General features: G+C 37.9%; 2 protein-coding genes across 2 annotated transcripts; both read right to left on the bottom strand.

Moving 5' to 3' along the window:
* Positions 1-14,961: 14,961 nt before the first annotated feature.
* Positions 14,962-34,221, bottom strand: LOC139714972 (sialin-like). The gene is made up of 9 exons (XM_071626618.1): positions 34,189-34,221; positions 27,807-28,014; positions 26,855-26,968; positions 25,159-25,317; positions 22,802-22,936; positions 22,401-22,608; positions 20,851-20,998; positions 19,284-19,398; positions 14,962-15,905 (listed from the first exon to the last, which is right to left on the bottom strand). Exons 2-9 carry the CDS (start codon positions 27,984-27,986, stop codon positions 15,753-15,755), a joined length of 1,212 nt encoding a protein of 403 aa, XP_071482719.1. The 5' UTR covers positions 27,987-28,014; positions 34,189-34,221; the 3' UTR covers positions 14,962-15,752.
* A 10,201-nt stretch (positions 34,222-44,422) lies between these two features.
* LOC139714973 (G-protein coupled receptor-associated protein LMBRD2-like) lies at positions 44,423-63,407 on the bottom strand. Its single transcript, XM_071626620.1, has 12 exons — positions 62,761-63,407; positions 61,145-61,461; positions 57,978-58,145; positions 57,048-57,258; positions 56,435-56,584; positions 53,705-53,853; positions 52,755-53,004; positions 50,466-50,599; positions 49,679-49,787; positions 49,124-49,328; positions 47,254-47,427; positions 44,423-46,335 (listed from the first exon to the last, which is right to left on the bottom strand). The coding sequence occupies exons 1-12, from the start codon at positions 62,932-62,934 to the stop codon at positions 46,118-46,120; spliced, it is 2,259 nt and encodes a 752-aa protein (XP_071482721.1). The 5' UTR covers positions 62,935-63,407; the 3' UTR covers positions 44,423-46,117.
* Positions 63,408-72,089: the final 8,682 nt, after the last annotated feature.

Below are 72,089 nucleotides of genomic sequence, written 5' to 3'. Positions count from 1 at the left end.
TGGAATTATCTATATCTCTACTAGGCCTATCTATCCTACCACGTTGGGTTCTTAACTCAAAGGTCACCAAGAGTGAAACCCCCTAACTCTAACCCTAACCCTAACCCTAACCCTAACCCTAACCCTAACCCTACCCTAACCCTAACCCTAACCCTAACCCCTAACCCTAACCCTAACCCTAACCCTAACCCTAAACCCTAAACCTTAACCCTAACCCTAACCCTAACCCTAACCCTAACCCTAACCCTAACCTAACCCTAACCCTAACCCCTAACCCTAACCCTAACCCTAACCCTAACCCTAACCCAACCCTAACCCTAACCCTAACCCCCCCTAACCCTAACCCTAACCCTAACCCTAACCCTAACCCAACCCAACCCTAACCCTAACCCTAACCCCCCCTAACCCTAACCCTAACCCTAACCCTAACCCTAACCCTCCCCCTAACCCTAACCCTAATCCTAACCCTAACCCTAACCCCTAACCCTAACCCTAACCCTAACCCTAACCCCCCCTAACCCTAACATTAACCCTAACCCTAACCCTAACCCTGCCCTTTAAAATATTGTACATATGGTATATATCAAAAAATCAAAGTCGCCTGGAGCAAAGCCGAATTACACTTACACTTTCAAATTTCCATATGTTGGACCTTCCACCAGACTTAACATTTTACCAAAGTATGAATCCTTAACTACGATCAGTTTTTCTTCCAGCCGCTTTTGATTTTTTTATGTACAAAACAAATGGTAACTTTAAAAACGGCTGGAGCAAAAGCTAGTGGGAGTTAAGATCTGAAACTTTTGGATTATGTTAGTCTTGATGAGACCTATCTACACTATTAATTTCAACTCTTAACTAAATACTTCATATACTGCGGAATACCCGTAACTCTAACCCTAACCCTAACCCTAACCCTAACCCTAAACCCTAACCCTAACCCTAACCCTAACCTAAACTCCAACCCGAAACCATTACCCTAACCCTAGCGAAACTACCTTCCCTCTAACCCTAACCTTGACCCCTAACACTAACCCTTACCCAAACCCAAACCCCAAACCCTAGCCTAAACTCTAACCCTAAACCCTAACCCTAAACCTGACCCTATTCTTAACTCAAAGGTTTGGGTCATGGCAAACTCCAATTACTCTAACCCTTACCCTAACTCTAACCCTACATAGATATATATACCCTTAAAAAAAGTTTGGAAATCTGACTTCAATTGCAAATTTCTCCAGTTTGTAAACACTATACAATACATGCTTGATATCAATAGAAAGATTATTCAAATAATTCTCTTTAAAATGATATCCTACTCACTATGACTATGCCATCAAGTAAAGGGCTGTGCTAAAGGTCTGCAATGAAAAGTAAAGTGTTGCAAAATGAACAAGACCGGAGTAAAAACTACTTCAAGTTAGACTTTGAAACTATATATTTTGGACTTTGTACCGAACTTAAGTTTTTTTCTCAAGTATGAGTGCTTAACTAAGTTTAGTCTTCCTTCCAGGCCCTTTCAAATATTGTACATATAGTATATATCAAAAAATTCAAAGTCGCCTGGAGCAAAGACTAATTACACTTAAACTTTCAAACTTCCATATGTTAGACCTTCCATCAAACTTAATATTATACCAAAGTATGAATCCTTAACTATAATTAGTTTTTCTTCCAGACGCTTTTCAATTTTTTATGTACAAAACAAATGGTAAATTTAAAAACGGCTGGAGCAAAAACTACTGGGAGTTAATATCTGAAATTTTTGGAGTATCTTAGTCTCGATGAGACCTATCTACACTATTAATTTCAACTCTTAACTATATACTTCATATACTGCGGAATACCCGTAACTCTAACCCTAACCCTAACCCTAACCCTAACCCTAAACCCTAACCCTAACCCTAACCCTAAACCCTAACCCTAACCCTAACCCTAACCCCAACCCCAACCCCAAACCCTACCCCTAAACCCTAAACCCTAACACTAACCCAAAACCCTAACCCTAAACCCTAACCCTAACCCTAAACCCTAAACCCTAACCCTAACCCTAACCCTAACCCTAAGGTCACCAAGTGTGAACCCCCCTAACTCTAACCCTAACCCTATCCCTAAACCCTAAACCCTAACCCTAACCCTATCCCTAAACCCTAACCCTAACACTAACCCTAACCCTAACCCTTACCCAACCCTAACCCAACCCTAACCCTAACATTAACCCTAACCCAACCCTAACCCTAACCCTAAACCTAACACTAGCAAACCCTAACCCTACCCCTTACCGTAACCCTAATCCTAACCTAACCCTAAACCTAACCCCTAACCCAACCCTAACCCTAACCCTAAACCCTAAAACTAACCCTAACTCTAACCCTAACCTAACCCTAATCCTAACCCTAACCCTTACCCTTACCATAACCCTCACCCTTACCCTAACCTTAACCCCTAACCCCTAACCCTAACCCTATTTCATGAAAAGGGGCTTTATGTACCCCAAAAGTCAGTGGTTGAAAAGTAATGCATCGTTCCCTTAGCTATTATACACAGTATCCAAAAGTGACCTTTACATACCTTTAAAGATACAATACCTTGAATGTGACCTTTACGTACCATACCCAAAAAAGAATGTACCTTTTTTTCAATAGGGTCCCCCCAAAGAGACATCTGAAAAGTGACCTTTACGTAAACAAAAGTGAATGTACCTGAAAAGTATAAATAGGGTACCCCAAGAGATATTACCTATAAGTCACATTTACGTACCTCTAAGAGACAGTACCTGAAAAGTGGTTTTTACCTACCCTGAAAGAAACAGTACCTGAAAAGTGACATTACGTACCCAAAAAGAGACACTGAGACAGAACCTGAAAAGCTACATTTATGTTCCCGAAAGAGACAATAAGTGAAAAATGACCTTTATGTTACCCAGAAGATAAAGTAGCTGAAAAGTGACATTCCGTACAGACACAGTACCCGAAAAGAGATATTAGGTGAAAAATGACCTTTACGTAAAAAGAGGAATGTACCTGAAGTTTCAATAGGGTACAGGAGAGACATTACCTGAAAAATGACCTTTCCGTACCCAAGAGGGGACAGTACCTAAAAAGTGACCTTTACGTACCCCAAAAGAGACAGTATCTAAAAAGTGACCTTTACGTACCCTAGTGACACTTTTCAAGTACAATTCCTTTTTTACGTAAAGATCACTTTTCAGCTAATGTCGCTTTTGGGGTACCTAAAGGTCACTTTTTGGGTACTGTGTCTGTTAGGGTACGCGATGTCAATTTTCAGCTTTCTCTTTTGGGGTACATAAAGGTCACTTTTCACATACTGTCTCTTTTGAGGTACATAAAGGTCATTTTTCAGGTACTCTCTCTTTTGGGGTACATAAAGGTCACTTTTCAGGTACTGTCTCCTTTGGGGTACGTAAAGGTCACTTTTTAGGTACTGGCTCTTTTGGGGTAGGACTCCTACCGTATGACAAGGTCACTTTTCAGGTACTGTCTATTTTGGGGTAGGACAAGGTCACTTTTCATGTACTGTCTCTCCTGGGGCACGTAAAGGCCACTTTTCAGCTGTTTCTTTTGGGGTACATAAAGGTCACTTTTTGGGTACTGTCTCTTTTTGGGTAGGTAAAGGTCACTTTTTAGGTTCTGTCTCTCCTGGGGTACGTAAAGGTCACTTTTCAGGTTATGTCTCTTTTGGGGTACGCAAAGGTCATTTTGTCAGGTACTGCATGTCTCTCCTGGGGAACGTAAAGGTCACTTTTCAGCTGTCTCTTTTGGGGTAGATAAAGGTCACTCTTCATGTACTGTCTCTTTTGGCGTACGTAAAGGTCACTTTTCAGATTGTATGCCCAGTAGCCTATTCTAATACAAAATAGTAAAAGAAATATATCAATTTTGCTAGCACAAACATTTACGTATTACATAATCTACCGGTAATTTTAAGTCTCGTCCTGATCCTAACTCTACCCCTAACCTAACCCTAATCCTAACCCTAACCCTTACCCTTACCCTAACCCTAAACCCTAACCCTAACCCTAACCCTAACCCTAACCTTAACCCAAACCCTAACCCTAACCCTAACCCTAACCCTAACCCTAACCTTTCAGACCCTTTCAAATATTTCTATGTACAAATATACGGTATTTTAAAAAACGGCTGGAGTAAAGACTACTTCAAGTTAGACTTTGAAACTTATATATTTTGGACTTTGTACCGAATTTAACTTTTTCTCAAGTATGAGTGCTTAACTAAGTTTAGTTTTCCTTCCAGGCCCTTTCAAATATTGTACATATAGTATATATCAAAAAATTCAAAGTCGCCTGGAGGGAAGACTAATTACACTTACACTTTCAAACTTCCATATGTTGGACCTTCCACCGGACTTAACATTTTATTAAAGTATGAATCCTTAACTACAATTGGTTTTTCTTCCAGACGCTTTTGAATTTTTTTATGTACAAAACAAATGGTAATTTTAAAAAAGGCTGGAGAAAAAACTACTGGGAGTTAAGATCTGAAATTTTTGGAGTATGTTAGTTTCGATGAGACCTATCAACACTATTAATTTCAACTCTTAATTAAATACTTCATATACTGCGGAATACCCGTAACCCTAACCCTAACCCTAACCCAACCCTAACCCTAACCCTTATCCTAAACCTAACACTAGCAAACCCTAACCCTACCCCTAACCGTAACCCTAACCCTAACCTAACCCTAAACCTAACCCCTAACCCTAAACCCTAAAACTAACCCTAACTCTAACCCTAACCTAACCCTAATCCTAACCCCAACCCTTACCCTTACCCTAACCCTTACTCTAACCTTAACCCCTAACCCTAACCCTAACCCTATTTCATGAAAAGGGACTTTATGTACCCCAAAAGTCAGTGGTTGAAAAGTAATGCATCGATCCCTTAGCTATTATACACAGTATCCAAAAAGTGACCTTTACATACCTTTAAAGATACAATACCTTGAATGTGACCTTTACGTACCATACCCAAAAAAGAATGTACCTTTTTTCAATAGGGTCCCCCCAAAGAGACATCTGAAAAGTGACCTTTACGTAAACAAAAGTGAATGTACCTGAAAAGTGTAAATAGGGTACCCCAAGAGATATTACCTATAATTCACATTTACGTACCTCTAAGAGACAGTACCTGAAAAGTTGTTTTTTACCTACCCTGAAAGAAACAGTACCTGAAAAGTGACATTACGTACCCAAAAAGAGACACTGAGACAGAACCTGAAAAGCTACATTTATGTTCCCGAAAGAGACAATAAGTGAAAAATGACCTTTATGTTACCCAGAAGATAAAGTAGCTGAAAAGTGACATTCCGTACAGACACAGTACCCGAAAAGAGATATTAGGTGAAAAATGACCTTTACGTAAAAAGAGGAATGTACCTGAAGTTTCAATAGGGTACAGGAGAGACATTACCTGAAAAATGACCTTTCCCTACCCAAGAGGAGACAGTACCTAAAAAGTGACCTTTACGTACCCCAAAAGAGACAGTATCTAAAAAGTGACCTTTACGTACCCTAGTGACACTTTTCAAGTACAATTCCTTTTTTACGTAAAGATCACTTTTCAGCTAATGTCGCTTTTGGGGTACCTAAAGGTCACTTTTCGGGTACTGTGTCTGTTAGGATACGCGATGTCAATTTTCAGCTTTCTCTTTTGGGGTACATAAAGGTCACTTTTCACATACTGTCTCTTTTGAGGTACATAAAGGTCATTTTTCAGGTACTCTCTCTTTTGGGGTATAAAAGGTCACTTTTCAGGTACTGTCTCTTTTGGGGTACGTAAAGGTCACTTTTCAGGTACTGTCTCTTTTGGGGTACGTAAAGGTCACTTTTTAGGTACTGGCTCTTTTGGGGTAGGACAAGGTCACTTTTCATGTACTGTCTCTCCTGGGGCATGTAAAGGCCACTTTTCAGCTATTTCTTTTGGGGTACATAAAGGTCACTTTTTGGGTACTGTCTCTTTTTGGGTAGGTAAAGGTCACTTTTTAGGTTCTGTCTCTCCTGGGGTACGTAAAGGTCACTTTTCAGGTTATGTCTCTTTTGGGGTACGCAAAGGTCATTTTGTCAGGTACTGCATGTCTCTCCTGGGGAACGTAAAGGTCACTTTTCAGCTACTGTCTCTTTTGAGGTACATAAAGGTCACTTTTTGGGTACTGCCTCTTTAGGGGTACGTAAAGGTCACTTCTCAGGTACTGTTTCTCATGGGGAATGTAAAGGTCACTTTTCAGCTGTCTCTTCTGGGGTAGATAAAGCCACTCTTCATGTATTGTCTCTTTTGGCGTACGTAAAGGTCACTTTTCAGATTGTATGCCCAGTAGCCCATTCTAATACAAAATAGTAAAAGACATATATCAATTTTGCTAGCACAAACATTTACGTATTACATAATCTACCGGTAATTTTAAGTCTCGTCCTGATCCTAAACCAGATCTTCACCATTAGGATTCCTGTTTATTTTGTCATATCTTCTCTTTCTAACTCAAACTTTGAATTGCTGCTTGCTTTGTTGGATTATTTTGGGCCTGTGCCACTTTTCCTCTTTCCAGATTGTTTTCCTGTCCCAAATACTGTGATTTTGCTCCTTCCTCCCGCAATTCTCCAAGAGCCCTAAATGTCTCAAAACTAGATTCTTTTTGCCTGTCAAGAAAGAACAGACAGGCTGGCAATCCACCTGTGCAAAAAGCAGTCTTGCAGTACATTTTCCCTTTCCACGTTCAGCTGCATGTGCCATCGAACAATGCAAAAATATTGATTGGACATTAAATATGAAAACAGGGTGCACTGATGGGCTTGCAAACTCCTGTCATACATGATAAACACACCCATAGGGGGTCTGCGAAAGTCAAGTTAGCCGGGTCTAACCGTTTTAGAGCAAAACAATCACATTATTACACTGATGAAAAGGTAAATTAGACAAAAATACATGAAATTTTAACACTGAAAAAGAACAAATATTGATAGTCTCTAATTTTTCAGTCATGTTTCAAGTTACCATAAAACAAATAAACATGGCTAAGAATGCAGACACTCTTGTGTACATGTGATACTTACAGAGCAGTGCGCTCCGTAATAATCTGCCAGAGGCAAGCTATTAATAGAACAATGAAATTCGGGGATCACTAAAGGTCATTTGAATGTGGCCACTCATTCTTCCCTTCTAAATGATCCTTTTTGATACTCCCTTTCCAAAATAAAATAAGAATTTTGGATACACATGTTTCTTTGTGTCTGCGTGTGTGTGTGTGTGTGTGTGTGCGTGAGTGTGTGTGCGTTTTGGGGAATTGGGTTCTCCTTGTGACTGCACTGAGAGCTTGCAATCTAATGCATGCTAAGAACTTCAATGTGTGAGAAATAAGCCAAAGACATTGCTATAAAGGAAAAGGTATTCTCTTCTATATGCCATTTCTTTCATGCTAACATGGTAATTTTGTCTCTGAATTCGTTGGTGCTTTGACAGTTCATATTGAGTCATGTGCTTCTTTTTATCAATGAAAGAGATCAATGGAGGACAGACAGCACAATGTGTGCGGATAATGCACTCAAAACAACTTGGACATCAACAACCTATTTCCTGTCTCTTCTTTGAAAGCACGGTTATGTGATTAAAAACCATTAATTGCTCTCGGGGAACCTGTGGGGCTTTTGCTTTAACAACGTTCTCATATTTGATTTTTGTTTTTCGTATTTTGTGTGTGTGCGTGCATGTGTGTTTCAAGCAGTCCCCAGTCCTATTAATAGGCCCTAGGATTCACTTTATTTTGGAGGACACAAGTCACTACTCTTGATCAATATTTAGCAGTCACGAGGAAAACAGAAAGAAATGTATTTTAGAAGCACTGATTTTCTAGTTGAGTGACCAAGACAACCCACTGAATGCTGTACAGAACACACTTCATGTCATCAAATTTGTTTGCCTAATTTCCTGTTGCTCTTATTTTGTTCATTTTGTTGTTCTTGTTTTGCTGCAACTATATGCAATATAATTTTCTCCAATTACTAAATTTCAATTTAATTCAATATCATTTCATACCACTGGAGAATTACCTCTTTATTAATTCTAATACTTTGATTACTGTCATCTAAGAATTCACATACAGATCAAAATTGTTTGAACACAAGTGTGATACCATTGATTATTCCATCTCACATAATGTGACATTGTCCACATTATGTACCTAAGTGGAAGTGTGATGAAAACAGTCTCTCTTTTAATTCAACCATCATTTTTTGGCATGCATTTCAGAGTTGAATTAGAATGCACTCAGAGATCAATACCAAGTATTCATTACACCAAGAAAGATTGATAGCACAATATCCAAATAGGTTTATTCTCCATCCACTCCCAAGAACGGACAACTTAAGTATCCACTTTTGCAGACTAGCATGAAACATATAAATATCAGCTATGTAGTGTCTGACATGATATTTACACTGCCTCTTCCAGGCTTCTACTTCTATATTATCTTAAAATGTACTCTCTCATTACAAAAAGGAATATTGAGTTGTACACAGCAGAAATATTCACAAAGTTGTTACCGCAACACATATTCAAATCTGCATTGTTGAACTGATAAGCAATATAGGGTAACTCCATCTAACAATACGAAACATTTCTACAAGTGAATAAACTTCAGTTGAGAGTACAGTATCGAGGCACCTGTAACACAAATGGGGTCCATGACATTCACAATATAAGCTTATTTCACAGAGGTATATTACCATTGATCTATATAACATGTAAACAATTAAACATCCCACCCTTTCATCTTAAGGCTATTGGAAGACGCTTTCAGCATGATAATAATATATTAAAAAAAAAAAAGGTACAATCTCAGGCAAGGATAGTAGGCCTACTTTTAAAAACCTAGTAACATTGGGAATACCAAGGAGTGGGAAGGCTGGCCTGGCTTGGATATATTTGAGAATCCCTTCAACAAACTGTGTGTAGCTTTATCACTGAACTCTGTGTAAAGTGCTAAAAATTTGACTGGAGTAGAGCATTACCGATGAGCATATGTTCAATGTACATATTTACTGACTAGAGGTATACATGATTTTTCTAATGTACAGTACGTCCCCCCCCCCCCCCCCCAAAAAAAAAAAAAAAAAATTACAATTGGATTTTCGCATTGATAACACCAAATATGATTAAACTGTCAGAAAGCTACTTCAGGGTCTTGAAATATAACATCTTAGCTCTATTTTGCAGAAAAACCCATTCAATTTGGTTAAGCAGTCACAGCTAGAGAAATATGCATTGTTGTAAAGCATGTCATGAGTCTGATTCTTCCAAGTTTAGCACTTGCATGCTCTTGGAACTACATATCAATGTGTGAGCACAATAGACAGAACTTGGAGGGAAGAGATTCCTGACACGCTCTACAAAATTCCTTATTTCTCTTTAACCACTGAAGCAAATCAAATGGGGATTTTTGTAAGATGTGGGCAATGAGTTATAGTTTCATACGCTGAAATTGTATTTGGATTGATTCACTATTTTTAAAGTTATCATTGCGGAGGGCACCGTTGTAATTTTTTTTTTTTTTTGGGGGGGGGGACATACGGTACACCTGTCCAGTGGGCAGCAAATGAGTTGGGCCACTCAAGAATCTCCATGTTACCAGGTCTTTAACAATAGACTCAGATATTGTTCAAGACTTAAAGAAAACAAAAACCACACACTATGTTGTCTTTTTTGCAGGGGCAGGGTCTTGTCATGATGTTTCCAATTTTGGTCATGCGTACATTGCAATTAGGTGAAAAAATACACTCATGTCTGTAAAAGAGAGCCTCTATGTCATATTCATGCAGAGTATAAAACAGCAAAGTTAAATGTAATACCAAACAACTTTGTATATTCACTATACAGTCATATCATCCTCACAAATACCAGTAACATTTCCACATATTCATTTTGGCACACGCAAACTAGGAACTCTCATACAATTCACAAAATTGCCTTTTTGCATACAGGGCTCAGTCTAGCACTGCTATAGAGTCAAGGTCCTGTGTTCCCGACAATTCTCCAGAAACAAAGATTAAACAGATGTGCACTGCGAAGTGTATTATGGGAAACTTCAACTGAAGCATATAGAAAGAATGCTTCATCTCACTATACACCAGACATGTCATTCCATTCAATCCACGTTGCTTGACATGGTGTACAAATTCTATGCTCTGGAGATTCTATGAATTTATCAGTTCCTGTTGCACTGTGGGGAGCCTAAAACAAAACATATTGGAAAGCCAACTAAATGAGAGGAATTTTGACCCAACATTAAACTTTCAATATGGCTTGCCGGTTGCAGCAAATCCTACCATTTCAGTGAAATCCCACTAACATGGAATAAACCAGCTATTCTCTAAAATCCAGAGCACATTTTAGTACATGTACAGGTGTAGTAGACACTATTGCACACAGTACACTGCCAAGAAAATCAAAACCAAAAACAGGAGGCAGCCTACCAAGAAAACGGGAAAAAAAATATGCTCATGATAAGCCCTTCCCATCTCATGAAATCATACTTTCCAGAGCATTTATGGTGTGTATTACATAACCTATCATACCTAAAAATATAATTAACATAAAAAAAAATTAAGTAGTTCAAGGATTGCAGAGGCACTTTGGTCACTGACATAATAAATCGCTTTGATCTCCTTTGTCAGTCAACCATACCAAGCATGATGGTAGTATTCCTGGGACAGCAAAAATGGAACAAAACAACTCACAAGACTGAGGGCTATGGTACAGTTGGGTTATGTACCTCATCATTTCACTACGACATTTCAGAACAAAAACAAATGACATTTGTACTTGCCATTTCCAAAGTTACAGAGTAATAGATTTTTTTTTTTTTAATCATTTTTTTTTTTTTTTAAACAATTAAGCCATTCAAAGAGTACATGTATATTATATGATCCTGCATTACAAAACCAAAAAAAAAAAAGTCATAAGACATGGTAGGGCAGATTCTAAAAGAGCAGACTTCAAGCTTTAAAATGATATATATCTCCATTCAAATGAACTCCCGTGTAGAGGTTATCTAAATATTGGAAAGAAAGCACACACTCTGGAAAAGTGTGTGCATTCTATCAATGACTGGTGCCAACTTTTAAACAAGTAGCATCATCCCTTCAAAAAGTTATCAGAATTGAAAGTGAAGAGTGTGTAAACGGCTTTTAAGAAATGAAAATGGGACTCACACCTAATCACACTATCCTACAAAAAAAGTGGTCTAGAAAAACTGCTTAAAGCACAATTTCCTGTTTGTTTTATGATCTGAAACCTTAGAAAAATGTAGAATTGCTCTTTCAGGAAAAATGAAAAGCTCAATAGTGATAACGTCGACCCGTTTCACCTATTTTTTGAGGGCTCACACATAATCAGTGCATGCAACTTTTTGTTGATTTGTGATGCATGGTCACATAATAAAGTGACATCAACACACAAATCATGTACATGCAAAACCATTCTACAGAGAACCATCAGAACCAATAATTTTGCCAAATTTATGACCAAGAGAACACCATGGAAACACCACCTAACAAACATAACAGAGCCTTCAGTCTGAAGGCAAAGATTTTTGATAATTTGTATTGGTGTACTAAAATATGAAATCCTTCATCTATGATCTACACACTGTTGTAATCTTTATGCAAGTAGTCCAGTCATTTTTTTTCTTTCTTTTTTTAACATAATTTTCTCTCTTGTGCGAATGGCAAAATTATCCTCAAGAAAAACGAAGGGCTATGCACAAAATATACAACGTTCTGTATCTGTGAATATAGGCTGTTACAGAAAGTGCCGCACTTGTATGTCATGTGTACAAAGTTGATCTGATAACACAGATTGAAAATTATGATTGCTACTGTGCTACATCCAGAAAGAGAGGACAATGAAAGTATAGTACTGTAAAGAAAAAAAAAAACAAGAGTAATAAATGAATAAAAATTGTCATGCACTGCAATGCAAAACTTGGGCCATATAAGGTGAAAGTACTTTCTGGTATAGACATCCATGCATTCTTTCTACCTGAACTCAAAAATTTCTAAAAATATAATGGCATGCTACTTTCAACACAGAATACATATTTATGCCTGTCAGACTGTACAGTTTATCAGATATTGTATGATGTCTCATAGTGCTGGTTTACAGTCAAAAATCATGTTTTAAACAAACTGAGGTTTATTTGAAGAGCAAGTATCCCTTACTTCATGAGACTACTATATGCCTCCGAATATCTTCTAAAGATGTAGACATTTTCTATGCAGACTGCAATCATCCTTTTTGCATTGGATTCACATTAAGTCTATAATGTGCTTAAAATCATTCAAATTGCATTAGAACCACACTGGTTTATAAAATGACTCGGCAGCTCTGATGACAGAAATCATGTATACAATATGGTACAATTACTATGTTAAAAAAAATAATTGATTTCCATTTGAAAATGTTAGAATTCATCTACTAGCTTACCTGTGTATATAATTTCCCATGATAATGCTACTATAACTCAACCCTTTAATCGACAACCACTTTTCTTTTTCTTTTCTTTTTTCATTCATGTCAGGTACACTGTACACTGCCATTTGCATCCTACAAAATGGAATAGACATGAATGAACATTTCTAAACAGACCCTTTCTGGTATATGACACTCACTGAAAGAATGCCACATTGGCAGCTAAATCACACAAAAATCCCTTGGGAAAAAAAGCTTTGATTTAATACAAGGAGTAGGACACATTTCCTCAAACAGCTAATTTTGTGACCAATGTAAAGCGTCAACACCTTACTCTCTGGACATGCTAGGATATCTAAAGATGTCAAGATAGTTACTAGTAAAATAACAAAATAAAAGACTTGCCATTCTGGGGACAAACAATGATTACACAAGCCAGTCAAAACAAGAACTGTGCTTTGTGTGGTACAGTTACCTACCCAAAACAAAAAATCTTATGAACAAATTATTCATCAATTGTAGGTCTCCCTCCCATAGTTTGAGTCATGAAAACATATCTATGACATTATATCAAGAGCTTTAAAGCAGGACAACAGCACACTAAAATTAGGCCATTCTTCATCATTAACGATCTACCCCTATTTTTTTTTTTGACAAAACCCTGATTTCATTTACCTAAATAGGCACACTAAGACATCAGCCTGTTGTATAAGGCCTAACAGTGTATGCGATACAAAGGTACTATGACCAAGTAATAACTACGCAGTCAAACTGGGATTATACATTCCCCATTGATAAGGCAATGGCTAAACCTTGTCTCTTTTCTTAGACATAAAGTAACGGTGACATCTGGCAGAAATATCACATCAAAGTATGACATCAATGGACAATTCATCTACATAGGAGTGGGTATGTTTTTAATATATTTTTGCAACATAACACTATCCTGACAACATCATCTCTGGGCAGATAATTAGTCTTTCTCTGTTTCTTTGTTTGATGTTATTGTTGTTGGGTTTTTTTTTTTTTTTTGGGGGGGGGAGGGGGGTGGGGGCACCACATGACTTATTACTTAGATCCCAAAACATATGAATCTGAAAGGTTGCTCATAGTGCTAAAGTAAATTTTTCAGACTTGTAACTTTTTCTCAAATCTCACAATTTTTACATCCTAAATGTCAAAAAAACTGTTTGAAATTGCTAAATGTGTGTTTTGCCTCTCTTGAGATGGAAAGAATGCTCACATGCACCTAGTAACAATAACAATAGTACAGGCTGTACAACACATTTTGAGAGTGAAAGAGCTTTGTGGAGAGCAATTTCACAGAACTCTGTAAGATAATCAGTCATAATAGTGTTATGGCAATTTGATTTCAAGCATAATATTCCGTAACACACAGTCATCACTAGACATGTTACCCCATTGAGGAGGGACTGATTTTGCAACATGCATTTTCCATAGACGCATGCCCGAGTATACTCGGGACTCGTCCTCCACGGGTTAAAATGGTCACCTCAGATATGTGAGCACATCACTTAACCCGTTCCGTACAGGAACCTGGTGGACTAGGTCTATGGGAATTTCAGAATTTAGTATGGAATGGGTTAAGCAGTGCTGTAAAAGTTTCATGGCCATGTTTGTTTGTTTGTATTTTAGGATTCAACTTCACAGAGAATTCAAGTTCATGATAAGGTTTACTTTGACTTTGATTCAACAACAGTACGGCCTTGAGATGGCAAAACATTTGTCGAAAATTCATGAAAATTGACTTAGTTACATATTTCAGCTTATTTTAGTATAATCTAACTCAAGACCAAATCTTGAAATCAGAACCCATTCTGTTACTGAGATATGACGCTCCCTCCCAGTGGGAATTGCTCAAATTTTGTTGGCAAAACAACGTAAGCGGTGATATGCTTGACCCTGTTCAACACACGTCAGGCATAGGACTTGGCAAAATAACGTATACATGCGATACATTGCTTTGCCATCTGCATGTTTACGCTGTAATAGGCTGCGCGCCGCACGCAGCGGCAGAAGCGCTTGGATATCGACATTGCAATACAATATAGGCGCGCCAGTGGTCGAGACTTACTTTGTTTTGCCACATCAATGGTAATAGTACAGTCAAACCTGTCAATAGTGGCCACCCAAGGGAAACGAAAAAATTGACCGTTATAGACAGGTGGCCGGTACAGACAGGTTATCCAACTATATGTGTGAATTGCCTATACATGTACACGTACATGTATCATCGTTGTATACATCTATAAGTACATAGTGTACATGTACATGCGTACGTACAGTGTATGCACATGTGTGTTTCATGTATTGAACAATGCCCGTGTTTATGAAATTGTTGCACAGTAGCATGTTGTACAGTCGTGTAGAAAGCTTAACACTAGCGCATTATTATGACTGAATAAGTGATGAATACAGTGGTGGCGATTACTTAACGTTGCCCATGAATGACTGGAACGGCCACAAATCAGAAAAACATGCTGAATTACCAGCTCTGTGGCCGCCATAGACAGGTTAAAATCTACCACGGGAAACAAAATTTGTGGCCGCTGGCCGCGTTAGACAGGTGGCCGCTATACACAGGGTCTTTAACAGGGCTTTTCTCTCGGGGTGATTTTTCAGTGGCCGCTATAGACAGGTGGCCGCTAAGGCAGGTTTGACTGTATTATTATGTTGAGACGGCATAACAACGCATGTTTTGATTAAATGCAAATAATTCTAAAAATGAAGGGTCTTGTGAATTCAATTTGCATGCAATGTATTTCTGATACTGTTGGTCCTTCTAGGGTAAGATATGAAGTGTTGAACGAAAACAGAAAAAGAGCTGTAGGTTTGCGAAACTTCAAGCTTGATTTACTGGAAATGAGTTTGGATGTAGATACGTTGTTTTGCCATCTCAAGGCCGAAGAGCCCTAAACGGTTTTGCAGAGAAGCATGACAAATTCTCTTTAAAACTAAATAAAGAAAAACAAGACAAGTGACAATTCATTCAAAAGTGAAAATAGGAAAACTGTCTCAATCAAATCACACTTGTGTGTTCAAAACAGCTGTGTTGATGAGCAAAAGATGTCATAGTACATGAAGAATCCAGAGGCCATTACATCATGTGTAATTATCAAAAATGTGCTCATATTTTCACTAATAAACAAATGTTTTGTCGCAAACAACTTTCTCATTGTTTCAAGTGTGGTAGTAAGCACCACTCTGATTCATGCAGCGTTAATAGTAGCAGAAGATTTCAGAGAACCTGACTAGCAGAGCTCTGGCTGAAGTAGAAGAGAGCTCCACCAAGGTTGACCACTGAGGCTACAGTAAAGACTGGATACCAGCTTCCAGAGTAGGCTACCATAGCTGCAGTGACAGGACCAGCAGCCATGCCAGGCAATGTGGCCTACAGATCATTCAGGGAGGAAACAGAGTGAAATACTGAGAATAGCTTCTTGAAACGAAAGTGTGATTGGCTGACTTTTCAATCCAAAATGATGAGAATACTTGGATTTTAAAAATCATTTGACCCTATCTTAACTGTTGGGGGAGGAGTCAAATTTACCCCCACTCGACATTTCAGGTGATGATTCCACAACGTGCAAAGATTTTAAACCGCCATTTCATGTCTTTTTTCTTTAAAGTCGCCCGCATATTGTGAGACCTACAAGTTGTATTTGCTACTTCCAGGTACACCATTTTGAAGTTATGCAAATGTTTTGTACATGCATTTCAGTCCAAAAACGGCTAACATGCAAATTGTATTTCTTTATAAATTGAACCCCCCCCCCCCCCCCCTCACAAAAACTTGGTCTCAAATAGCCTAGTTAGAATAGGGTTAAAGAGGCAGGGGCCGTATTCTGAGGGCTTATTAAGTGTCTGATTAGCACTTAATTAGCGAATTGGTATTCTGAGAGCATGATTAAGTAGGGGGTTTATTAACTACCATGACAACAAGCGTTTTGGCGGGGAAAGTCTTACGCACTTGCGCGTATCAATGCGCGTACACCTCTGATAGGACTTAATCACAGAGTTAATTACTAATCGGAATTCTGAGCATGTAATTAAGTATGAAAGTTATGCGGTCTTTGATTACAACCCTTCACCTACGCACGCGAAGAGCTCACATAAAATGACAAAATTCCCGGAAGATCGCTTATATTTCTTTTTTTCTCTGAATTCTACGGATACCATGACAACAAGACTCAACCGCTCCTCGGTTACAGAAGACGGTAAGCATCGTTGTGGCCGAGAAAAAACTCTGTAATGCGTGATATCGGAGTAACTCCGATATCACGCATTACAGAGTTTTTTCTCGGCCACAAAGATGCTTACCATCTTTGGTAACCGAGGAGCGGTTGAGTCTTGTTGTCATGGTATCCGTAGAATTCAGAGAAAAAAAGAAATATAGGCGATCTTCCGGGAATTTTGTCATTTTATGTGAGCTCTTCGCATGTGTAGGTGAAGGGTTGTAATCAAAGACCGCAGCGTGCGCACAGAGCTCTTGCATTGTAATTGCAGGGGGTGTGTGGATGTGCGCAATTGAGGGCATATTTGCACGCATGATCATCATTTTGGGTTCTAACAACGCATCTGATTGGATGGAATAACAATTAGATGGGAGGAACCTAAGATGATTATAAGAGACTTAATCATACCTTAATTACGTCCTCAGAATACCGATTTTGCCCATGATTAAGGGCATATTAACTTCTCGACTTAATTACGAAGTTAATTACAGACTTAATTACGACCTCAGAATACCACCCCAGATCTGAAGTTTTTCAAATTTATTTTCCACCACAACTTAGATTAATCTAATAACCCATCATACCTTACAAGATATTAAAGTAAATCTACAATATATGTATTCATTAATACAGCACACTTCTTATGTTTAATTCCTTTCTTTATTTCCTTCTTTCTTTTTGCAGAAGAAATTCATAACACCTGACATTGACAGTAACATATGAAGAAAAACACGTTGAAATATGCCAATCAAAAAGGAGCAATTCTATGTGAAGGATGGTACTGGGATGGAAAAAATAAATTTTCACTCTGTTCTGTACTGTTTTAGTAGTACAGAGCATTACAAATGACAAAATCATCCCAAAATCTAGTGTAAATGTATGTATCATGGGATTTTAAAAATGGGGGGGGGGGCACCTCCAGATATGTCATGAACAAACTTGAAACTACAGTCCCCAATTTACTTGCAAATAGCACCAACTTGGCCTTGTCACTTCTGATCATAAAGAAGAATATCTTTTAAGATTTCTTCATTTGGGGACCTTAGACAAATAAAGAGTCTTAAGCCCCTGTCACACTTTGCCAGATATGGCAAATGCATGAGAAACGAAAGTCGATTCTTGGCATCCATTGATATCTGTTTAAATGTGTTTCATGTCCTTTTTATCCCCTGGATGGACGTTTATCTTCCCGTGATTTCAGTCAGAGCAGCCATGCAAAAAGTTTTGTCTTGCCAAAAACGGATAGCATCGGCTGACCCTTGCCCGATTGTCTTATGTTTTATGCTGTATATGTACTGTACTGTATATGTACTGTCTGTATATGTACTGTCATTTTCCATGCATTTCCATCCACCAGGCCTCATGTAGAGTCTGTTGCTGCAAGACAATGGAACGGATGGAATGGCTATGTCCAGCACATCGAGCACATACGCATGGTTCTCTGACGTTCGATGTATGTCTCATGCATCGCCTACTTGTTGCTCATGTGTTTTGTCCCATGGAAATGTGGTTCATATTTCGTTTCTCATGAGTTCCGCACGTCCCTCTGTCCTGTACATAATTGCCCCACATGCATTGTTAATTGTTTGTCTTGTTCTCCCCATAACAGTGCATGTACGCTCTTCTAAAACGGAAAATTTACACTTTGTCCCTCCGATGGACAATTTGAACAGATGAGCAAAATATTGCCTGTTTCTTGTACGGTGAGCCTATCTGGCAGAGTGTGGCAGGGCCTTTAACCCTAAAAAGACTGGGCTATTTTGGTAGCTCGAAAGACTGGGGGGGGGGGGCCTAAAGGGCCCCCCCTTAAGATCTCGGCCGTGGATCGCGCGATCGCCGCGGAAATTTGCACAATGGTAGTGTGCGATGTAATCTACAAGATCGTATATTTAAATTTTCCAAAATAGTCTTCTTTTATTTTATTTTGATTAATTATGCTAATTTATGCGAGAAATCAGACTTTTTTATCTAAATCAGTAAATAAAGTTCCAAAAGTGTTCATTTTTGGTCTAGATATTCTTTGTAGCATTCTTAGCGAATGTACTTGAAAAAAAATTCGGTATCAAAATCAATTTCTTATTTATTTTATTGTTTTATGAATTTCTTATGTATTTCTTTGTTTTTTCGACCTTTTGTTTTTGTTGTTTTTTTCAGCAAAATTTGTGGCAGACCCTTTTTGAAGCATAATACTACTAAAACAAATTGATTTTAGCCATTGAGAGTAAAAATAAGCATATTTATATGAACCATGTGATAAAACTCAATTTGTATTGACTTTGTACACAAAATCACATTTTTGAGCCATTTTCGGTCTCACGTGCATGTACAAAAAGTTATGTAACTTCAGAACCGTACCCCCGGGCGTCACAAATTTGGTGTCAAAATGTGCGGGAAACTCGAAAGAAAAAAGTCATAGAGCATCGCGGCGAGAGCATTGTGTGTTGCTGAGTAATCGTGCGAAATGTCGAGGGGGGGCCTTTCAGGCCCCCCCCCCCAGTCTTTTTAGGGTTAAAAGTGACACATAAGTTTCTCACCAGGGTATTTGACACTGCAAATGTAATCCCAGCATGATTTGGTGCAACATCTGCATGGTTGCTCATGTGACCAGAGGAGTTGCAGCCACACAGGCCCAAGGAGATTGAGATGAAACTGTTTTTAGAGACAAAACAAAATCATATCAAAGATTACATCTCTGACTAGAACACCTCAGACTTCCTAAGATATCAAGCAAACAATGAAAAAAAGCAAAAATGCTATTTTGAGAGACATCATGTGATGACCTTTCATACTGATGACCTCTACATGTGACTCCTCACACCTCTACATGTGACTCCTCACACCTCTACATGTGACTCCTCACACCTCTACATGTGACTCCTCACACCCCTACATGTGACTCCTCACACCTCTACATGTGACTCCTCACACCTCTACATGTGACTCCTCACACCTCTACATGTGACTCCTCACCACATTACCCTGACAGAGGTCTAAAGACAAGAAAACTGCCAAGTCATCTTGGTGAAAAAAATGAAAACTGATTTTTGTCTGAATATGAAAAGTTCAAGATCTGATTAAAATGTAGACTGTCAAAACTTCACAATTTAAGGATATCTTTTGATACAAAGTTTATCAGGTTTCCAGAGGTGCATAGTTAAAGCGGTTTATCTTGACAGTTTGTTAGTTTTGATTGCCTCATATCATACATGTCTGCCTTTATCTAGGCTTCAAGATCAATTTCCTCAAACCTATGTTCCTCTTATGGCTGGAACTCAACCATTTCTAAGGGTTTTTTTTGTGTGTGTGTGAGTGTGTTTTCATTTTTACAGAAATGAAGACAAACTACAGATCATTAGAAACTTGAGACTCTGAAAAATCATAATACCAGAATTTGGATATGATTGTGCAATGTTGTAATCATCTGTTTATGATGTCGGTTCACAGATCTCATGGCTTGCTATTTAAAACAGACTTGTAAGTTTAGACAAGATGGCCCAATGTGATGAGATTACAATGACCAATGAAAACAATGACTGTACATTGCATTGCTTTGTCAATAGTGGCTTATTGTAAACCAAAGTGTTAAACTGTATTATGTCACGAATAAGGTGAATTGATACAAATTGATCTTTACCATCATACATTGTCCATCTGATGCATGACACCAATGAGTGAATTCCTTCTCACTTTCACTGATTAACGTCAGGAGGCATTACCATGCAATGAAGTCTTTAATCACTACAACACTGTATTTCACATCTGGAATTTTTTAGATAAGGATATTGGGTAAAGGTGATATTTAAAGCCACAGGTACATACACAGAACAATAACATTTCCAGCCCAAAGTCCCCACATAATATTCATAGGATAGAACGTTTTAACCCTTGTGTTGTATAGAAAGTATCGAGTCACTACTGAAAAGAGAGAGTCATATAGCCATCAATCATCATTCCCTCTCAAAATGTATCAAACTGGGAATACCAGTAATAACATATACACACACATAGCAACATCCTTATCAAAGTGAATGCATTGTCATACTATCATATCCTAAAGGAAAGACTTGTAATAGATAATATCATGTTTCAAAGGAAGCTCACCAGACAGCTAAGCCTAATTTATCCACAGAACCAAAGAGCATGATAAAGAGGGCGGGGCCAAGAAGTCCAATGCATGTCATTATTCTCCTGACAGAGAGTACAGTCCAGTGTTTCTTGGTGATCAGGTAGTCTGCATAGTGTCCAGCCGCTTTGTATGGAAAGAAGACGTAGAACACATCCACTCAATCATGGATTCATTACGTCTGTCTTCATATTAGAAAGTCACACAATAACACAATTTTATAATTTTATGTTCACTTTGTATGTACATGAGTTTTTAGTGAAAGAAACGAAAACATATCACTGTTTCACGAGTCAAATGAAAAAAAAACAAAAACAAAAACAAGAATAAACAAAAAACAGGTTACTACTGGTAGTCTAATCATACTGTTTCAACAACTATCCAACACCTGCAATTACTATTTGTTTTGTTGTATCCGTTTACCCTCCAAATCAATAGCACACTCCAATAACACTCTATTTCATGTATTAAAAATTTACCAGCTTATACATAAAGAATGCAAGATACCAGCATGTGAATGGACCTTTGTACTTCAACGTGACATATCAGCTTCCCAATCAATATAGAGCTCCTTCTCAAAGCGCTTCCAGTAAGCAGCCCTAATAAACTTGCGTACAAAGATACATGGACTGCCACTGAAACTTCTCATGGGTGCTTTTGAAAAAACATGACTCAAAGCAGATTGGTTTTAATTTTGTTAAAAATCCTAAAAGAGCCGGGGTTGATGTTTCACGCAATAATTCTACAACATGAGAAGACGATCATGAGGCTTCTTGTCCTTTTTTCTTTCAAGGATCGTGCAACTTTTGAGACAAAATTTGCTCTGTCCGCGTGTACCGTTATGGAGCCATGCCCATTTTGATAATGGCATGTCACCCCAAAATGGGCACAATTTTGTGAATTTATGTACATTTCCTCGGGAAAACAGTGCTTTGTCATGAAACTCATAAAAATCTGACAAATTTTACTATCCATAACTTTGATTGATCAAATTTATACTAATTATGGTAGAAAAGTGGTCCATGACAGTTCCCATAGAAAAAAGAGGGAAAAAAAGGTAAAAAACTAAGAAATACATAAGCAATTCTGAAAACAATAAAATATATAAGAATCTACCTGCCTTTTGGAAGTTTTTATGATGTACAATTGTTGAATATATTAAAACAGATACACAAACCACAATAAAAAAAAAACTTCAAAGCTTTTGATTAGTGTTTAACAGGCTAAAATAAGATATAGGGGTTAATTGGCATAATTAATTGATTTGAATTAAATACTGATAATTTCAAATAATCTTATGACAGAATCTTGTAGATTATGACGTGGGTGTCACACGTACCAACTGATGGCCAAGATCCTGGGGGGATGGGGGTGGAATCAGCCCACCTAGACTAAATGGGCAGAGTGAGTCTGATACATCAGTCCTTTCATTATTCAACCATACTTATACGTAACAGGGCCAAAACATGGATATTCCAGACCTCTTTCCTAAGGTTTCTTTAATCATTTGCTTTCATGATCTACTCACCTACACCAAATAACGAGTTCATGAGATACGGCAGTGCAGTAAAACTAACATCTTGCTTGTTGGCTCCTAAATGCCTCTGTAAGTAAGTTGGTAACCATGACAACACAATATAGTTTGACCAGTTCATGGCAAAGTGGGCAATATACATTGCCCACAGTGGACGATGTGAGATGTAGCTTGTCCAGTACACGCTGTTTGTTGTGTCAACCTGGTTAGGAATCACAAGAGAAAAAATAACAGTATCATGTCAAGGAAAATAAAGGCTTGAAATGAGGTATGGTGTATATGTATGCAGTCACACATGGAATTCTCTCTCTCCATTAAAAAAAACAAAAAAAGCAATTTTGGGTAATCTAGATAATCACTGTGAAATCAACTGTTTTCATTTGTACTGAACAAACCTTTGGCATAAGGAGCATTTCTGGGTCATTGTCAGGACTGTCCTTTGGGTAGAACATTACCCAGATCACCACCCACATGAGTCCAATAGCACCAAAGGTGTAGAACATCATGGCCCAGGAGAGACGGGGGCAAATCTACCAAAACAAAGAAATTTGAATAGAATTCATCATGTGTACAGAAATGTAACAAATGAACACTGAGTTTCTACCAGAAGGCCCTATTTGTATGTTCAGGTTAAATAGATCATAGATCACACAAAGTGCGACAAACATGCAATTTCATAATCATGTAATATATGCATTTGCCTGACTAAATGATCTTTTTTCTAAACCAGTTGAGGACGTGTCCCGAGTAAACTTGGTCAAGTGTCTATGGGAAATGCATGTTGTAGCAAAACCAGTCTGTCCTCAACTGGTTAAGTTCCATAAAAAATGCAAAAACATGTACAAATCTATACAAACACTTAAAAACAAGCAGACTGCAAGAATGTAATATACATGCTAGGAATTTACTTCTATACACTAAGAACAACCACCAAGGCAAACGCCAGACAATGTCTGGCCTGCATATCGCACTTTGTGAGTACTAGTGTTTTTCAAGGTAAGTTTATCGACCGTTTGACCTTTGACCTTGTCAGCCTGCACCAATAATCTAATATGACCAGCATCTTTAGATGATGTATATGTGGTCTGAATTTGGTGGTCATAGCTCAAGGCTGTGGAAGGAATATAATTATTGAGACCACAATACTGTGAGTACAATGCTTTAGGTATACCAGGGAAAGTTCATTGAACTAATGACCTTTGACCTTGGCGGACATCACCATATTACACCTTGACGAGCATTTTTAGGCTATGTATCTGTGGTGTTAATTTGGTGGTCATAATTCAAAGCTGTGGAAAGTTATAGAGAGTACACCAAATTGTTGACGCCACCATCATCACAGACAAAGACAACGGAAGAGTGATGCATATGTCTCGCTTCCACTATGCAGGCAAGACAAAGGCTGCGTTCATCATCTTTCCCATCTTTGAACCATGTTTCAATACCCACTATCAAAACATGTTTGCAAAGACCTTTCAGATTGTGTTTCTCCAGATGTTGCATTTATCATATTTATAATAAGTCGAGAGGGAGGCCTTGTCACTGTGCAGCTCCATTGCACAGCTTGACCTGAGGAGGTGTATGTTTATTTTTGCAAATGATCCCAAATATACATCCAGGGACAAACTTTTCAATGTAACCCTTTACTTGGCCGGGGGGGCGATGAATTGCTATTGCGGAAAGCTATCGCTGCGATGTTCCATGAATTTTTTCTTCGAGTCTCCCGCATTTTTTAACACCAAATTTGGGATGCTGGGGCGTGCCGTTCTGAAGTTGCGCATAAATACATTGTACGTACATGTATGTCAGACCAAAAATTGCTCAAAAATGTGAATTCGTGTTCAATTCCAATGCAAACTGTGCTTAGAGGCAAATTTCATAAAAGCATGATTATTTTGAGGTTTTACTGATTAAAATCAATTAATAACATTTTTTCCTGTTTGGAACAATGTTGGGGACAAATTTCATCGAAAAAAGAATGAATGAAAAATATAAAGGTGAAAAAAGAATGAAAAATATAAAGGTGAAAAAAGGAAATATATAAGAAATTCAAAAAACAATAAAATACTTAAGAATTTTTCCCATGGCACTATTTTTCTTCTCTTACATTTGCTAAGGGCACTAAAAAGAATATTTACATAAAAAATGTGCCTGTTTTGTGGTTTATTTAGTGATTTATACCAAATTGTCTGATTTCATCAGCATTATGCATAATTTAGCATACTTTAGCATAAATGATAATATCGTTCGAAAAATTAACTTCATGGTACATTAGATCACGTCATAGGCAATGTGTGCACCAATTTTTTTGTCACGATCGCATGGTTGAAAGCTGAGATCTGGAGGGGTGGCCTGGGAGGCCCTTCTGTTAAAGTTTGTGGCCATCACTTGCCTGTAGCACTTCAACCAAAATAATAATAATAATAGATAAATAAATAAACAGATAATCAAAAACTTTCAGAAGACTGCTCTGCATAACCAGATTACCATGGCAACCATTTGGTAAAATTTGACTCACCATCAAAATACCTCAAATTCCTGTGACATAGAGTTCACTGTAGGTATGAGAGAGGTTTAAGCTCTTCATCGCATCACATGAATATTCTGAAGAGTTGGATGGCACTTTCCAGAAGTTTGTATGGTGAGCAAAATTCAATGTACAAAGCATATTCAAAAGTAGAAAAAGGGAAAGGTCACATGAGAGGGCATTTCCATTGGAGTCTTTATACATTTTGTAGGCCCTCTGTCTTACCAAAGCAGCCACGGTCTGCCCAACTGAGCCTAAAGCCACCAGGTAACCAAACGAGGTAGATCTCTCATCAGGGTGTACATTGTGAGCAAAAATGTGGAAGATAGTTGGCAAGCAAAATCCCTCCGCAAAACCAAGGATCATTCTCGACATGACAAGAACCTGATGGTAAAGAACAAAAACATAAGACCACATGGAACTAATTCAACTTGTAATCTTTCACGATATATAATTGCATAGGCATTGAAAAAGGATATGGGTTTTGCTCATCTAAGTTGTGAATACCTAATCATAAGCAGCACACACTGAAACAATGCTACAAACTCATTTGCACGCTTGCCAAAGACAACTGAAACTGTTGGGCAAAGAAACTGTATGAATGAAAGGAGACATGCCTCTCAAGAGTACGATTTCCTTGCCTTGATGCTTTTTAAACATGAGAGAGAGAAATTTAAACCGTCTTACAGTGACCAGCACGAGCCTTCCAATAATATAGCTACTGAATATCATTGTTGATATGAACCACCTTTGCAATGGCTTATTAGCATTAGCATGCACATATTCAAGTCATATAATAATAATTTTACATAAACAATAAAGATATCAATACTGTAGGTCTTAAAATCCCCTTACAGACAGCCAGCATTCAAGGACAAGTCCACATTCATAGACATGTGGATTGTGTGAATGCGTATTAGCAGAGCAAATCAGTGAAAGTTTGGGGGAATTCAGACAATCCGTTCAAAGGTTATGAATTATTGAGGTTTCTGCTCAGTCACTGCTGGATAAGAAGACTACTACAAAATATGTACAGCTTGCAGTGGTGGATCCAGAGGGAGTGCTCCCAGCATGCAACTTCTCCCCCCCCCCCCCATATTTTCGTTTAAACAAAAGAAATGAAAAGACCAAAATGGGGGCGTGTGCACCCCTTCCCACCCCCCCCCCCCCCCCACCCCTTACACTTTGATTTTGTAAAGGCACCTCCTCTTTAAGGAATTCCTGGATCTGCCCCTGGCTTGTGATGTCCAATGTGAGGAACAATAAAGAAAATATAAACAAAATTCAACATATTTCACTTTCCTCACATAATACAAGGACACTTGACTTGCCTCTTTCAGAAGGCAGGGGGAAAGATATTATCATTTGTAAGTGACAAGTAAATGAAATGTGCACTTTTTTCCCCAAAAAAATGAAATTTTGTGAAATTTTCTTTATATCTTCTCTATATTGTTCTAGACATCATACACTGTAGTAGTCTTCTCTTCCAGCAGTCACTGCGCAGATACTTTAAAAATTCATAATTTTCGAACAGACTGTCTAATTTTCCCCAAACTTTCACTAATATGTACTACTAATCTTGCTGGGTTCACTCAATCCACATGTACATGAAGGTGGACTTGCCCTTTAAATCATGGCTTTATAAATGCAATTTTACATGATAATACCAAAACGTTTAATTATGATGGTAATTTCTGTCTTGACACCTCTACTTTTATAATGGACTATAATACACAGATATTGCTGAAATCAAAACTACAAACCAACATAAACTTTCATTCTATTTCACCAAATTGGTATATAATTCAAAAGCTTTCTCAGGTCAGAAATTCTGTCATTGGTGATTGAAATTTTGAGGTTTGTTGCATGTGTACAGTTCTGAGACAAAAGGGTGAAGTTTTGGCGATGCTACATGACTTACTGTGAATGATCCTCCTACAACAGGGGTGATAAATGTAGAAAATGACCACACTGCTACTGCTACACCAAGAGTGAGCTTGCCCCCAAACCTCTGTGCAGCTTTACCACCTATAATCTGGAAAGACAAATTGGAGAGAAATATCATAATTAGGCTTCTCTGAACAACTAAGTACCCCCAGCACTTGGTTAATTGCAACAGTTGTACCTTGTATTGTACAAACAAAAGTGCCTTTATTTTCACAAAGCTTTGTTCTACATATTACCACTGATACAAACATTATTGGATATTACAATAGAAACATGAGTAATTATCTCATTTTCCATGTTCAGCTTGCCAGTCTAGTTAAAATTTTGTAAGGATGAATTCTAATAAGACTTTTCTTTTTTCTAAACTGTGAGCTATAACCAGTCTTTACACCACTTTGAGAGGCAGGTATATGAAAATTATACATCACTTTAATGTGAAATAATTTTGAACAGTAACTGCTAAATTTTTCTTCAATACCTTCATGAAAAGCAGTAGGCTTAGTCAAGGTAGGTTCATAAGCTATGCAAAGAAGAAGACAGAGAATGATGCATTGTCAGGAATAACTGAAAAATGCGCCTCTGAATCAGTTAACAGAAATACTACCACCACTACTACTCCTACTTACTACAAATACCACTAGGAATGTATGACTACTAAAAGTATTACTTACTACTAATACTATTCTATCATAATTATCACATTTATGCAAACTCATATAGCGTAATGTCTTGCTATGATGTACCATTTAGAATTCATTCTTTCCCTGATTTAAGGACACTTGAATCGACTACATTATCAGAATTTCCATTGAAACTGAAACATAACAACTTCAGGCGACAGTATTCCACACAAAGGACGGTGAATGTACTTAATGCTGATAAGTGTGCCCAGTATCTAATGATAAAACAAAGGAGACAAACTGAACCTGACTGCTAATGTAGCCATAAGCGAATGCACTAAGGATCCAGCCCTGGAGAGACATGTTCCATCGGTAGACGTCAGCCATGGGCACGATGGCAATAGGCATTATGACACGATCGGCAGCATTGATGAAGTTTGCCAATGAGCAAAGTGCCACAATCCGAATGGACTTACTCAGAGGCATACTGATACCTGGAACAGCTTTGCTTGTTCTAGATACAAATAATAAAGATATGTGAAAATCAGTGAATATATCTAATTAGCACATATAACAAAACAAGAGACACACATTTTACTTTCTACCCCTTGGGTTAAAAATAAGTAAAAATGACCAACTCTAGGTACTAGCACAAAATGGTCACAATCATGCACAGTCTGTATCTATTATCAGCATTGAACCAAGATTCCCTTAGAATTGAGACAATATCATTTAAAATCTTCCTTTCCAGAAAAAAATAATACTGAGGAATATACTTATAACATCATATTTTCAGAATGTCTCGGTGAATCAACCAGGGAATTGACTTGTTTCTCCACACAGCAATTCATTATTAGGTATTCTTCAAGTGACATGTCCAATCACACTGGGTCATTGATACATATGCAGAGCATATGAGTTGTGTCTGATGAAACTGCAACTGTGCTGCAGCAGTAGAGCTGAGCTCTTAGTACCAATTACAAAAGCAGTGCAATGTGTCATGATATTGGTCCTTCACATCTAGATACATTGTACAGTGTACCAGCAAACACTGCAACCCTTTATTGATCTCATGTCACCCTACTAGATTATTAATAGCGGAGTAAAGTATGCCTTGTGATTGGTTAGATTGCATCATGTGATTGTGGAAAAAATTCGGTACAGTAACACACATTTGTACCACTTTCCTGAACGCTTACATCACAGCGTGTCTACGCTTTGTCTAGATATGATGCAGAGATTCATGCAGTGAGGAATGTACAATTGTAGTAGTCCTGAGTCAACAAGGCCAAGCCTTTCAACATATGCGTGCGTAGAGCACAGAATACAGAAAGTATGCTATTCTGCTCAACAATACATATTTATACATGGCTGTGTCAGTGGTAATGGAAGTAAACAAGACATCGTTACTCGAGTTCTGTGTACGAGAAATCAGTATGGTGAGTCTAATGATGTTAGATCCAGTACCACTTCTAGGGCCTCGACCTAGGAAAAATGCATTGTAGATCAAGGAGCCTATTTACTATAACAATTAGGGCATGTTCTATTGATGCACTAGTACTGGACTATAGAACTCCAAATACCAGAACAAGATTATCCATTGTGGGTTGGTTTATTATTCTTTAAAAAGGAAATCCAGTCCAAATATAAGTTAGTCTGATAAAAAAAAAAAGAGCTACGTTCAACGGTAAAAATTTTACTGAAATCAGATGAAAAATAAGGAAGTCATGAAATTTAGAAGTTTTGGTAATTTCTGCTAAACAGTTCTTGTACAGTGGGTATTAATATGCAAACGAACGGGCTAACCATGTCATTCCCTCACAAATTTCATCGATCGTGTACAAAAAAATGACGAAAATGTGTTATTTGTCATCTGATGAAACGCGGAAGTGGCATGAAAAATGAGAAAATTAGCACTCAAGCCTTTGTTTGTTTGTTTGTTGTTTTTTTTTGCTTGTCAGCCAATTCACACCAGTAGTGGTACAAGAAAATGCCAGCTAAGGCCTTTTTTCTTTCTTTCCTTTGCTTGTCAGCTGATGAAGCCTAGAAGTGGCACCAGAAATATAAACTGCCCCCCCCCCCCCCCTCTTTCAAAAACACAGCGCCGGCCCTGGCTCGGGATAGGTCCCTATGCTCCCTTGCTTTGCGCCCCCTCCCCTTTTACAGAATTCCTGGATCCACCCCTGCCTAGATTGTGTTACTTTTAAAGGGGATGGCTAGTAACTGATCAGTGGGAATCAGTGGGAATGATGGGGGATGATTGTTCCAATCCTCGTGGGATTCATTTAAGAGTACATTTGTTGTGTGAAAATTATTTGCTTCAGAGTCGTCTCATATTCAAGTAATGTGCAGTTCAATGTTTCCAGGTTAGTATGCCTGTACAGTGACGGGGCGATCGTTAACGATTAACGTTATCGTTATCGTTAACGATTGATACAGTGGCGTGCGGTGGGCCGATTTCCACACGCCGTAATGGCATCTTTCACACTTCCTTTCTCCCTTTTTTCCTTTGGTTTTTTTTTCCTTACATGGAACTCTATGGAACTCTCTCTTATTGTAGGAAAGACTTCCTAATGAGTCAGTTATGTTCCTTGACTAATTTACCCATAAATACAACCCTAACCTAACCCTAAACCTAGGCTAGGGCCTTAAACAAGTTATAACCTAACCCTGCTTGCTAATTAAGGCACGGACACGGATGCATGCGCACTGCCCTGAAGAGATGCCTAGTTCTGCTGGTTAGTATAATTACGGAACAGACGAGACCAGATCAGATCCTAGCTGGCTTTAAAGACAGAAAGATCTGTCTGTCCGAAGGAGTCTTTTATGTTTTTTGACGTTATCGCTCTCCTCGCAGGGGATCCATGAAGCCAGATGCCGTTTCCGCGGAACAAATCCCCGACCACCAGATACAGCTACCGATCTTTCAGTCAAGCTTTTAGATTAGGTACATTTGTACTATGTGTAAATTCAATGCCTACATTGTAACCGTTACATATAACATCAATTACCGCTTACTGGCTTAGTCGCCACTTGCGTGTATTTCCAATGCACTCCCAGGTTGGTGAACTAACGATAGGCACTGTATTACAGTTGTAGTTCGCTAGCCATAGCGCACCACGTATTAGTAGCGGATGTGTTATACACACACTTCAAAAGTTCAATGTAGGATGCATTGTGCATCATCGCGTTTGAACAACTTTGTTAATCTGCCACCTGAAATCCATTCCAAATCAAAAACATTCTCGCATTAAGAATGGTTTTGTCACCTATTACTTATGGTGAAATACATTTGGATTACAATTATTTGTGTGTTCATGGAGGAAAAAGGTGAATCAGGAATGTCTTTTGAGAGCAATGAAAATCCGTCGCCCCAGTTGATCTCCAATCGCGGCGCACGTTACATGCGATGTGAATGTCTGGCGACTTTATAGGTAGTGGCGACTTAACGGTAATCGACGTTAGAATCTTTATATACGGTACGTATAGATATGGTACCACTGGACAGCATGGTAACTCCAGACATGCACATTTTTGCGTACTAATGACATTCAATAAGCGCAACACCTCATATCATAGATTATCAGCCTCACAGATCAAATTATTAGCCACACAGAACTGAAATTGCAAAATAATGCAACAAAAAAATGTAAACACGCAAAAAAATTCACATTTTAATTTACCTCTGATTTCGAAGAAGTTGTTGATTTTTCACAAGGTTTTATCGCGTGAACTGTTCAAAATGTTGAAGTACAGGTCTAAGACCCCGTTTACACCGCCTGACAACTTTTAGGCCGGCCCAAATTGCGGTACTCGGTGTGCATTTACACCGAGAATTTGGGCCGGCCTATATATAAATATTCTGACAGTAATAGCGGCGCTCTGCATGTGAACAATGATTTACATAATTGGAGCGCGCCCGCGGGAAATGTGTATTGTGTACGTATGCAATTCTGTGAACATCAATCCTCAATTTTAGCACTGACGTTCTAGCATAGTACCTAAACCTATACTATTTTTTTTTCATAATTTTAAAATGTCACTAAATTCGTAATCCTTCAGTGGTTTGTTAGCCGCGGTTTCATCCAACCTCAATCAGGTCAGGAGCATAGGCCTAACGTTACACAAAATTATTTTCATCTTCGTCACGATCACTTTTACTAACATGATACTGAATACCTGGGGATGTAATGACTATTTTGTCCGAGACAGAGCATGGATTTTGGGATAATTCAAATCACAAATAACGTCACATCACCGCCACTACCCAACAAAAATCAATTTCACAGTTTCTCACCATCCTTACCTATGCACAAATTTTCTGGAGTGAGGAAAAAAAAATTACAGAGATGAAACATTGTGAGACATTGCAGGACAGAATTCTCCGCTCCTTCAAGACAAGACAGCATGCACAATATAAGCACTCATAACATTACGCAATTACATCACGATCGCCGCGGAAGGGAAGCAGGACTCGCATTTGGTACCGCATTTGGGCCAGCGTGCGATTACACCGAGAACAGGTCAGCCCAGGGCCGGCCCGAGACAACCTCCGGAGCTTGTCCAAATGCGGGACCAAATTTGGTACCCGCATTTGGGAGCGTGCATTTTTCACCGACTTTTAGGCCGGCCCTGGGCCGCCCCAAAAGTCGGTGTAAACGGGCTCTAAGACATTATACCTTAAAGGGACTGTACAGTACTGGTTGAGGTAGGGATTCATGTTTTGAACATTCCTAAGTGAGATAATGAAAAGCCTGTTATGAAATATGAAAGAGCATGTAATTTCAAGAATGATTCAATATTTATTTGATGAAAATTGGTTTTCAAATGGCTGAGATATCCAAACAAGTGCTAATAATAAAAGGTGACATGCCACAACTTAATAGGATCTCTTTGTTTCACCTTGTTTTTGGATATCTCAGCCATTTCAAAACCGATTTTCATCGAATAAACTTTTGATACCCCTTGTAGAACTGCATTCCCCCTTACATCTCATAGAGCGGTTTCTGAATATCTCGCAAAATGTTAAAAGCTAAATCTACACCTCGACCAGAACTGTACACACCCTTTAAAATACGAAATTTGAGCCTCATTTGCCGATTTTTTTCTTTGTCCGCTCGGTAAGAGTGTGTACGGTGATTCATGGGTATGAATTGTGTTTCTAGCGCAAGGATAAGGTGCCAAAGACGGTGATTATTCCATTACGAAAATCATGTCCAGAATTATAATACGATTTTACACCGTGCAAAAAGACAACTTTCTTGGAGAGGGGTAGATTCTAGATATGTCAGGACTGTAAATTCAAAGTTTATTTGAAGTCAAATTTCTATTTTCCCAAAATCATGAAAATCGCAGAGAATAATGTTTATGATTTTACCGAATTCGTAATTTTCAGGACTTTGTGGATAACAGGTGCTATTTCGACCGAAATTTCACCCTCTGAGTACAGAATTTAGAGCCACAAAAAAAAAAAAAAAAAAAAAAAAAAAAAAAAAAAAAATGTCCGGGGTATCTCCTACTAGTCCTATCATGCATAGTACACCACCAGCTACCACCACTGCACCAGCATCATCAATATGCTGGTTGTAATGTATGGGACAAGCTTAATCCTCCTTCTTTGCTTGAATTCCTCCAGTCGGGAGAACTGCTAAAGTTGCAGAGTTGTCTAAAATGTGAGGTCTATGAATGAATGAATAGTCACAAGGTCACAGGATAAAAATAGGAAAACAACAGGATAACAATGGTACTGGTACTACACGGCTATACGTTTGGTATGTACATGTATCATTCGAGCGTATCATTATGTCGAAAAGAAAGCTCAGAAAGCCTCAGAGATAGGTTATGAAACAGAGGGGGGTTTTTCCAGTCAGAGAGGGAGATAGTGCCTTTAGTGGAGTTGCAGCAAGATCCAAGAGTGGGTCTGGTAAAGCACTCGGGTGGTGTTGCAGTTTTGGTGAGGTGTGTTTTCTATCGCTTTTGGCCACTTGTTAATGTTGGTGAGCTGAGGAAGCTGTCTCTGTCTCTGAGGTTTTGTACAGTGAGCATTCACCCACCAGGTGGGTAACTGTTTCATCAGTGCAGCCAGCATCCTGGGCTTGTTTTGCCTCTTATGATGTGAAGGCGAGAGTTGGTTGGATATATAAATTATAATACCCCGCTGAGCAGTTGGGCTTTGATGGTCTGAGTTGTGAGGGAATGATGCATGATCATTCGAGACACTGATGATCTGATGGAGGGCAGGAGTTTTAATGTTCATGACCCAGGACGGTGTGGACAGTACAGCTGTAGGTGCAGTGATGCCATGGCTTTGTGCTAACTGCCTTCCTGGTGATGTCTGTGCGATGGAGAGTTCTGTGTGTGCTCTTCCACGGCACTTCTCACCATCGATTTCCAGGTGTGTGGAGGGGGTGGTGAAACTTGGTGACAAGTTCATCGATGGGAGGGAGTTCGTACAAGCAAACTAACGCACTTTACAATATATGGGACTGAACAATAAGCATTGATAAACGCCCGACAACGCAACGTAGACTCCAACGTCGTTAGTGTCACACCAAGAGTCTAAGAGTCCTACTTACAAAACCTTGAACAGTCTCACGCTTGAATGGAAATACATACATTTACCTGTGTGAATAAGCCTAGATATGTCATGCCAAACACTCGATGTGTAAATTACAAAGAAATACATTACCTTCTGAAGAAGTTCAAAATGATGCCGCGTAACACGTCGCACTTCAATTCAATGTACAATTACATGTACGTACGTACCGTATACTCAACGCGAACTCAGATCCTCCGCTCGCCGCCGGTACATCGTACCAATGTCCGTAAAAAGTGCGGGGGGGGGTGGGGGGGGGGGGGGATGGTGGGAGGGATCACGACCCCCACAGAAAAAATCCTGGATACACCCCTGATTTCCTTTACAATTTATTATAGTACATGCATATATGATATTTAGGCCTACCGTCATTTCTAGTCCCACCCTCCCCCCCCCCCCATGTGAAAATGGTGATATTCAGGCATTCTCCAATAATTGCATATCTCGATCATCTGTAAAGCCCAAGGGGGCACATTGTGTCCCCCTCCCCCGACTGTAATGTTTTCATTTGCCACTACTACGTTCTTAATTATCCACTTTCCCAAATTTGGTGGCTTTTCCTAAAATTTTATCGCAACAATTTTGATATACACTCAGCAAAAAAAGAAAGTAAACACTTTTTCGAGTTAAAAATTTTCATAGAAGATTTTCATGAAAATCAATATATTTCATACCATATTTAAGGTAATTTAATTGGCTATCAATCTAGTAGGTCAATATAAAAGGAAACTTTACGCATGAGTGAACACATTTGTTTTTATCCTCCAAAGCACAAAAGTAAAAATTGCAAAAATTGACATATTGTCTTTCATTTGCAAATGCCCTTTAAGACATCAATAATAACAAAAGACCAGTTTAACACAATGAGAGACACAAAGACATGACAAAAATAAGTTTATATTCTCTTAATCTCTTTATAACCTCAAACAAAATAAAAGTAGGAAACTTCAGGGCGGAAAATAAGAATTTTTACTGAACTCAAACTTCAAGTGACATAGGGAGTAAGGGCATGAAGATGATTAAATGAACAGAATATCTTTATTTCATTCATTCAATTTAGTAATTTAAGAATTCATAAGACAAATTCAAGAACCAAATATGATTTACAATTTTCCCAATTTGAATATTCAATTCAAAATTCTACCATTTTTGCTAATGTTGCTTATTCTCTCATTTCATGTGAATTTGGATTTGACAGAACATTCTTCATTTTCCTCCATCATTTTTAGCCTTTATTGATCTTTTTGGCTTTATAGAATTTATAGAAATCATAGGTATATTTGTGCAACTGAATCCATGTTCATTATTGTGTAAAATTTGTCTTTTGTTCTTATTGTTACATGGAAGAGCATTTACGCATGAATGACAACTTGATCAATTTTGCAATTTTCACTTTTGTGCCTTGGAAGAGAAAAACAAAGGTGTTCACCCATGCGTAAAGTTTCCCTTTTCATTGACTTATCAAGTTGATAGCCAATTAAATTACCTTTCATATGGTGTAATAATACATTAACATTTCACAAAAATTCTATGAGTAATATAAACTTGAAAAAGTGTTTACTTTCTTTTTTTGCTGAGTGTATAACTTAGCCATGTATGATGTTGCTAGTTGCCATGGAGCCATAAACTGACAACCGTGTCAGACAGATTTTGCATGTTGTTGGTTTTTTTTTTGTTCCATTACAATAGTGGATGAAATGCGGTTTTCTTTGCTGTAATTTGCTGAGTTATCAAAATATGAAGTAATGGTAGTTGTGAATTGCCTGAAATACATGTACTTCCTTTATTTGCAAGTGACATAGGCATCCAACAATAGATAAAATAGAGATAATTGAAAAACAGTATTTTTCAAAGATTACCGGTACCATATTAATTTGTGTCATCTTGAATCTTTCACACAAGTTTTGCAAGTATCTGTTTATCATATACAGGTAATCAATCTGCAAACTCAAAATTCTAATGTTATTGAATTATGAAATGTGATAACTATATACATTGTATGTACCAATCGCAAACAATACATCGCAGATCTCAAAATATATTTCTTTATGCTGTAATGAATAGCAACCCCATGTGGTGACCTTGAGCATTTTTAACCATGACAGACAATGAAGTTTAACTTGCTTTTGTTTTATGACAAGTATAAAAATGATTGGTCCAAAATAAACACACACATATATATATATATAAATATATATATATATATATATATATATAATATATATATATTATACATATATACAGTATATACTGTATAATATTGGGCTAAAAAAATCATGAAGAATAATCAGGTTTTTAGCATGAAGATAAATTATTCCGTGTATATTTCTTTATATTTTGGCAAATAGCGCCCTCAATGGGGACCTTGACAAAGTTCAAATGTAGGATCTTGTGGAGTTTGAATTGCTCTATACCCATGTACCAAATACGACAGTGATACACCAACATTAATAATAAAGAAGTTATGTAGGGGGCAAAATGTCCCCCCCCCCCCCCTTGGGCATGTGAAGGGTCAAATAGCTTGAGGAGGAGTTAACCCAAATACAGATGTGGATTGCATGAATGCAGCAATCACAACACATCGGTGACGTATGAGGAAAATCAGACAATCTGTTCAAAAGTTATGATTTTTTCAAATCTTAGTGCCACCACCACAGGATAAGAAGATCACAAGAGTTTGTGATGTTAAGCAAGGGACAATGACACAAAGAAAAAATACAGATAACTTCACGAATAGGGCACAAATCTTTCAACTTTTTACTTACATAAGTTAAAGGGACTGTACAGTACTGGTTGAGGTAGGGATTCATGTTTTGAACATTCCTAAGTAAGATAATGAAAAGTCTCTCATGAAATATGAAAGAGCATGTAATTTTAAGAAGGATTCAACGTTTATTTGATGAAAATTGGTTTTCAAATGGCTGAGATATCCAAAATAAGTGCTAATAATAAAAGGCGACATGCCACAACTTTATTAGGATCTCTTCGTTTCACCTTGTTTTCGGATATCTCAGCCATTTCAAAACCGATTTTCATCTAATAAACTTTTGATACCCATTAGAACTGCATGCTCTTTGACATCTCATAGAGTGGTTTCTGAATATCTCGTAAAACGTTAAAAGCTAAATCTTCACCTCGACGAGACCTGTACACACCCTTTAAGGGTAATTGATATCATCTTGCCCCTGCTTTGTGAAAGAGGTAAAGTCGATAGTTCTTTCATCATGCTTCAAAAATGAAAATATGTTGAATTCTCTTTTATCTTTTCTTTATATCACATACACAAACACACACACGCGCGCACGCGAACACACACACACAATTCCTATCAACTCAACCAGGAAGTATATGAAACAAACTACACAGTAAATCACATAAGACATTACATTTATTTGTGGCATATCACTTTTTACACAAGTCTTCATGAGAATGCCATAATAAATATTAAATACATGTAGCTCACCATAGCAACATTTGCTATCTGTAGCCACAGAATACATGAAGAAAAACCTAGATCATAAACATGTATGTTGGAATGATGAAAAACAACAAGAAATTAATATCATCTACACTCATTACTTTCAAGTCATTGAACAGGACACTTTATACTTAAAATTTATGAACCAAAAACAAATTTAAGTTACAATATCTGCTGAGCTTATGCCCCAGTCACATATAAACACGGATGCTCAAGGATCTACATGGTGATCCGGGGAGATCCGAGGACGTCCGGGGATATCCGGAGAGATCCGGGATTTTGGTATGACTGTACACACGGTATCAACACGGCAGCTACAAGGATAAGGCCGGAAGAGCGCGGCGTCTACACGGATCAATACGGCAACTACACGGATCAACACGGCAGCTACACGGCAGCCACATGGACCACCCCAGATTGCTTTGCCAACACGGCAATCCCCGGATGACGCCGGATGTTTTTAACCTCCAAAAGTTGCCGTGTTGGCCTCCCGGCGTCAACACGGATCTCTCCCCGGATCAGATCCGGGGTGGTCCGGGGTGATCCGGGATGTCTATGTGACTGGGGCATTAGGCCATGCAGCATCACATGAAATACTAATGCAGGATTAATAATGACTGGACCATGAAGTCCTGTGACAACTGCTTTTTTCTTTGAATGTGAATGCATGCCTGTCATGACATCGTATCATGAGATACACACTCATAAACCTTTGAAACTACATGTACTGAGATACAACAACATATATCTTACCATGTTAAGCAGTTTTAATACATGAATATCTGATTGCCTCTGATCAGGGAGGTGCCTCCCTGCTCTGATAGAACACTGAACACTTTTACTGCAAAAAAAAAAGGTAATGACTAAATAGAAATTTATACTTAAATATGTCTCATATAATATAATTGTTTTAAATTGCACTTTTCCAGAATTACTGAAGGATGCTGTTTATTTCCATGAACTAGAGCTTGAGTTAATCATATGGCTGTATCTATGAATGAGGACTAATCTCTCTAGTTGTGCTACTCAAGTACTGTTGCTCATGAAAGAGTGTGTATTGATTGCAAGTGAACATGACATTTACTCACAGAGATTTAAGCATTAAACAAAAATGAGAGTCTTTGCAGTCAGACGGAAAAGATGAGTGGTCTTGGTCAATGAAACAACATCAACAAAAACTGTTACTACAATGCTGCTGAAGAGAACATTCTTGAGGTGATGGGGGCAATAATGACAGTGTGAGCAACAGTGATGATTGATGATTAACCATAATGGGGTAGCATTAGGCTTTGGAAAGAGTTACATCGATCACAACACAGTGGCAGGGAATGCACAATTAGAATAACAATGTTTGGCAGTCACATTTACATCAATTTTCCTCCACTTTATAAAACAAGAAATGTGTGAGATAAGCTGCCAGATTGTCTCCCTCCACACAATAGGTAGCCTCAATGGCGTCATACATGGTTGTAAGTCATAAACAGGTGCATGAATGCTACGAAGACAGCTTCCAGGTAGGTTGGGGCCTTAAAAATTGTAACAGTCACAAAATCTAGCCAGCTTAAATCATGCTTGTGCCCCCCAAAATGAGGCATATGTAGCCTAGAAGCAGGTATGTATGGAGGGGGGGGGGGGTAAGTCCAGTAGGAAATATCTTTTTTAAAAAAAGCCAGAAGCTTGGCAAAAGTTGTCTGTGCCAGAAAGATGTGTGTACAATGTATATGAATTAATCACAATGCTGGTTTGTTGGGTTCATGTCCTTCACTGCTTCAAACACACCAATCTTCCAGAGACCTGTGCCCAAGCATTCTTGGAAACAAAGACTGTGTGTGTTGATACCAATGGTGTACTTACAAGATATCAAAGATGACATTGTTATAAGTAATGATGGCGATAGTGATGATGATGATGATCACCATGACAGCAAAATGACAATGGAATAGTTACATTTTATCACTTTATAAGTTTGTCATTTACATGTAATTTATATAGGGGATCAAATAAAAATCATTGCATGTTACAAATGTTTGTATCTACAACAGGGATAATGTTTTAGGAAATATGTATACAAAAGCAGATTTAAACTTGACACCTTTCTTGTTGAAATATTCAGATATATCACAGAGCATTTACTTCTTTCCAGTATTACATTCACTCATCTTCCACTCATACTGTTTGGGAATCCTTGAGTAGCACTTTGAACTTAATCTATGTTTGATCTAAACTTCAAATGAACAATAAATATAATGTTGGCTTTGGTTTATCCAATAACATAGATTTCCAGAAAGACAACAGCCAAACAACTTTGCAATGTTACAGTAGTGGACATGTATGCACATAGTATGCATGTCATGCTTCTCACAATAAATACTTTTGGGAACAGTGTACACATTAGTATCAATGCCAGTACATGGTTGAAGGAAAACTGATGCATAGAAACAATTTTACAAAGTTAACTCTTTTTGTGCCAGGTAGTAAACCTTTGATCTGTAGTGTCACGATATCTGATACCAGAAAGCATGAACACTTTTCGAAACATTCTGTTTTTCAAAGCCACATAACTTTTTAATGAATTTTATTCTGGAAATGCAGTACGCCAAAGTTGTATAGAAAATTGCAAAGCTTTGCTGTGATGTAAGTTCTGATTCATCCAGGTAACGTTCAATTAAAGCCCCATTCCCACATACAGGTATAGTACGGCGTATCGACGGCGGATACCCTCCCTGCTCATCAAGGAGACATCCCTGAGGATCCCCAGTACACCCCTGGGCATTCCTAGTAGCCGTGGCCACGCCGCCGAAAATTTCAAACACGTTTGAAATATCCGGGAGTCTGCTCCGGTAAGACACACCCGTAGCACAGCCGGCGGACATCCGACGGACAAACGCCTACACCCGCCGGCTAATCCGGCGCATACGTGAACAGCCGTGGCAGACCCGAGGTGTGTAAAGACGTCGGATCCACCACGGCTCCATGCCGGGTGTGCAGGGATGCGTCACGGATGGGTTAACGGCTGTGACTGGTGTACCAGGTATGAGGTACGTATGCAACGGATACCACCGGCTGATTGGCGGATACCACTCGTATGATCCGACGGGTGCACTACGGCTTGAGGACAGGTCCACTATGTATCACCCGCCTGACAGCCGCCGGGCAGTCGGCAGACATCCTGCACACCCGGCGACTCACCTGTGCCACTGCATTTTTCCCCGTCGCATCCACCAGCAATCCGCGAAATTACGTTCCGCCCCGCATCCACCGTATTATACCTGTATGTGGGAAGGGCCGCTTAAAGCATGAAAATCAAATTACTGTATCTGGACTTACTGTTTTAATTCCAAGAATGATTTAATGTCTGATCCTGGACGCTTCATCAGCTCATCTGATTTGGTGGCGGAAAAAAAATGTTACCTAACCAATCTGTCAACCTCAGTTTCAAACTTTATTTGACCATTGACTCCAAACAATAAAGTTGACAGTGTATCTGCGCCAATTGGCAACATTTTCCCACCAAAAAATCAGACGAGCTGATGAAGCATCCAGGATTGGACATGAAACCGTTCTCCGAATTAAAATAGTAAGTCCAGATGCAGCTATTTTAATTTTGTGCTTTAAGCTTTGCTGTGATGTAAATTCTATGACAAAGCTATGACTATGTCGCTTATACATACTGTGGTACATTGCGATTAATCAATCAGTTTGTGCATGGTTGTGTGTCAGGGCACAATTTGCAAAGATGGAAACCTGTCCACAGAGTCAGGTATTATACAAACATGGCACACAAAAAGCTAAACATGAAGTAATAAGAGATAATGAACAGACATAGTATTAGCATCATATGGGTATTACAGACATCGACTTGAACATACATACATGTATACCAGAAAACATACCGCTGCAATATTATGATTGGCTAGAGAATGGTTAATAGAGTTTCTTATTACCCATTGTGCTGCAAGTTAAAAAGATAATGACCCAGAGAAGCTCTGTTTTACACATTTCTAAATATTTGGTAATCACAGTACACTACAATAAATCTGTTTGCACATCTCAAAATATTTATGACAAAATTTACAAAATGGTAGTTTTTTTTTCCTTTTCTGCAATCAAATACTGGTAAAGAAAAATTAAGTATTCAGAAATTCAACGCAAAGTAAAAATATGAAAACTGCAATATCAAACAAAGTATTCATTTGTGTAGCACTAAACACAAAAATCCCTCAAGGTTACAAGCCTGATAGATTCAATCTTCCTGCATGAAATAATTGTTGAAATATATCACAGTATTCTTATAATAATCTCCAATCTCTAAGATTTTATCATTCTACATACTGGCAACATGTTAAGTTTTTCCCATATGGATTAACTGATTTCATCCCAACAAATTTTAAAAAAAAAGTAATCTCCAAAGGTAAACATAAAACACACACACACACACACACACAGAGAAATCCTATGTCGAGTCTCATGTTCGATGAGAAAAAAGGTTGACATATCCAATATTACCCATTTCATTATCACTGTTGTAGCACTGATAGTGCAAACATTCTTGTTTGATTGTGATGACCTATTTCTGTGTTACCACCAAATATACAAGTTTAGCAAATTAGGATATGTAGAACATTATATACCTGTTTTAGCTGCTGGAATGAAAGATCATGAATGTAATGAGGATATATAGACTTTTCTTGGCGACACTTGTTTCACAGTCTTGCCTTATCACACTTTTCACTGTCATTCACAATGAACTTTTAAGGTAAAATAATTCTGGATGTAGAATAGATAGAACATAAATCATGTGGACCAGGAATCTACATCTTAATGTATTATTTTGAGAAAATGAACACACTCTGATTTTTGATAATCCTGGACATTATATTTTTATATGATTTTATGAGTTTGAAAGATTTATACCTCATTGTATGAGCTGTCACATGGCAGTTGTGCGTTTAGGATACTCCAAACTAACCTACACGATGGGAGTCAAGAAATGACATTGTATAAGGAATATTTCTGCTTGCACAATTCATATGCAATAGAATATAGCACCCTAGCAGATATACTGTATATAAATACTCACTTTGTCTAGATGGAATGGGAGGTAGAAATCATGAATTCCACACAAACACACACACACACATACACACTGACACACATGCAGTCTTTGCTACAACTAAAAAAGCAACATTCAACATTTAAAAAAAAAAAAATAACATGGGTTTTTTTTTCACCTCTAAGAACCATTGCAAATGACAGGAATGGAACACCCCACTTTACACACAATTCAATGTTGTGCATCTGAATCGCCAATTAATATCCATGGAGGAATCACCCATTCAGCTCTTCTGTATCATAGGCATCACACACTACCACTACACTTCTTTATCAGTCTAGTACTGCTTTTGAATTGGTTAAAACTCCTTAGCTTTCCCTGGGTACTTGTAATAACTTAACCCATTGAGGATGGATTAATTTTGCTACAACATGCATTTCCCACAGACCCCTGCCCTAGTATACTCAGGACTCGTCCTCAACGGGTTAACCTTGGCAGGCCTTCCTTATTCTTGCTTTACCAGGTACTCTCTATTCATAGAGACCAAAATGGTCCTACTTTCTGGCTCATGTCACTTCATGAACTTGTCTTGGGATTTAATTGCTTAGGGTAATTTGCATTGGTTAGCATTACACGACCAGATGGTCTTCAAGTTCATCATACACGTACCTTGGTCATAGCTTTCTGACACCATTCATTCAAACATTTTTTAGACTGATCTAGATCCTTAATATGGGCCAGGAAGGTGGAGATAGATGAGTAAAAATCATATACCAGTAACCTGGTACTTTTAACACCATTTCCCTTTTGATTACTTCATTTACCATAAATACCTCAAAGTAAAAGCTTGCAGTGTATAATAAAAGAGAGAGAGAGATGCAATAGGTATTCAAATGGCACTATTAGGCTTGAGATAAATGTTTGCCTATTCTGACTAGTCTCCTGGTCTTGCAATATCACAAGCCATTTCAATAGTAATGTTCACAGGAACAATTATCATACATTTTTTACCTGTAGAATCACAACAACAGTTTTCCTCACTTAAATGACCAATTCCTATAAAGATGTCAAATATTGTTGACATTTTTAACCAGAGGACTGTCTCATTCATTCTCTTTGTGAATATGAATAGTAGTTTCTTTGTGTGTGTGTGTGTGTGTGTGTTTAGATCAGTATGTGTGTTGTCTTGTTCCGAATTTATACCTGATCATCTTATCATACCTACGGGGCAATGCATAAATTAGTAACAAATATCACACTGAAAGGAGATCAGGATGTGTCATTACAGCAAGTAAATCCTAGAGGTGCAAATTTCTCTTAATATAACCAAGTCAGGTTATCAAGAACAAAACCTATGATCGTTAAATTGTGAAAGCAAAGAATGCACAGCAGAGAGCAGCAAAGTGCAGATAATGGTTGTACAGTATATCAATAATGTTGACACCATGGACAAAGGCATAGCTAGATGAGTATTTGGTGAACTACTGACTGGCATCAGTTAGTAAATCACACAAATGCTATCAAAAATCTATTCATGTGTGCACACACTTTGGCACTGGCAAACCTTTCCTTGAGATGTAAGCTGTTAGGCAAGACAATGATAATATGAGGAAAGAACAAAACACCACAGTAAATGATACTGGCTACAGTTCAGTCAAATACATATTATACCAATATTCCATGTTCTTACCATGTATCAGCACATAAAAGCAGTGTCCCTGCTATTATGAACAAACCGGGGTCTTAACTCTGTTTGTAATCACTGCAAGAGTGTAATGTAAGAGTAGATACCATGGCAATGAGTAGCCTTTCTCAGAGATGCCTGCTTATCACTGAGAAGTGGCCAAGGTATGAACCGCACATGTCATGTACAGTAACAAAAAGCCTTTCAGAAACAGAGCCTAGCATGGTTAGGCATTGATATGGTACGAAGACAATAACATCACACCACCCATGATCAGGAGTGAGTGAAAGTTGATATTACGACATACAAAGCCATGGAAATCCTGGGGAATTCAATATTGCCTAGTTGGTAACACCTGAATAAATTCTGAATGAGTAATAACTATGCTCTCTTGGTTGTTAATGATGTAGATATTGACTTGATTCTGCTGTTGGCGAGAGACACCAGTAACTAGATTGTTTCTTCATTGAGGGTTTAACTCAACATAACAAATAAGAAAAACAGCACTGCATAATGTGGAAAAATTACTCAATGAAAGACAATTATATCAAACAGTCTGATAAACAACTATTAAGTACCATGTTTCACATATAACTCATAGCCACATCAGAGCTGAACAAAAGTTTTCTCTTTCCAAGGGAGAGTTTTGAGTGCTGAAATTTGTTTTTGCAATTGAGAATGTAATATTCCTTTCAAGCATATTTCTTCAAACTCCTGATTTTAAAATCATTAAAATTTTGAAAACAAAAGAAAATATTTGTATAACACAATCAATCCTTTGAAGTAGTACTTATTCAATCCAAAATAAGTATAAGAATGTGCTCCAAATATAATCTAAAGTTTGAAGTTAGTAGGCAAATATCAATGTCGATTTAGTACATACATTTTTTCACAATTGCTTATTGGACACTACGTTTACTTTCTTGTCACATTGTTGACTTTTGGAGCTGGATAAACTAGTAACATTATGAATATCTAGAGTTAAGAGAAGTTGTGGAATAACATACTATTGAGAATGTGAATATTATGCTCTTTGCAATGTATCAGTTCTTGTCTATTAGTTTAAACAAATCCCAACAAGAATATTGACTACAAGCCTTCTGTAAAAGGAGCTACAATGTAATCCGTTATCAAATATTTCGATTACACTTTTACCTACTCTTTTCTTTGCAGCAGCTAATATCTGTATCCATTCTGATGGGTCCAGTGGTACCTAACATGTGTCCAATATTAGCACATGCGACTATTCGTGGCCTCCTTCAATCCACACACATAAAGCACATGCAGTCTGATTTGTTGTTTTATCTCTATCAAAAGAATTTCCTATGAACGTTTAAAAACACTTTTCATCATCGATTGATTACTTCCCTTAATCCAGTAATGAAACAAATCATCATTTCATCACATGACTTCAAATAGTCTGTGCATAAAGGAAAGTTCTACACTTGATACTATGTAAAATGGGGGAAAAAATAATAACATTATCCTGAAAAACTTCAGAAATTAATCTACTTTCATGAATACCACCGTTTGATCTACTGCAATTAAAGTGAACACTTTACCAAAGTCTATTAACAAATGTTCATTAGTGCTAGATTCCAATTTACCAAACAAAAGCAACATTGTGATTATCAGAATTACTTCATAATTTTCACAACTTATCAAAAACTTTGAGACTTGAGGCTTGCTGCTGTGTATGCCACAACACTATGATCTGGAACAGAAATGAACACAAGATAATGCAGTACACTTGCACAGACTGTACGTATAATACTATCAATATCCCATTTCTTTCTACAACACAAAACTAGACATCATCAAATATGTTCTTAGGTTTGGCATTTACACTGAAGCTTGGACCACGTCTCGATGGTGCTGCTCTTCCATTACTTGCCTGATTACGGCCTGAAAAACTGCTCAAGTCTTCCATGTACTGCGAGGCATGTTCTTCGTTGTAATCAATTGGCTCAGCATCAGCAAGAATTTCTACTTTGTCTTCTGCTTGCTGGTGCCTGGTAAATTTTGCTGATGGTCCAAATAAAATGAGAGAGCACGTTATAGTTTTAACAGAAGATTTCACTTTAACACTGCACTTGGATATCAGGGGAAGAACCAGGAAATCCATAAAGGGTGGCACCTTTACAAAATTAAGAGGGGGGGGGGGCACGCACCCCCCTCTATTTTCTTTTATCTTTGTTTCTTTTGTCATTTAAAAAAATAATAAAGAGGGGCGCACATCCAGTGCACCCCTGCCTGGATCCGCTACTGGGTTATCCAATATGTGGCAATCTTCTTTCATAACAAACTACATCATCATGATGGTAAATACTAATGTACAGTTGATGTGCTCAAATTTTATAGTGCATTTACTGGTTCTATGATACAACCTAAACACAACTCGCACATGGAAAATGCCATAGACATGTACAGCCATGCAATGTTGTAGTACTAGTCTGAGGGAACTTGGTGAGGTGCACATTTGTGAGTATACTGTTTTCATATGTTCATTAATGTATTTGGGCATCACAAATAGACTCATAAGGTATGACTTAGGGTTGTGTGTTACGAAAACACAATGCCAACCTTCAAAGATAATGATTTTTTTTTTTTTTTTTTTTTTTTTTTTTTGGGGGGGGGGGGAATGAGAATATTACTGTTTCTCTATATTTCTTCCCATTTCCTTGAGGAAATGCATAACATTCAGTGCACATAGCTATATTCTCAAACTACACATTATTTACAGTACCATAGTTTCCATCACTACATTGTATGCACACATTTCTTGGTTAAATCATATTTCTTCAACTCACTCATCTGTACAGTAGTGTATTTCAAGTGAAATTACAGTGAAAAAAAAGTCTCTTTTCTTCATTTAAACTGAGGAATATGTTTCACAATAGTGTATGTAATAATCTACCATGAATCATATGACTGGTAACAAACCTTTGGAGGACCCAGCACTGTAACTAGCCATTCCTGTGTTGCCATCATTGTCTGAACCTCGGTTGTTGAACCGTCGACTGTTGCGGTTGGCCTCCGCAGTGTCCTGCATGCTGAACTTGGAGAAAGTCTTTTTCCTCTCTTCACTGTAGGCTGCTCTTTCCTTCTTTCTACGCTCTACTCAAAAAAGAAAAAAAAGGAGAAGATAACTATTATCATTCTTGCTAATTACCAAGAAAGAGTTGATGCATTCATCATATGATGCATTCATCGTATGATGCGGTTTTTAGAATTTGCCATTATATTTAATTTTTGAAGTGTTTTTTTTTTTTTCTTCTTTTTTCTAAACCTGTGCACTGGGCGACCATCAGATGGTAAAACAGTCAAACTCGAAAATTTGACTTTTTGAGGTAAATTCACTTTCCGGAACATGTGAGGGCGCTCTTTCTAATGGTGCTATCAAGAAAATCCCATCATGTCTTGTTTAAGAGATAATTTCCGCTATCTTGGTACTTTTTTGTATTTTTCCTTCAGATTTGATGGTAAAACAGTCTATCTTTGAGTTAGCCCATTGTCGGTAATATTGTTTGGAGGTAAAACGAGCTATCTTTTACATAAACCATATAACCTTCTTACCTGAGATTTTTTAAATCATCGCTGTCAGATCGTAAAATGGTCTATCTTCGAGTTAGACCAGTTTACATAGAAGTTGGCCCATTGACGGTAATAATCGTTTGGAGGTAAAACGAGCTATCTTTTACATAAACCTTTTAACCTTCTTAACTGAGATTTTTTAATCATCGCTGTCAGATGGTAAAAGGGTCTATCTTCGAGTTAGACCAATTTACCACCTCACGGCTGTGAAATGGTCTGTCAAGAAGATAGACCACTTTAAAACCACAAGATAAAACGGTAAAATGGTCTAACTAAAAGATAGACCATTTCACCATAGTATGGCAATAGTGTTTGTGTTCTATCTAGAAGATAGACCATTTTACCATCTGATGATGTGTAGCGGGAGTGTATACATGTGCTGTGGTTAAACAGTCTATCTGCACAAAAATCTCATTTATTTTATAATTAAAACCCTAAATAAGCACAAAATTCTTCTCAGTTATCAGTGTTAAATATGCTTCTTCTTGTCCCATTGCTAAAAATGCATTATACCCATCTCCTAAAAAAGCTCAAACCTCTAAACTTTAAAGTCATTTTTCTCAGAACAGCAATTTTCGAGATAGACCGTTTTACCATCTGACAGCCGTGGGTTACAACAAAAAAAAAGATGGGAGGGAACAATTCCCATTGCTTTATTCAAGAAGATTTTGCAGTACCTACAGTAGGTACTGCAAAATCTTCTTGAATAAAGCAATGGGAATTGTTCCCTCCCATCTTTTTTTTTTGAAAAAAACAAAACAAAACAAAGAAAAACAACTTTATGAATTCCTTCTGAAATTATGAATCATGGGTCTCCCAAAGTAAATGTAACGTCTTCAGACCAAATTGTTCTTGGTCTCCCTGGAGTAAATGCATTGCTCTCAAAATACTCACATTTTTCAGTTTTAATTCCTACAATAGCAGCCGTATTGCTTTGCTTTCTAAAAAAAAAAAAAAAAAAAAAAAAAAAAAGAATCTCTCTGTAATTTGCAACACTGTCATTATGAAATTCAATTACTCTAACTTCTTCAACAAAGTCATGTTCATTTTGGATGACAGACACTGCATATGTAAGCTTCACACTGTAAACTGTACAGGTGTGACGACTGGTATCTCTACAAAGAGTTTTAAAAAATGTCATTGCAGATACTTTGTACATGAAAGTTGCATTTCTTGCCCCTGCCTCCTACTCCAAATAAGTCACAGAGCACAAACTGACCTCTCTTCATAAGTTCTCTGCCCTCGTCCACCAGGTCATTGGTCATGTCATCATCACCTACAAACTGTTGGAAGCCAAGGCAGGAGAGGCAGCGGCTTCCTAGGTCAAAGTATGTAGCAAGGCAGAGCAGGGCCACAAGGATAGGATAGTAGATGTAGAAACCAGACGCCATGAAGGGCAGCACGTCAATATGACGACCCATTATCTGTCATCACATAAAGAAGTAGGAGACATTGATTGTAGTCTCTCACTGTATTTGAGAATATCTACACACAGATACATAAGTACACACCAGCATGACCACAATATCAATATTGAGTAGCAAAATAGCACTGATAAAATCTGACAGACACTGATATCGGGTGGAGAAAAAAAAAGCAGCATGAAGTAAGACAATAAGAGGCCCTCAATAATTGAAGTTTGAGGACTACAAATTCGAGATAAAAAGCTATTCTTGTCTCACTGTTTCTCTCCTTGGACAAAACTTTCATATCACTGGGCATATCTCCCCTTTGTTGGTTTACATTAAAAAAAAACAATTTTCCCAAGACTCACCAATGTGTACGATGTCTCAACTAGATTCTCTTTGCCAGTCACATGATCATCCAAGTGGATCATTCCAAGAAAATTGAGGCACAACGGAGGAGTCAAGCGACAAAGCATCCTGGCCAGGAAATATGGGAATGACAAACTGAATATGGCAGACTTTTAACTTGATATACCTAGGGCCCATATCTTCAGTGGTCTGATGCACAATCTTAATAAGACCCCAATAGCTATATGCACTGAAAGCCCTGACATATAAACACGCAAATAAAGCAAAACAAAGCACACAAACGAAACCTCAAAGCAAAGCATGCTGATTCCGCACAAATTCTGAGGAAGATGATCAGTTGAATGTTAGTATGTCATTCAATAATATATCATACAGGGCTAACAGGCGATCTAAGATTGTTGCTATGGTAACATACAGCTGTCACTATTCTGTCACTCACACAGAACTGTTTAGTATTCATTGAATCTTACTCTTCTCCACTGATACACTCTGTATATACAATGCTCACTGACAAAGACATTTGTGAGGACTCTACTTATCATTTTGTGATAGATTTGCTTAAGAGAAAAACAAGGACATCATTTTTTATCCTATCCAAAGGAAGGTGAATTAATTCTTCCTAGAAACTCAGTAACAATCATGTTTGCAGTGTATTAGGTATGTACATTTCCAAGCCAATTTATTAACACTTTTATCATCATCTAATTTCCTAAATCCGCCCCTTACCCAAACACAGACAGACACACATTCCATGTTGCCTTTACCACTGAGGAATGGTATACCTACATGCCACAGAAGAGGAGACTGTTTTCATCGGTCTGGTGGTGAGGAGCCAGGTAGTAAAAATTAAAGACGCGCACTTTGAAGACAGTGTAGTAGGAGCAAACACACAGGTAAGCAATGATGAGGATGCACAGCACCTGAGACAGGGATGAAAAGGAATTTGTAGATCCAGTTGTAAACTAGTCCAATCAAATGTTAATTCCTTTGGTTTCACTGTCTCAAAGCAGCACTGATTAGTGTAGTAACAAACTGCCAACAGGAATACTACATGAAAAGAATGGTAGATGTAGGAGCTATGGCAGAAGTCTACTCATGAAGTCATAAGGGTAGTCAGCCATGAAGCACTACTTGAATCTCGTTTTCACATTCTCTGATTGCCTGCATTTGGTAACTTGGAGATTTTGTATCTATGACTCACAACAGATCATATCATCATCACGAGTTTCACGGCAAAACAGAACAGAAATCCCTATATGAGATCCTACAAACTCAAATAATGTCAATACCTCCAAATTACACAAGCATTATTTTCACTATGTACACATTATAAACACATGCAGGATGGCCTGGAGATAAATGATGGTTTCAGAAGAAGGGTGTATATCAAGAGCAGCAGTCTTATGTACCACAGAAGGAAACTCCCTCTAGTGAAGCTGTATTGCAATAATAAGCCAGTTCAGGGTTTCACTTTGCATATACTGTATATGCTATATATTTCGCGGGGGTTTTATTTTCGCGAATTTCGCGAGTCGGGAGCTATTCGCAAATTTAACAACACGCGAAAATATTACCTTCCAAATTGAATCCCTTGCCTTGATGATACGAAAATTTCAGTACTAGTAGTATACCATGTCATGGCTTACCGAACAGACCATATACTGTACTGGCTAAGCTTGTTTACGTACATATAGCACGTCCACGTCTACTTACAAATACTGTAGAGAGCCAATCCATTATCGCAAGGGGACCACTCGTCAGAAATCTAGCGCGATGGACTTAACCACTTAAAAAATGTTGAATTCTAACTTACTAATTAGCAGAGTTTGGTAAGTTTTTTTCATCAGTGTATAACTAGTATCATTCTTATTTGCTAGTAAGTTGAAAATTCACACTTTCTTTGCCACTTCATATTTTCTCTGGTCCCCCAATCGCGAATTTAACCACTCGCGAAAATGTGTGACAGCGGCAATTCGCGAAACTTTATGTACGCGAAAATTATAGCGTATACAGTAAGCAGAAAAAGGTCAATCATACCAACAGGGCATGTTGGTTTTTTACATTCACCGAGATAAGCATCAGGGATGTAATGATTATTCAAGTAATCCTAAATAGTACTTGCCAGCACAACCACCTGACAGCAAAAGTGGCATTTTGCAATATCAATAAAAAGAGATTGTTAATAAAATAATGCAATGAATGCTTTCCAAGGTGTTGATTGACAGACCATTCTGGTCACCTGGTCAACGCATGTTCATCCTTTAACATAATTGATTCATTCCATAAATCGTTATATTGGGCAAGCTTATGCATTATGTCACTTTGAAAACAAGTGAAGTGCCGAACCAACTAAAGAAAATGAAAGGTCATTTGTACCAAGGTGCACATGAGCTAACTCTGAACTGGTTTAATAAAGACGCGGGGGAACGGGCATACCATGCAATGGGAAGGCTGACCTGACTCAAATCCCCATAACAAACTGTGTACAGCTTTGTCACTGATCTTTATGCGAGTACACAAACAGCCAAAGAATCTCATCTGGAGTCAAGTGTTACCTATGAGCACACGCTTTGATGCACATATTTGAATAGAACAAACAAGAGACAGTGTCTTAACATGCACTTCTTTCTGTCCCCAGAAAAGGTCCCTTGTTTCTCCATACAGCACTGACCATTCCTACCCACCCTCCAGTTATTTCCTACTGACAATCTTAAAGCAAATTATCAAAGGAGAGTCTTAAAGGCTTCAATGTTATGGTTCAGGCAGGGTGGAACTCACAACCTTATAATACATGCTGGTTGGTATGTCTGTCAACAACTTCTAGTCATGACAGAAGAAATCTCTCAACAAATAATAACAGGACGACTTGTACATCTGGGCCCCATAGCATAAAACTACAATATGCTAACTGTACAATCAATGGCATTAAACCATCAGTGATTTTGTGGCTTTAATTGACAATATGGAACAGTGTTGCTATGGTAGTTACCATTGATTGCAGAGTTTCTATTGATTGTAAATTTACCAGAGTTGTATGCAATGGGGCCCAGAACATATATCTCACATTAATCTCACCTCAATGCACAAGAAATTATAATTTTCATTTGCTTTGTCCACGAAGATGGCAAAAAGGGAGAGGACTGGCTTAATGCTGAAAAAGGTCATCTCTGACCAGATGACCATGAGGGAAAAGAGAGCCAAGATGACCGCAAGGACCTTCATGGCGATGGGAAGAAACCACAGACGCCAATACCACTCTACTGTTGGTGTGCACACCATACGCTCCACAGCATTGAAGTTGGGGTCAAAGGTGTGCCTGAATTGACTGTGTATCAGACATAATACATACACATACAATCAATAATTCATGCATCCTACCCATACAGCTCATAGCTGTAAGATCATGCACATTGGTATTAAATGTTAAATTCTTATCTCTTACATGAAAGGAACAATGCATTCATGAAGATCAAATATTGCAGGTGATATCAAATAAGATATTACTAATGGGAATGTTTGTGAGTTTTTTCAAGAGTTTCCTTTAAGGAATTCATAAATACAGGTTGTAAGATGAAGAGAAGTGATAGAAACTAATTCTCTGAAACTGTCTTGTCAGACACTGTTCTCTGTTAATATCATGTGTAAATGAGCAGACCATTCTTGTTTTTACACATATCACAAAAAGTTCACAGATTTCTCATTGTCTGGCAGAGTGCACTGTTACACATATCACAAAAAGTTCACAGATTTCTCATTGTCTGGTAGAGTGCACTGTTCATTCAGTTGCAAAGCTTCCTTCAGTTCCCTTCACACTTTTCTCATGCTCATTGCAGTCATATGGTCAAAAGTGAGTGTTTTATTGTGTACAAGCTGCGAGACACATGACATCAGGCTAACAGCCATACATTGTACACCACTGGCTTTTATAAAAAATAATAAACGATAATTAACTGAATATTTACAGCATAACATTCCAGCAAGTTAATGTTAGACAGCTAGGAACACTGTAAATGGGAAACACTCACGGATTAGAGCTCTTCTCATTGCGCTGGAGATCCTCATAAAAGAAAGCCTTATTGACCAGCACCCTCCACTGGGTGTCAGCCCGATGCTTGGCTTGCATGGCAAAGATCACTTTGCTGTGAAGTCGAACCAACTCCTTCTCTGATGGAGGCTGACAGAGACACAGAAGCAATACACATACATGTATCTACACTCAGCAAAAAAAGAAAGTAAACTTATGCTTTTTCAAGTTTAGATTTCTCATAGAAAATTTGGCTGAAAACTAATGTATTATATACCATATTGGAGGTAATGTAATTGGCTATGAACCTGATAGGTAAACAAAAAGGAAACTTTACGCATGAGTGAACACCATTGTTTTTCTCTTCCAGGGCACAAAAGTAAAACTTACAAAACTAAACAAGTTGTCATTCATGCATATGTGCTCTTCCATAGAACAATAAGAACAAACAACAAATCTCACACAAAAAGAAACATGAATTAGATTGCAAAAATAAACTTTTGATTTCTATTATATCTTTAAAGCCCAAAAGATCAATGAAGGCTAAAAATAATGGAGGAAAATACAGACTCTTACATCAAATCTGAATTCAAATGAAATAAGAGAAGAAGTAATAATTAACAAAACTGGTAGAAATTTGAGTTTTTTTTTTTCAAATTAGGAAATTGTAAATAATGTTTGCTTCTTGAAATTGTTACATGGATTAATAAAAGAAATTCAGCTCATTTAATCATTTTAATGCTTCTTATTCCCTATGTCATTTGAAGTTTGACTTGACAGAAGATTCTTATTTTTCCCCTTTAGTTTCCCACTTTGTTTTTCAGGTTATGAAGAGATGAAGAGAACAAGAACTTATTTTTCCTATTTCACTCATGTCTCTCATTGTGTTAAACTGGTCTTTTGTTGTCAATGTTATCGTGAAGGGCACTTGCAAATAAAAGAGAACATGTCAATTTTTGCAATTTTTAATTTTGTGCATTAGGGGGACAAAAACGAATGTGCTCACTCATGTGTAAAGTTTTCTTTTTAATTAACCTATTAGCTTAATAGCCAATTAAATTACCTTTAATATGGTATATAATACATTGATTTTCATAAAAATCTTCTATGAAAAATATGACCTCAAAAAAGTGTTTACTTTCTTTTTTTGCCGAGTGTAGTTGCTACTTTCAATTTATGATACAATTTTCAAGTATTCCCCATTTACATGGAAGCAAATATATCTACAAATCCATGGACTAACGCTAACCTCTCTAGCAGCCTACTAATTATTAACTCTTAATGTGCCAGGCCCAAAACCCCTAACGTGCCAGAGGTTTTTACTTAACGCCAGAACGTTTCAAAACTGGACTGACAATGAAATTTAAAACCGCCATATCTCTGAATCTACTCACTGTTTTGAATTGAGGTCTACACAACATGTATCAAGAAATGTTTGTACTTTCGCGTCGTGTTGTCAGTTTGCCATAATATCTACCTGATCCTGAAATATTGCAGAAATAATTGACACATCAAAAAATTATTACATATTTTTGTGTAGTATGGGAAAAAAAGAGTCAGCCGTGTTTTTTCTTCAATAGAACGCTCCCTTGACTCTGTGAGAAAGTTTTAGAGCAACATCTCCTCTTTCAAATGATTACAAAATTGCCTTCTAGAATTGTATGATTTTTAAGATACTGGCAGTTTATTTTGTCTTAGCAATTTCTCTTTCCGATTCAGAAATTCATTCCCAAATCTGAGTCCTTTAGTCCCAGATCCTGTATTTGAAACTAAAGTAATTGTCCCGGGCCCTTCAAGAGTGTCTTTTGTCCACTTGAGAAGGAAAAACCTACTAATCCTCCTTTTGTCTAAGCGGACTGCGGGCGGGGTACTCTATTGAAATCGGCAGGCCTTTGTCCCCTCGCAATTCCTAGGCTAGCGTGGGGACGATTAGTGACGTTCACCAAAACAAAAGGATGAAAGACTTGACCAACGAACCTAAGCTGACCCTCTTTGAGGGACAAAATCAAAGCAGCTTCCCGCAGGACAGCGTCCAAGCGGAACAATGTGAGTGGAACCGCATAGACAATACACGCAGATTCAATAGCATACACACGCGTGGTTTACCAATGAGACTTTTGATCCATACACATCTCGCAGAGGGTGCGCTCGCTGCGGATTTTCCCGACGCGAAAAAAAATACATCTAGCTGAAAAATCATGTATTTACTCAAAATTTTCCAATGTAAGCATGCTCATATTTTTAGTGCAAACGATGGCTATGCTAATCAGCTACCAGCACATATCAGTGGCAGTTTCTTGGTGTAACGCATTACGGTACCACAAGAACTTAAATGACCAATGCTTTTCTCGCTCTTCTTAGTCGCCGATCGGCGACCATGGCACGTCAGGACTAAGGTCGCCGTTCGGCGACCATGGCACGTTAAGAGTTAACAAACAACATTCCACTGAATTCTTTTTAATGTATATTACATCTTCCCATAATTCTTGAGCTAGCTCATTTTCGCCTTTACCTATTATCATGACAATTTTTTTTTTAACATTTGGAACAAAACTTGCTCAAGCATTTTGATGATGATACATTAAGAAACATGTTAGGGAGTCTCTGTGTCTTGTGTGCACTGCCCCTCTGTACATCATTTCCTTTTTTCAAAAGGCTGGCTCAAAAATACAATGCAGTGGGAATCCCAATCACTGACACTGTCTGGGGTGTATCTCAGACATCTGCCCACCTGTATCTGTTGCTGCTCGTAATCCTGATAGTCATCAAGGTGTTTAGTCAAGGAATCCTGGAACTCCTCTGGGCATTTAGAAACAACAGTGTTGACATGTTTGCGCAATGGATGGTTGTACCTCACTGCATCAGAGGCTCGCCTAATGTCCTGTAGGAGTATTATATGGGTGAAGAGGTACAATGGAATTCATTTCCTTCAAAAGGTTCAAACTAGGAATTTGAATGTCTTATCACTTTGTCCTATCAATCCACAATCTGCTTTGATTATGGACACATTAATTTATCTATGCCATATACACTACACAACTCAGAATGAAGTTAAGGCTAGAATATATAACAAAAATAATTTTGGACCTGAAAATCTTATTTTATTTTTTTTTTTTACAGGTTGCATGGACTGGATCCTGTTCTGTATAAAATAGTTGTAACAAGTGAATAATGTATTGGTTCTGCTACTAAAATAGCCAAATACTACAAATGCTCAGTATTTGTAACCAACAAAATAAGATCTTAGCAAAAGTTATGCATGATAATTGATATGATGCAAAGTTTGAGCCACGATGACTGGTTTTGTAATGCAACAAAATCCCATTCCTCACTAACTGACTCACCTCAAGGATGTCCTCAAGGTTTTCCTCTGCCTCAGACTTCTCTGTACTGAGTTTGGCAAGCAAGAAGTAGGTGTGGTGGAGAAGGTAACCTTGTTTGGACTCCATCCAGTACTGTCGGGGTACCTCCACCAGGCCATAGCCAAGTAGCAGTACCAGTAGGAAGAGTCCCCATGTATTGCTGGCTGTGATTCCAATAACCTGTAACTGTTGGCTAGGGACAGAATATCACTTGTGTTCACTTATTTTAATATTCACTCCTCATTTTTGTATGTATTTCCTGTTTGTATGTTTTATGTTATCTTTCTAGTCCTTAACTTCAACAAGAGGAAACTGAGTGTGTCCACACTAGACAGTCTTACCTCACATAAATGTCTCCTGGTGAAATCATAATTGCTCATCCTACTGAATTGCGTCAAGCACGATACTTGTATTTTAATTTACTACAACTTCTCATCACATACAAAGCTCCTACGATCTTACGTAAAATTCTACAAAGACATCCAATTCCTTTTCTTTATTTTTTTCTCCTTTAGCCCCCCCCCCCCAAAAAAAAAAAAAAAAAAAAAACAGAACCAAAAAAAAAAAAGAACCAATTAAAAGTCATTAAATGCAAACCATGAGTCTTAGGAGTTTGAGGGGCAGCTACAGAATAATCAGTAATTGTACCAACATCCAAGAAATTAACATTTCTTCTTCTTTTTTGAACATTTGAAATACATAAACTATTCTATTCCATTTTTTGTAATACCCTTCAATTTTCAATTTGAATATCCTAAAACTTGGAATAACCACATGAAGAGTCTGAATAAAAAATAACACCCTAAGAGAGAAAATATGGCACTTATGAAACTTGTGAAGGATGACAGATCAGTTGCTATAGTACAACTGTGAGTACCAAAGCTGTATATCACGGTGTTGGACTCTCCTTACCCACTAAGGTGGAGCTCTGGTTTGGCAGCAACACAGATAAGCAGAACTCCAAAAATGAGAAGGTAGCTGCCATACCAGATGGCATTCTGAACCATAATTGTCTTCAATTTGCCCATGACAGTGAAGTCCCCTGCATTTGTGTAAGACTTCATAAATGGCATGATCAGCCTAGAATGAGAGACAAAAACAAAAACAAAAGGAAAATAAAATAAAAGACAAATGGCAAGCAATGTATTGCCTGCATATCACAATTTATGAGTATCTTAGAATATATGTTTTTCAATGTAAGTTCATTGAAAATTTGACCTTTGACCTTGTTGCATTTCATCAAAAACTACTGTATATTCAAACTTGACCGGCATCTTTAGTTGATGGACAAATTGTGGCTGTGGTGTGACTTTTGCAGTCATAGCTCAAAGCTGTAGAATTCATTTGAGTTCAATGCTTAAATCAGTTAAAGTTCATGACGCACATAAAATCTACATAGCATGGCAACTGGTACACGTACGTCTCTACCGTAATGCATGGTTCTCCCTATAGGTCTAGAATACATCTTGACAATGTGAGACGACAACTTCACATTACTGGCAAAAAAATTAAAATGACATGTTTGTCAAAAATGTGTAGATGGTTACTTTCCTTGAACTTGGTTTCATTTGGATGGATGGCTAAATTGTTTCAGACCGCAAGTCAAAATACAGGAAATAATACCATGACATTTTAAAATTTTCCCTCAACGTTTGACATCACGGCCAAAATCTTTCCCTACAGAATCACTGTTTAGTAGTGCACCCATCTCTAGTTTTATTAAGTGTACAACTTTGAGCAATCATCAAGGTATGGAGAAATAGTTTCATTTCAGCATAAAAAGTGAAATTTTAGCATGTTTACCTGACCTTCGACCTTAAATTGTGATTAAACTCTCACCATATAATACATGTACCGGTACATGTGATTTATATCAAACATTTGTCATAGAATGATAGAATGAAAATTTTAGTCACAGCTTTCAATCCATACGAGTTACACTAAACACAGCATTGGTACAATAGTGCAAATGATCTCCCTAGTTGCATAAATTTGTCTTAATCTCTCTCTTCTCAAAAGTGTAGACTAATTAGCATGCTGATGACAATTTAAAGGCACCATCTATGACACATGATTTGCCAAATCTGAAATATTCCATAATAAACATCAAGAAAAAACAAATTGTAAATGTAGTTATCGCGAGAATGCTCTTGCATTTCAGAGTCGCAGGTTTTGTTTTCTGTTCATTAACATGACGTCGTCAGTATCATTCTATGCATGTAAAAACATTTTAACAGTTCACATGTTTATCTGCCAAGTTTCATTTGGATACTTCTATCTAACAATTCTTAAGCTACACTTTCAAAAAAAAAAAATGATTAGGGACGACAAAAGGACGGAAGGAAGCAAGGACGGACGAATGGACGGACAGACAACCTGAAAACATTATGCCTCAAGCGACACTTCATGGTGGAGGCATAGAAAAGATACTGAACAACAAAAGGTGAAAGTTTGGGAAATAATCATATGAACCCCATGGGTAAGAGGAAGAGATTACCACCCTTTTGTAGCCTGTATTCATCTTTTTGATATCGCATTGCAGCATATGGCTGAAAACAGCTTCAGTGAGAACCTACAAAAGTATGCCAGCTGTTGATAAAAGTCATATTTAAACTAATTTGCATACTTGTGATGAAAATCTATTCTAGACCAATAAATGTGTGCACAGTTTTCAACAGGTGTGTGCTCTCAATTGTAAGGTCATAATCAGAGTGGAGTGATTTCTATACTAAACATGATGAACAATTTCACAACATGCAATGATAAAGAGCAAGACCTTCTACCAGGCACAATATCTCTCTAGATATCGTCTACAGATATTGATCTTTATAAAATGGGTTCAAGAATGTAGCCAATTGGAAGCGCTGAAATGAGTCACGTGTGCCTGTATTAATTTCTCACTAACATGTACGGCCTGACGTCACAATGTTTACACTAGCAGTGCGCACTCAATCAGTTGTTACAAGTGCGTCGCGCTCTTCTATACGCGCTGTCAATCCTGTAAACAACTTCTAGTTCGGGCTGCCGGCCAGCCTTTTTTGTGTGCATAACATGTGTGGCGTATGTATACTACATTACTAGTACTCTTGTACGTACAGTTAATATGTGCGGGATGTCCAAGTGCGACGTGTGTAAATGTTTGGGACGAACATCTTCGGACATCTTGACCCACAAAGGTACATGAAAAATGCTGTTAGTTTTCGACCCATTTTATAAAACAAATGATGCACAGGATTTCGCCTCGTGCATGTTTCACAATTGTAAATACCCTCGAGTGCGCTACATCTCCACTAACGCACTCTATCCTGTGCATCATTTGTATAACATTGCCACATACAAACAGGGGGAACAGTGACAATGTATTTGTACCACAGAAGGCCAGTGCATTATGTGTACATACATACGCATTTATTTTTTTTTTCCTGTGGTGTTTTAAACTGTGTGTACAAGGTGTACAGCTGCATAACTGTTTGACTTTAATTTTCTCCTTCAAATTGCCTGCAAATATTTCACTGGCTCAGCTATACTTTAATAGTATGATCAATCTCTGGGCAGAGCACTCAGTGCCAAAGTGCACAGTTTACACTACACATGTAGCAAGTGTTGGGTTGAAAGCTAAATCTAGCATACATTGTAGGTATCAGAAAGCTCAAAATCCATTTTCCACAACTCCAATGTTGTTGTTTTTTTCTTTTTTTTTGTTTTTTTTTTGTGTGTTTGTTTGCTTTAATATATGTTTGTTGTTTTGTTGTTGTTATTAGGTTTTTTGTTTTTTGTTTGTTTGTTTTTTGTTTTTTTTTTTGGGGGGGGCTGTATGCATACTGTAGTTATGCCATTTGTGTCAAATTGACACACGATGTAGCACCATGCAATTGTATATCATTTTGATGGCAGAGATACACAAAAGACTTATAGTCCACACAACCAAGTTACTCTCCTGTGATGGGCAGTGCAGGCAGTTTATACACGTTTGTACTACACAATCATGAAGATATTGGACTTCACAAAGATTTGCAGAAAAATATGAAATCACTGCATACACATGGCTAAAATGAGTTCAAAGAAGCGATTAAACTTACCATGTTAGTACAAATGTTGTCCAGTAAACAATCTTCCATATGGTTGGCAAAATGTTCTCTGGTACATAACTCCATGGCTTCTTGCACTGCTCTGTAGGAGAGTTCCTCCTGTTCCTGCTCATGGCATCACCCTTATTTGTTAGGTTTGTTGTGCCATTCAGGACTACCTTTGTTGAACCTGTCAGCACTGTGTTTTGGTCTGGCAGTGTCTGCTTCATTTGCTTCTCTGTTGTCAAAATATGGTAGTGAGGTGGAGAGGCAAGGGTGGAGTGTGGTGCTGCAGGTGCAGTATCTCTTATGCATTGTAGATAGAATGTCTGGAGGGGGAAAAAACAGGTATCATACAGTAATTTGCACAGGGCATTTGAAATATCTAATAAAGTTTGGACAATCTTCTTAAACAATTTTCCCTAAACTTCATTACACAATTATAACTCTGGCATTAAAAATGAAGAATATGGCACTTCACAATCTACAGGTACATGTTTACTCATAAAACTGACTTTAATACATCTTCTGTTCATGATGAACATTCTGATATACATTACATTGAAATTGTGTACCTTATACTTCACAAAATTTTTCATTTTTGGCATGAAAAATTACAGTTTGCATGGGTGAGTGCAAGCTGAATTGCAGCCCAATTTAGCCACATTTACACTAGTTGTATGCAATTTATCAGCAAAGTTGAAAAAAAAATTATGACACTGTTGTAAAGAAGTGCTCAGTTGATTTTTGTTATTGATTCTGTAGTTCATTACATACATTGTACCATGGAGCTAACTTCTACCGTGAAACACAGATTCAGTCATACGTGAGTGTACATTATAAAAATTGATTCCATGCTATTTGTGAACATAATGTTGTCATTGTATTATTATGAACATCTCTCCCAGAATCTGATTAATTTTAAAGGCAGAACAAAGTAATCACATCACTGTAGAATGTAATATTTCTGGGAACTAAGTTCACCTTCATATTTGTACATGGATTGAGACAATGCAGCAATATTAGTAGAACACATGTAAATGTAACTGAAAGATTGAGGAAAATCAGACAATTGGTTCAAAAGTTTTGAATTTTTAATGTTTCTGTCAAGTCATTGCGGTACGACAGTGTATGATGTCACATGCATAGATAGATAAGGAAAATATAAGGAGAATTTCACAAAAATTCTATTTTTTGAAAAAAGTACACATTCCCTTGACTTGTTACTGATAAATATTACAAGGCAATATTATTCCCCTTGCCTTCTAAAAGAGGCAAGACAAGTACAATGTACTCTTTCATTACGTAAGCAAAGTGAAAGTAAGTTGAATTTTCTTTACATTTTCTGAGTTCTATGCACGTGAAATTACAAGCTGTAGTAGTCTTCTCATCCAGCAATGGTGGCATCGAAACCTGAAAAATTCATAACTTTTGAACAGATTGTCTGATTTTCCTCAAAAACTTTCACTGATGTGTTCTATTAACTGCATTCTCTTAGACCTTTATGTACATTGAATATGAAGGTGAACTTGTCCTTTAAGGAGCTTTCAAATCATGAGAAATTTACTAGTACACCATATTTCATTTAAAAAAAAAGAATGCAATACATCAAAACAAGTCATCCTCACTGTTGTGACATCCAGCGGTAAGATGAAGACAATGATGAGTGAGAAATACCAGGAGATGAATGTTGTCAGGGTAACCACAGGATGTTGCTTGCGCCAGTCACCATACTTGTGGAGAAGGTAGGCCGCAAGCACAAAGACACATAGGATCTCTGTCACCAGTGGCCCAACACTCATAGTGACAGAACAACTTTCTCCCTCACCGTCAAAATAAATATCATCTCATCAAAAGAACCATTGGATGATCATCAATTATTGGATTCTTGTGATTTCCAGGCCCTGAATTTTTCTCCTTGGTGTAACTTGTGTGCACACGTAATACAGCCCTACACTCCCAATGATGGGATGTTAGCTTTCACTCAGGTTTTGCTGTATCTGTGTGGAGTCCTACTGAAGAGTGGATGTAAGGGTGATAACCTGCAGAGTTAAAACGACCAACAGTGAGAAGAAGTCATCATCTGACATTATACACTATTAATATATACATACAGAGGATTTTTAGAGCCCAAATACAAGTGTTATTTTGTCGACGCACCTCATAACCTCCGACCCACTTAGAAAGTTTGTTGAACTCGACCAATATTTTTTGCCGAGGCGACCAATATTTGAAATATTGGGTGGCAAGAGGGGGATTCCCCAAAGTTTCAATAACTGCACCGTGATTGGTTGAGATTTATACGACATGACCCGAAATATGAAGTAAAAACGTCTGTGATTGGTCAATCATGAATTAACTAAAATATTGTTTTTTCTAAAATTCTGTCTTTATGCAAACAAATTTCATATATTAATTAGTCAAAATTGTTTTTCATACAATTTTTCGAAACATCACTTTCATAACAGGAAATTAAATTTAGGTTTGATGAAAACAAGTTGCATTTTTTGTGCAGGCGACGATCAATCAGCTCAGTGCTACTGCTAGAAAGCCCGCGATATTTATGTACATATAGCCGGTATATAGATGTGACGAAAATTGTGTCTCAGATCTTGGATACAAGAGCATCTAATTCTGGTGTAAATTAGCTAGATCTCGGCCTAACAGTAACATGGCGGCTACCATGGATAGATCTACAGCTCGTCGGAGATTTGCAGATCTGGATGCAGAGGACTGGGAATGAAGTGGATTAACTTGCACTGAAAGTGAAGAGTGTACCATACCCCATGTCAGGATCAGGTACAGTAGGAGACCATACAGCACTCAGAGTCAGAGACAGACAGGGAACATGTCAGGATCAAGTACAGTAGGAGACCATACAGCACTCAGAGACAGAAAGGGTAGGCCTAAGTGAAAATATTCTTTGCTAAAATCCACTGTAGGATAATAATGATAATATTGGATGTCCTATTTTCCATCAATACAAGGAAATATTGGACTCGCTAAGCAAAATATTGGACTCATCTTCGACTCGTCCAATATTTGTGCATAGCTTGTCCAATATTTCCTTTTATAAAATGGGTTCAAGAATGTAGCCGATTGAAAGCGCTGAAATGAGTCACATGTGCGCTCATGATTTTCTTACTAACATGCACGACCGTGCAAAAAGTGTGCAACAAAAAGTCATAACAGCACGGCGTGTTATCCTATGGGACATTGCAGAGAAAGCGTAACTGCTCAGTCACTGACGTCACAATGTTGTGCACACTCAATCAGTTGTTACAAGCGCGTCGCGCGCTACTATACGCGCTGTCAATCCTGTAAACAACTTCTAGTTCGGGCTGCCACCCACCTTTCTTGTGCATAACATGTGGCATACGTATACTCTTATACGTACAATATGTGCGGGATTTCCGAGTGCGACGTGCGTAAATGTTTGGGACGAACATCTTCGGACATCTTAACTTTTGAGCGAGTGCTACATGTAGCTGACTGGTATTGACCCACAAAGGTACATGAAAAATGCTGTAAGTTTTCAACCCATTTTATAAATCAAATAATACACAGGTTTAAGTTCGTGACGTTAGTGGAGATGCAGCTCACTCTCGGGTATTTACAATGTAGTGCAACATGCACTCGGCTTCGCCTCGTGCATATTTCACAATTGGGCAATTCCACGGTAACTGACGTTACACGTAAGGATTTTCATAAAATTGTTTATGTTGTAGTTTTGTGAACGAAAGCACCCAGGACTTGTAATTAGCATCGATGAATGAGTTCATGAGAATGAAGAAATAGGTGGAAAGTTTTTCTCTCAAACTGCATTTCTTATCACATAGCAAGTGAAAATGTGACGGTAACTGACGTTACGGAAAAAGGACATGGGAAATTATGGAGTAGATTTAAATGGAAATATCTCATGTCCCTGACTTCTAAACTTTATGTGTTTAATATGGCAATATACCTAGGTTCTTAGGAACAGGTGTGCAAAATAATGTGCACTTTAGATATTTCCTTTTAGCATCATGCCAATTTCAGTGAAGGCATGACGGTAACTGACGTTACGTAACTGACGTTACGCTTACATTTGCCATACACATGGAAAATCATGAGTAGGAATAGTTTTGTGATATTTTATAATTCTGACCTTTCAGAGTGATTTGTTTGATATGGAATCATACCTTGGTTCATCAATTACAAATACCCGAATGAAATGAAACATATGTCCATTTTCTTTATGTTTTATGAAAACTTAAAGGTAAACATGTCAGTAACTGACGTTACACATACTTTTGCTATGGGGTTGACAAAGAACTAATTCAGTTAACAGGTTATTATACTGCTGCAGAATACCAGTAACAATCCCAGGCATTTACTTAGCAACAAATTAAAACAAAATCTAAAGACAAAAATGGGGTGGGGCCCTTAGAGGGCAAGCTCCCCCCCCCCCCCATGCCATAGCACAGTTGAGCAAAAATAATGTAAATGCACCAGAGGATATTTCTTGACATTTGTCTTAAGATTGAATGCTTATTGAACAGGTATGATTACACAGAGCCATTTAGATTCAGCAGTTCCAAGTATAAATATTGACATAACTAAGGGTTGTTGTTGCTGTTTGTTTGTTTGTTTTTTTGTTTGTTTGTTTTTTTGATGAACAGGAAAGTTTCTATCTAGAGTACCCCACCCATAATGCCCTGCAGTACTACACAAAACACATATGTTTTTGTGTGTGAAAAAAATATCCTTCAGGTCATGGGGAAAAACACATACAAATAAAAATATTCATAAATATGTATGAAATCTATTGTGATATATTCTTTCTTCTTTTTTATTTTACTCCTTCTCCCTCAAGGCATTGTTAGGGCCACAAATAAAAAAATGATCTCCATTATCAATAATGATTTAAATGAATAGTGTTACACTTTTGATATTTTTTTCTGTGACGAAGAAACATGTTTTTTTGGTCAAAAGGGCATTATTTGTTTATTCCTTGCTTGAAGGAATGTAATTGTTTTTCTTTTCCTTTTCACTGATATATCAAGGCTTGCAAATACATCCCAGATACCAAGAAATAGGACTTTGCACCGAAAGAATTCTAAGATCAATATCAACGAATCTTCCTGTTCATAATTATTATGTATTACAAAAATGTCCCTGCATGAAAGAAATAAAGTAATCAACAAATATGAAAAGTTTTGTATTTTACCCTAGGATCACCTCTCACTTTGAGCAACATCAGTGTTAAATGTTGAGTAACATCAGTGTTGGTTTCAAACAGTAATGACAGTAAATGCCTTGTCAGGCCTGCTTATGTACCATTTCAAGACGTGCCATATTAACTAAACCACACATTTAAGTGCAAGCGAAGAAATATATCTGTTCCTGCATTTGCCTTGAGGTAGAAACTCCACTAAGCTTCCAGAAAAAAAAGACAAATGCTTGCAAAAGTAGTCATAAAATAGTAAATATTATAAAACTGTTGGTATACAGCTGTACACAAGCTTTTTAATAGAAAAAGGTGGTTACCATGCAACCACATCATTGATTACGTAATTTGGTAGCTTTATAATCCCATAGGACAGTGAGTACTGTATAGTAATTTGAGTGCATTATATATTGCATGTGGTAAACCTAAACTTCCAGATGATTTAACCTTAAACTTGTGCTGAACCGAAAATCAAAAGCTCAAGCACCCCCCACCAATAAATAGATAAGATAAAGCGAAGTATCCATGGACATACAGTGTACCATGGTGATGACATCATTCCCTATCGAAGGGATTGCTGCTCTTTGTTGATAACCTTTGACTTCCCAGATGTATTGAAATGGCCTAAAGTCAAAAAATTTGCCTAAGTTAATAATTACTGTCATGGTAACTGACGTTACATACTGGTATATGACGTTTCGGTAACTGACGTTACACATTTTGATGTGTTCATTTGACTCTCCAGTAAGCCAAGTATCCTTATTTTCTGGTATTGAAAGGAAGGCATATGGGCATACATTAGAAATCCTAAGTTACATCATACAGCTCACTTTCTTTGATGAATAAAGTTAAAAATTCCTTGTTTTTGGTAACTGACGTTACATCCATCATTGTCAAACTAATTAAAAGTTTTTATAAAATTCTTTAAAGTAACCAGCTCTATCTTTCTATCATGTGGTAAAAGACTTGTCTGGTAACTGCATGCATATAAAAGATTGTTGTTTAGAGTACTAGTAAAGTGGATACACAGAGGGTAAATTACGTGACAATACACTCTTTCTTACCATTGAGTTATAGGCATATTTTGAGAGCCATTTTGAAAATCAAAATGGCCGCTTTTATTGAAAAACATAATGATTCTTAAAACTTCAACTCAAGTATTGTCTGAAAATGTATGGTGTTTGAAACAAATATCATTTTGAATTTTCGGCATCTGTGTCCTACATACCGTGGAATTGCCCAATTGTAGATATCCTCGAGTGCCCTGCATCTCCACTAACGCACTCTCACCTGTGTATTATTTGTATAGTATTAACCTCAAGGCCATCCAATATTATAAAAATATTAGTCAACTGATTTACACGTAAGAGGGGCAGTGGACATACCGAGGCAAGTTGATATGTTGACGCAATGAAAACACACTCAAGCACAGAGACATGGGGGGGGGAGAAAATTCCTCAAATTTCCAGACTTAATGTTTTGTTTCTCATGAAGAAGTGTGATACCACACCAAATAGCCCTAGCAGTATGACACTTCCACCAGGCTGTAATTTAACCTTTAAAAAAGTCTATGTAAATCCTGGCTTTCAACTTGGATACTTTGACAATTTTCACCTCTTTTTTTATGAAGACTGAAAACATTATCACATCATACTATGATCAGTGAAGTAGACCAGGGAAGCTGTCTCTCCCAGTTTAAATGTCTGCATGTCTGGACTCACAGAATGACATATCTTTAATAGACTAAATGTGATTCATGAAATGCCCCCCAGGGTACCATTTCATGAAAGTTGTCAGCGCTGACAAGTTGTCAGTCTCTGACAATCCCCAAGGTAACAGTCAGTGATCAGAGCATCTCAGCCAATCAAAACCAAGAATTTTGCTGAAATTGTCAGAGACTGACAATTTGTCAGCGCTGACTAAATTGATGAAACACCCCCCAGGTCTCACATCCTGTGGCTGTAAATGAAGTGGCCTAGTCCACAATTCACCACCTTTTCATACCAAGGATGGTATACAAATATACTTTCCCTTGAGAGTTTCTTGTTGAAACTATGGGCAGAGGTGACTCCAAAAGAACTACGTGTATTCACTGAGGGGCGAAGCCCCGAAGTGAATAGTTCTTTTGGAGGCACCGAGGCCTATAGTTTGAACCAGAAACTCGAAATTAGGCAAAGTATATTTGTTTTATATTTTGGATCAAAAATTCAAACAAAGAAAGGGAAATGGGAGAAATACAAAGCTAGAAGTCTTTTGGTGGATGTGACCATTTTGTTGATGGGACCATTTCGACGTTGTTGATGATGTTTCGATGCGGCTATTTTGACAAGCGCGACGCGACACACGGTGTGAAGCTATTTGCGCAATGTCAGAATTGTTTTTATGACATCACAATCGTTTTGTTAGGAATTGATACATTTTCAGAGTGACAGTACGAGCAGTGGTGTATCTTGGGAAAACGGCGCCCGGGGCAAGCGCGGAAATCTACGCCCCTAATTTCTGAAAAAGTGTTCAACCCCAACCCCATCCTGGTAGGGACTTTACGCTTTTGGATGCTTTTTCAAGCACTTAAAAGGGGTCTTTTTGAGAGTGATTTAAATGTAATAAATCGTGATAAGTTTTGGCGAGCGAGCGCAGCGAGCGAGCCGCAAATTTTTGTGTTTCAGCTTACAAAACATGGAATTCTTGTCATTTTTTGCTTACTAAATCTTACAATTCTAATCAAGATATAGTGACGGCCTTATAGATAACAATTTATACCAACAAACTAAAATACTCCAACTTAGTACGCGCGAGTGAGCCGAAATTTCCATATTTCCGCGTCATCATCACGTTTTGTTCTTATCTTTTTTTTGTGACAAGTTCTGGCGAGCGAGCGCAGCGAGCGAGCGAAAATTTTTGTATTTCAGCTTACAAAACATGGAATTCTTGTCATTTTTTTGCTTATCAAATCTTACAATTCTAATCAAGATATAGTGACGGCCTAATAGATAACCTAACGATTTATACCAACAAACTAAGGAGTTGAAGAAATACTCTAAATTACTATGCGCTAGTGAGCCGAAATTTGTATATGTCCTCGTCATCATCACGTTTTGTTCTTATCTTCTTCTTTTTTTGATAAACTTTGGCGAGCGAGTGCAGCGAGCGAACCAAAAATATTGTATTTCAGCTTACAAAACATGGAATTCTTGTCATTTTTTTGCTTACTAAATCTTACAATTCTAATCACGATAATAGTGACGGCCTTTACTTAGATAACGATTTATACCAACAGAGGACTTGAAAAAATACTCTAAATTAGTACGAGCGAGCGAGCCGAAATTTGTATATTTCCGCGTCATCATTACGTTTTGTTCTTATCTTGTTTGTTTTTTGCGTCCCCCCCCCCCCATGTTCGAAACCGTTGCCGCCCTCCTTTGATCCAATCGGCGATCGCTTAAGAACGAAAGAAATTGCAGCCGCTGCTCCTTGTGACATTTTGCCTGCTAAATACAAAATGACATGTGTGAACACAATATACATTGTCATTTTGTCCGCATCATCTTCATGTGTTGTTTTTATCTTGTTTGACTTGGCTTTCTGCCCCCCCCCCTTCTTTTTCTTCTTCTTCTTTTTCTTCTTCTTCCTTTTCTTCCCCCTCTTTTTTCTTTTTTTTTTCTTCTTCTTCTTCGTTTTTTTTTTTTTCGTTTTTTCGTTTTTGGCGCCCCCAAGGAGTGGCGCCCGGGGCACGTGCCCCCCTTGCCCCCCCCCCTAGATACGCCACTGAGTACGAGCAGTGCGCAATGTCAACTCAAAATTGCTTTGTGTCGTCACAATTGTTTTGTTAGAAATTGTATCATTTCACAGACTGATGGTGCAAAGCTGCTCACAATATCAGAATTGCTTTGCGACATCATTTTGCAAAATGTCGTCATAGAAGTGACATCATTTTGCAAATGGTACTTTAGATGGAGTGTCAACATTCTGAAATAGCTGAAAATAGATCTACTTGTAAGTTGTAGCTGTACCTATAATCACTTGAAACTCTTTCAACCAATCACCAGGTCCAGAGGATACATTTTTGATCCAAAATATAATTAATAAAATATACCTGGGGAAAATGTACGAGGCCTACACAATTCACTAGGTTTCTATACACTAACACTATTTTAAGTTAAAGAATATTGATAAGGCACAAAACTATATGTATAGAAACCGGTCAGCCATTCATTTCTGTTCTACAGCACAGCCTTACATAACCCGACTCGGTACGTCGGTACGTGTTGGGGTCACTGACACTGGTGCAGTTAAGCCGTAAACTTTACACTTTTAAGTTTTATACACTTAAATTTTACACTACCTAGTTACACTTACAGTGACATACATACAGGTCGTCTAGCTCAGTATTACTGCACCAGCGCCCCAACCCGTACCGAGTCGGGCTGGTTACAGCGCCCTGCGCCGGGGTTAGCACGGTATGGTTCATGTACCAGCATGCACGAGGTTGAATCCCTCCAACATAACAAGTTACTGTACAAAATACACCTCATTTGAAGGCTGGATAAGCTATCTTTTTCATGGGCTACAAATCTACCTACATTTGTTTCAAAATACTCTAGTCTCTACTGTCATAGGTCCATCTAGATTTACAAAAAACAAAAAACAAAACTCTTAACGTTAGATCCTCAACCGTCACGAGTTTGAGCAGAAATAGGGGGGCAGTAACTCAGCCATGGTTGGTAACTAATAATAATAACTAAACTAGCCTACAGTTTTACACTGTTTACTGTAGTGTAGTTACAGACAGAATGTCTAGATACGTTTAATATGACAGTAGACTAGTTTAACTCACTGGTTCCAGCGCAGCAGATGGGATGGGGTTCGGGAGTAGGGCCTCTTGAATTAGTTCACACAGTCACACTCACAGATCCACACAGTCTACTGCTATACTGATTAATAAATCACAGTTATATAAAAGAATGTCAGTCTTTACATACCGGTCACGCTACCCACATATCGATGATTTACAGGACATCCCACGTACTCACGTTTAAAGGGGACAGATTCGAGAGCTAGAAACCATACACAGTGCACAGTCACAACCGGCTGCACCCCACACACGTACACGGATCGCAGTGGTTTACGTGTAATGTACAATGTACTACAGTATACTCATTGGGTGATTTCAAGTTCGGTGCTAGTGCTAGTGCTAGTGCTATCTCAGCACTAGCACCGGCAATAAAACCGAACTTGAAATCACGTCGGTGTTGGGAGTTGACCTCAAAATTATGACGTATTTCCGGTATTTGGTGCTGGGCTCGGTGTTGAATGTCGTCTGCTGAACCGAGCTCCGCCGATTGTGTTAGCGATTTACGTGCTTTTTCGCCATTGACTAACACTAGCCCCTAGGGATTAACATTTTCGTCATTTCAAGTTCGGTGCTGGTTAGCGTTGCCGTGCGAGACTCATATTCACGTCCATAATAGATGCACGTTTTACGTGCAAAGTCTATGCTAATGCAGTGGTAGCCCACGTAAACGTACACGAACACTCTCGACATGGCTTTATAAATCTGAGCCTGGGAGCAAAATTAAGATAGTTGTATTTTGGGGAATGGATGAAATTTGTGTCATTTTAATCCGTCTTCCTCGCTATGTGTCTAAAACTAAGCAATTTTGTCTACATCCTTTAATATTTGACTGTAATCACGCGCCATCACTTTTTTCGTCGCGCTATTCCCGCGGAGCTCGCGGTGGTGCGATTCCA

Source organism: Diadema antillarum, unplaced genomic scaffold (genome assembly GCF_040938485.1).
Source record: "Diadema antillarum isolate AM-2024a unplaced genomic scaffold, OU_Dant_1.0 seq00002577_RagTag, whole genome shotgun sequence".
Lineage (NCBI taxonomy): Eukaryota > Metazoa > Echinodermata > Echinoidea > Diadematoida > Diadematidae > Diadema > Diadema antillarum.
The sequence above is the reverse complement of the archived record's forward strand: the minus strand, read 5'-3'. Positions and strand labels throughout refer to the sequence as shown.

Coding starts and splice junctions, on each gene's coding strand:
- LOC139714972 (XM_071626618.1), bottom strand. CDS start 27,986: ATGCCTCTGAGTAAGTCCATTCGGATTGTGGCACTTTGCTCATTGGCA. Junction 22,937..25,158: donor GGCAGACCGTGGCTGCTTTG/GTAAGACAGAGG, acceptor TTGTTTTGGTAG/ATTTGCCCCCGTCTCTCCTG. Junction 22,609..22,801: donor AAATGCTCCTTATGCCAAAG/GTTTGTTCAGTA, acceptor ATTCCTAACCAG/GTTGACACAACAAACAGCGT.
- LOC139714973 (XM_071626620.1), bottom strand. CDS start 62,934: ATGAGTGTTGGGCCACTGGTGACAGAGATCCTATGTGTCTTTGTGCTT. Junction 58,146..61,144: donor ACAACATTTGTACTAACATG/GTAAGTTTAATC, acceptor CTCTCATTCTAG/GCTGATCATGCCATTTATGA. Junction 57,259..57,977: donor CCAGAGCTCCACCTTAGTGG/GTAAGGAGAGTC, acceptor TTCTGTCCCTAG/CCAACAGTTACAGGTTATTG.